Source organism: Oncorhynchus nerka, linkage group LG28 (assembly GCF_034236695.1).
Source record: "Oncorhynchus nerka isolate Pitt River linkage group LG28, Oner_Uvic_2.0, whole genome shotgun sequence".
In the NCBI taxonomy this organism is placed as follows: Eukaryota; Metazoa; Chordata; class Actinopteri; order Salmoniformes; family Salmonidae; genus Oncorhynchus; species Oncorhynchus nerka.
The window spans coordinates 59,268,983-59,341,071 of NC_088423.1; positions in this window are offsets into that span (position 1 = coordinate 59,268,983).

Here is a 72,089-nt window from a genome sequence, read left to right on the forward strand (position 1 = left end):
ATTGAAACTGCGCCACACTGGGTAGGACAGAGCAACACTTTAAGGGGCAATGCACTAATAATGGCGCTGACTATTGAAACGCTCCCGCTGTTCTTTGTGCCAGTCTGCACGTCCAGACCTGAATCCAATCGAGAATCTGTGGAAAGAACAGAAAACTGCTGTTCAAAAATGCTCTCCATCCAACCTCACTGAGCTCGAGCTGTTTTGCAAGGAGGAATGGGAAAATATTTCAGTGCAAAACTGATAGAGACATACCCCAAGCGACTTACAGCTGTAATCGCAGCAAAAGGTGGCGCTACAAAGTATTAACTTAAGGGGGCTGAATAATTTTGCACGCCCAATTTTTCAGTTTTTGATTTGTTAAAAAAGTTTGAAATATCCAATAAATGTCGATCCACTTCATGATTGTGTCCCACTTGTTGTTGATTCTTCACAAAAAATACAGTTTTATATCTTTATGTTTGAAGCCTGAAATGTGGCAAAAGGTCGCAAAGTTCAAGGGGGCCGAATACTTTCGCAAGGCACTGTATATTGGTCATATTGGTCATGGCTCCCGAGTAGCACACAATGGAATTGCATCGCAGATTTCCAGCTGTATCCATTGAAACTGCGCCATACTGGGTAGGACAGAGCAACACTTTTAAGGGGCAATGCACTAATAATGGCGCTGACTATTGAAACGCTCCCGCTGTTCTTTGTGCCAGTCTGCACGTTCAAACTTAAACAATGTAACTAATAATGGGATCTTTATGCTTTCGTTAATAAAATAATTATAAAAATACTCTTTCAAAATGCTGATGTTTATTTAGTTATAGATCCATAACAAATTACTATATCACTGAATTAGAGAAATATCCTCCAATCCTCTATATGTAATTATTGGAGGAGAGTCACGTCATATATTTCGATATAATGTAGTCTTACCGTAGGCGACATGAGTCTCACTAGTGTTGAGTATTGTGAAGTTAAAAACTTCTTATGGGCAGGTTTGGACGGTAGCGTCCCACCTGGCCAACATCCGGTGAAATTGCAGAGCACGAAATTCAAACTACAGTATAATAAATATTGAACTTTCATAAAATCACAAGTGTAATACATCAAAATAAAGCTTAACTTCTTGTTAATCGAGCCGCTGTGTCAGATTTCAAAAAGGCTTTACCGCGAAAGCAAACCATGCGATTATCTGAGGACAGCGCCCCACATACAAACATATGAAAAACATATTTCAACCAGGTAGGTGCGACACGAAATACAGAAATAGAGACGTAAAAAATGCCTTACCTTTGATGATCTTCTTCTGTTGGCACTCCGAAAGGTCCCAGTTACATCACAAATGGTCCTTTTGTTCGATAATGTCATTCTTTATATCCATAAAAACTCACTTCAGTCAATAATCCACCCAGTTTCCCTCCATCAAAATGCATACAAAATGAATCCCAAACGTTACTAATAATCCTTTCAAACAAGTCAAACAACGTTTATAATCAAACCTTAGGTACCCTAATACGTAAATAAACAATCAAATTTAAGACAGAGAATCGTTATTGTCTTTACCGGAGAAAAATACCAAAGAACACGCTCTCTTCCACGCGCTTGGAAACACTACAGCCACCTAGAAAAACTACAATTTCTGGCTAATTTTTCCAAAAACCAGCCTCAAACTCTTTCTAACGACTGTTGACATCTAGTGGAAGCCCTAGGAACTGCAATCTGGGAGGACTTGGCCTAATAATAAAAGTGATAGCCATTGAAAATAGTGGTACGCTGAATTTTGGGGGGGGGGGGTGGTTTGTCCTCGGGGTTTCGCCTGCCATATCAGTTCTGTTATACTCACAGACATAGTTTTAACAGTTTTAGAAACCTTAGAGTATTTTCTACCCAAATCTACCAATTCCATGCACATCCTAGCTTCTGGGCCTGAGTAACAGGCAGTTTACTTTGGGCATGCTTTTCATCCAGACGTCAAAATACTACCCGCTACCCAAGAGAGGTTAAAAGTGGTGTAGGTCTTATTTATTTAACCTTTTTGGGATAGGGGGCATCATTTCCACTTTTGGATGAATAGCGTGCCCAGACTGAACTGCCTCCCACTCTGTCCCAGATGGTAATATATGCATATTATTATTAGTATTGGATAGGAAACACTCTGAAGTTTCTAAAACTGTTTGACTGATGTCTGTGAGTATAACACAGTTTTCAGGCGAAAACCTGAGAAAAATCCAACCAGGAAGTGGGAAATCTGATGTTTGTAGTTTTTCAAAGCTTGGCCTACCGAATACACCGTGTCTATGGGGTCAAGTTGCACTTCCTACGGCTTCCACTAGATATCAACCGTCTTTAGAAACTTGTTTCAGGCTTCTGCTATAAAGGAGGGGGGAATGGGAGCTGAATGAGTCATGGGTCTGGCAGAGTGTCTCAGGCTCGTGACGCACGCTCCCGACAGAGTTAGCTCTCATTCCAGTGCATTTCTTCAGACAATGAAATTGATAAATCAATGAGATGTTTTATTTTGTCTGAATCTCTTTGGGTATTGGTTAGACTACCATTATACAATTAGGGTGTAGAAATGTTATGCTCTTAATGTAACCTTTATTCAACTAGACAAGTCAGTTAATTAAGAAAAAATTCTTATTTTACCAGGACAGCCTACACCTTCCTCCCTGGCAGGGAATTGAACCCCAGTCTCCAACGTTCCCGCACAACACTGGGATTCTAAATAGCCCAGTACAGTATCCTACTCCTGACCATCACATTGTACAGAGCCATATTTTCCATTCCATCCTAACGGAAACTAGGAGGGTTTTTCGTTTTCTTGGAATAGAAACACCATAATATTAATCAAATTAATCCCAAACTCTAAAAGTATTTGGAAAGGTAGATACACATTATTTGTGACATTGTGGTTACAATAAAGAATGTAAACAAGATGCTGTGTGTTTATTTACAGTATTGACGGACAGCTGGTGACATTTTGAAAACAGGTTTTCAAACACTTCTAGCACGATTAGCAGGACAATAGACTCTTTATAGCCCGGCTACTGCAGGTGTGAACATCCCCATACCTTCAATGTATTTGATGCTTAAGTACTCTGAAGTGTTACATTTCTAACTCAAAACAGCAGCATAGTATTTCCTCAAAATCTTTATGCTTTCGTTAATAAAATAACTCGAAAAGACATTCAAAATGCAGACGGTTATTTAAACTACATTTTAGTTGCACTTCCACCCAACTCCACGACCACGGGTAAAACCTTGCTGAGATCATCAATGTATTTGTTGCATTGTAGTATCGTCAATTTCTCTAGCCAAAATGTCTTGATGGCCTTGAACAGTTCATCTTTGCTTGCGGGCTTGGCAGAGATACGGATGAATGTTTTCAGTTGATGCCAAACAGTTCGATCGGGTTTAAAATCAGGAGACCTATTTTTAAAAAATCATTTTTGGATATACTGTAGGTCTGCCATAGGTGTTGTAGGTATTTTATTTATTTATTTGTATTTAACCTTTATTTTACTACATCCCCGAAACACCTCTCTGACATAGGGTCCAGCATATCTCTTGATGCCAACATGTTTTCACCACTTATTTCTGTCAGGCCCTGACCTTAGTTCCTTTTTTATGTCTCTATTTTGGTTTGGTCAGGGTGTGAGTTGGGGTGGGCATTCTATGTTGTTTTTCTATGTTTTCTTTTCTATGTGTTTGGCCTGGTATGGTTCCCAATCAGAAGCAGCTGTCTATCGTTGTCTCTGATTGAGAACCATACTTAGGTAGCCTTTTCCCCCTGGTGTTTGTGGGTAGTTGTTTCCTGTTTTGTGTTTTCACCTTTCAGGACTGTTTTCATTTCTTACATTCACGCTGTTATTTTGTATTTTCGTGTTGTGTTATAATAAATAATCATGGACACTTACCACGCTGCGTTTTGGTCCGATCCTTCCTACTCCTCATCCGATGAAGACGAAGATCGTTACAATTTCCATGACTGATCAAAGCTTGTTTTCTCAATCTCTCGTCTCTCTGCAGCCAGACATATGGTGAGCAATATGTTCGGAACCTCAAAATCCCAATAGATATAGAATCTTCACAACAGCAATACATATCGTATCGGCACCTAAGTACCGTGATAATATCATATTCTAAGGTCCCTGGCAATTCCCAACCCTGGAAAAGAGTCAAACTAACGATTACCGAAAACAACTTCTACCTTATTCCCAGAATGCGCTGACAGTTGGGTGTCTTATGATGCCAACAGACAAAGTAAAGACAAAGAGGACAGTCATCTAAGTATACTTTGATTCTCTTATCCACCCACCCACAGACGGGGAGATAGCAGTGTGGGAGGTTAGAGTACCCCCCTTCCTCCACCTCACCCGTTCCACCCTCATCCTGTTCCACTGAAACGAACTAGACTACCCAGATCAAACATTGATCGTCTTTGGATTGATATCTGTCGCCTTGGTCACCATGGACCCAGCAACCGTCTCCTACTGACAGGAAATTGGGATGACTCACTGGGGCATGTAACCCTGCAAGCATATGAGTGTGTGTTTGTGTGTGTTAGATTGTGTGTGATTGAGATAAGTGATTGTGTGTGTGTGTAGCATTGTTTTGGCTTCTCCCCAGGGTGAGAAGATACAGTAGCTAATTTGGAATAATTGGCTTCTTAAAGGCCCTCTGACATTATAATGGCTGCTTTTGGGGGTCTGGAGGAATTTCTGTCATTTTCCCCGTTCACATCATGGCAACACTAGATTTATGCTCCCAGCTCTCTGGGTTGGACACAAAGTTTTCCCCATTCCTCTGTGCCTATGGTGAAATTGCCACTGCTTATATTGCCGTATGTGGAACACATACACACGCGCACACACACACCCATATCAATACTCCAGCGAGACAAGAGGATATATGAATTATGAATCCATTCACAGAAAAAAACAGGAAAATAGGTCAATGTGCATTAACCTCATAGTCCGCCCCATCCCGCATGCGGTATCGTTACTACAGCCTCAAGCTCATTACCATAACGCAACGTTAGCGATTTCTAAAAATCGCAAATGAAATGAAATAAATATGCCTGCTCTCAAGCTTATCCTTTTCTTAACAATCCTGTCGTCTCAGATTTTCAAAATATGCTTTAGAACCAGAGAAAATCAATAATTTGTGTAAGAGTGGTGATAGCTAGCTTAGCATTTAGCGTTAGCATTTAGCACGCAACATATTCACAAAAACCAGCCAAGGAATCAAATAAAATAATTTACCTTTGAAGAACTTCAGATGTTTCAATGAGGAGACTCTCAGTTACATAGCAGATGTCCAGTGTTTCCTGAAAGATTCTTGTGTAGGACACATCGTTCCCTTTTGTTACTATGCATTTGGCTACCGAAACTAACCGAAAATTCAGTCACCTACACGTCAAACTTTTTTCCGAATTAACTCCATAATATCGACTGAAACATGGAAAACGTTGTTTGAATCAATCCTGAAGGTGGTTTCTCATATTTCTCTCCATTGAAAGCACCGTCCTTGAAGCCTGCTTTGTTGTCTGATTCGAATGGAAAAACACTGGGAGCTGACTTTTGCGCACCAAATGCCACGCAGACCCCAAGCGGGACACTTGGCAATTGTAGTCTCTTATGGTCAATCTTCCAATGATATGCCTACAAATACATCACAATGCTGCAGAGACCTTGGGGAAACAAGATAAAGTGTCCGTTGATTCCTGTCGCATTCACAGCCATATAAGGCGATCATGGAAAACGTAGCCTCAAAAATCCTGTTCATTTCCTGGTCGGTCATACATCTTGGTTTTGCCCGAAGCATTTGTTCTAAGGGACTCACAGTGAAAATCTTTGCAGTTCTGGAAACGTAAGACTCTCTTCTTTCCAAAACTATCAATTCCAAGCATATTCGAGCATCTTTTCATGACAAAATATTGCGCTTAAAACGGGCACGTCTTTTTATCCAAAAATGAAATACTGCCCCTAGAGTACTAACAGGTTAAAGTGTAGTATGTTGTTTCCGCCAACAGTCATAAAGTATACAGGCTGTGTAGTATGTTAGCCTACTATAGTAGTGTATGGTGGTTCTAGGACCACCGGAGTAAGGAAAATATGAAGAAAGTAGAGTTGATAGAAATACCATGTGTGTGGAAAATTCCACAGTAAAGAGACTAACACAGATTCTTCACTTGAAAATGTAAGCAAAATCCTATGATACAAAGTTAAACAAACCATACAACTCTATGCACAAGGACTTGAACAATTTCCACAAAAAATCGTACAAAAACACATTTACTTGAAGAACAGTGCAGATACAAAGTTTGAATGACGGTTTGTGCTGTTTGTGCCGTCATTTGGTTAACAAACTTTGCATCTGCACTGTTCTTCGAGCAAATGTGTATTTTGTAAAATCTTCTGTGGAAATTGTTAAAAGTAGTCATTGTGCAGTGGTATTGTTTTTTAACTTTGCAATCATTGGCGAGGTCATTGGCCTTGACTAAGGCACTCTGGTACATTGGTAGATTGAGAGTTATGTGTCTAACAGAAGACAGATGGTGTTCTTTTATGGAAGCCTCTCCAACATAATCCAGGTAGAGTCAGGCATTCCCCAGGGAAGCTGTCTAAGGCCCCTTACTTTTTAAAATCTTTACTAATGACCTGGCACTGGTGTTGAGTAAAGTCTGCGTGTCTATCAAATCAAATCAAATTTTATTTGTCACATACACATGGTTAGCAGATGTTAATGCGAGTGTAGCGAAATGCTTGTGCTTCTAGTTCCGACAATGCAGTAATAACCAACAAGTAATCTAACTAACAATTCCAAAACTACTGTCTTATACACAGTGTAAGGGGATAAAGAATATGTACATAAGGATATATGAATGAGTGATGGTACAGAGCAGCATAGGCAAGATACAGTAGATGGTATCGAGTACAGTATATACATATGAGATGAGTATGTAAACAAAGTGGCATAGTTAAAGTGGCTAGTGATACATGTATTACATAAGGATGCAGTCGATGATATAGAGTACAGTATATACGTATGCATATGAGATGAATAATGTAGGGTAAGTAACATTATATAAGGTAGCATTGTTTAAAGTGGCTAGTGATATATTTACATCATTTCCCATCAATTCCCATTATTAAAGTGGCTGGAGTTGAGTCAGTGTCAGTGTCAGTGTGTTGGCAGCAGCCACTCAATGTTAGTGGTGGCTGTTTAACAGTCTGATGGCCTTGAGATAGAAGCTGTTTTTCAGTCTCTCGGTCCCAGCTTTGATGCACCTGTACTGACCTCGCCTTCTGGATGATAGCGGGGTGAACAGACAGTGGCTCGGGTGGTTGATGTCCTTGATGATCTTTATGGCCTTCCTGTAACATCAGGTGGTGTAGGTGTCCTGGAGGGCAGGTAGTTTGCCCCCGGTGATGCGTTGTGCAGACCTCACTACCCTCTGGAGAGCCTTACGGATGTGGGCGGAGCAGTTGCCGTACCAGGCAGTGATACAGCCCGCCAGGATGCTCTCGATTGTGCATCTGTAGAAGTTCGTGAGTGCTTTTGGTGACAAGCCGAATTTCTTCAGCCTCCTGAGGTTGAAAGAGGCGCTGCTGCGCCTTCTTCACGATGCTGTCTGTGTGAGTGGACCAATTCAGTTTGTCTGTGATGTGTATGCCGAGGAACTTAAAACTTGCTACCCTCTCCACTACTGTTCCATCGATGTGGATAGGGGGGTGTTCCCTCTGCTGTTTCCTGAAGTCCACAATCATCTCCTTAGTTTTGTTGACGTTGAGTGTGAGGTTATTTTCCTGACACCACACTCCGAGGGCCCTCACCTCCTCCCTGTAGGCCGTCTCGTCGTTGTTGGTAATCAAGCCTACCACTGTTGTGTCGTCCGCAAACTTGATGATTGAGTTGGAGGCGTGCGTGGCCATGCAGTCGTGGGTGAACAGGGAGTACAGGAGAGGGCTCAGAACGCACCCTTGTGGGGCCCCAGTGTTGAGGATCAGCGGGGTGGAGATGTTGTTGCCTACCCTCACCACCTGGGGGCGGCCCGTCAGGAAGTCCAGTACCCAGTTGCACAGGGCGGGGTCGAGACCCAGGGTCTCGAGCTTGATGACGAGCTTGGAGGGTACTATGGTGTTGAATGCCGAGCTGTAGTCGATGAACAGCATTCTCACATAGGTATTCCTCTTGTCCAGATGGGTTAGGGCAGTGTGCAGTGTGGTTGATATTGCATCGTTTGTGGACCTATTTGGGCGGTAAGCAAATTGGAGTGGGTCTAGGGTGTCAGGTAGGGTGGAGGTGATATGGTCCTTGACTAGTCTCTCAAAGCACTTCATGATGACGGAAGTGAGTGCTACGGTAGTCGTTTACATTTACATTTAAGTCATTTAGCAGACGCTCTTATCCAGAGTGACTTACAAATTGGTGCGTTCACCTTAAGACATCCAGTGGAACAGCCACTTTACAATAGTGCATCTAAATCTTTTAAGGGGGGGGGGGGGGGGGGGGTGAGAAGGATTACTTTATCCTATCCTAGGTATTCCTGAAAGAGGTGGGGTTTCAGGTGTCTCCGGAAGGTGGTGATTGACTCCGCTGTCCTGGCGTCGTGAGGGAGTTTGTTCCACCATTGGGGGGCCAGAGCAGCGAACAGTTTTGACTGGGCTGCGCGGGAACTGTACTTCCTCAGTTTAGCTCAGTTACCTTAGCTTTCTTGGGAACAGGAACAATGGTGGCCCTCTTGAAGCATGTGGGAACAGCAGACTGGTATAGGGATTGATTGAATATGTCCGTAAACACACCGGCCAGCTGGTCTGCGCATGCTCTGAGGGCGCGGCTGGGGATGCCGTCTGGGCCTATGTAGGCCTATGTATGCTGATGACTGAACACTAAACACATCAGCTACCACAGCAATTGAAATCACTGCAACAGTAAACAAGAGCTGCAGTCAGTTTCAGAATGGGTGGAAAGAAATAAGTTAGTCCTAAATATTTCAAAACCGAAATTCTATTTGGGACAAATCATTCACTAAAACTCACTTAAATCTTGTAATTAATAAATGTTGAAATTGAGCAATTTGAGGACCCTAAACGGCTTGTAGTAACCCTGGATTGTAAAACTGTAATGGTAAAACATATTGATGCAACAGTAGCTAAGATGGGGAGAGGTCTGTCCATAATAAAGTGCTGTTCTGCCTTCTTAACAACGCTATCAACAAGGCAGGTCCTACAGGACATAGTTTTGCTGCACCTGGACTACTGTTCAGTCGTGTGTTCAGGCTCCACAAAGATTACAATTGGCCCAGAACAAGGCAGCAACAGCAATTTAAACAGAGAGCTAACATGAATAAGATGCATGTCAATCTCTCCTGGCTTGTAAAGGAGAGAATGACTTCATCACTACTTGCATTTGTGAGAAATATTGACGTGTTGAATGCTGTCCATTTAAACTACTAGCACACAGCTCAGACACCCATGCGTACCCCACAAGACATGCCAACAGAGATCTCTTCACAGTCCCCAAGTCCAGAACAGACTATGGGAGGTGCACAGTATTACATAGAGCCATGACTACATGAAACTACATGAAACTCTATTCCAATTCAAGTAACTCATACAAGCATCTGATTTAAAAAACAGATAGAAAATGCACTGTATAGAACAGTGGAGACTGTGAAGATGCACACAGGCACACACACACACAGGCACACTACAGACACAGACGACATACACACAAATGTATGTGGACACCTCTTCAAATGAGTGGTTTAGGCTATTTCAACCAAACCCGTTGCTGACTGGTGAATAAAAATTGAGAACACAGCCATGTAATCTCCATAGACAAACATTGGCAGCAGAATGGCTTTATTGAAGAGGTCAGTGACTTTCAACGTGGCACCGTCATAGGATGCCACTTTTCCAACAAAAGCTGTTAATGTGAAGTGGAAACATTGAGGATTAACAACGGCTCAGCCACAAAGTGGTAGGCCACACAAGCTCACAGAACGGGACCGCCGAGTGCGTAGTGCATATAAATCATCTGTCCTCGGTTGCAACACTCATTACCAAGTTCCAAACTGCCTCTGGAAGCAACATCAGCACAAGAACTGTTAGTCGGGAGCTTCATGAAATGGGTTTCCATGGCCGAGCAGCCGCACACATGCCTAAGATCATCATGCACAATGCCAAGCGCTGGCTGTAGTGGTGTAAATCACGCTGACATTGGACTCTGGAGCAGTGGAAATGCATTCTCTGGAGTGATGAATCACGATTCACCATCTGGCAGTCCAACGGAAAAATCTGGGTTTGGTGGATGCCAGGAGAAATCTTACCTGCCTGAATGCATAGTGCTAACTGTAAAGTTTGTTGGAGGAGGATTAATGGTTCGGCCTATATTTCATGGTTTGTGCTAGGCCCCTTAGTTCCAGTGAAGGGCAATCATAACGCTACAGCATACAATGACATTCTAGACGATTCTGTGCTGCCAACTTTGTGGCAACAGTTTGAGGAAGGCCTGTTACTGTTGCAGCATGACAATGCCCCCGTGCACAAAGTGAGGTCCATACATGAATGGTTGGTCGAGATCGGTGTGGAAGAACTTGACTGGCCTGCACAGAGCCCTGACCTCAACCCCATCGAGCACCTTTCGGATGAATTGGATCGCCGACTGCAAGCCAGGCCTATTCGCCCAACATCAGTGCCCGACCTCACTAATGCTCTTGTGGCTGAATGGAAGCAAGTCCCTGCAGCAATGTTACAACATCTAGTGGAAAGCCTTCCCAGAAGAGTGGAGGCTGTTATAACAGCACATGATTTTGGAATTCGATGTTTGACAAGCAGCTCTCCACATGCTTTTGGTCATGTAGTGAATGTGGTAGTAGAGTAGTGGTCTGAGGGTACACACTTAATGTGTTGTGAAATCGGTTGTGAAAACGTAATGTAATGTTTTTAATTGTATATAAGTGCTTTAATTTTTATGGAGCCCAGAAAAAGTAGCTGATGCCTTGGCAGCAGCTAATGGGGATCGATAATAAGAAATAAATATATATAAAAACCTCTTCACTTTCTCACTCTTGAACTGAAGTTGTTCTCCATGTCTTTTATTTCCTTTTGTTCATTCTCTCTCTCATAGCTCTTCTTCACTATGCTGGGTCAAACTTTGCTGGCTGCTATCTCGTATCTTAGCAGCCATCTGCAGCGATACTAAAGACGTACATGGGAGAACCATTCAATTAATAAATATTTAGTCCATCCGAAACATTCTTGTGAGAACAAAATGTATTTAGTCTTGCCCGCATTAACTTCTTCGATATAGGGGGCGCTCTTTTAATTTTTGGATAAAAAAACGTTCCCGCTTTAAACAAGATATTTTGTCACGAAAAGATGCTCAACTATGCATATAATTGACAGCTTTGGAAAGAAAACACTCTGAAGTTTCCAAAACTGCAAAGATATTATCTGTGAGTGCACAGAACTGATGCTACAGGCGAAACCAAGATGAAATTTCAAAAAGAAATGCCCCAGATTTTGAAGGCGCTGTGTTCCAATGTCTCCTTATATGGCTGTGAATGCGCAAGGAATGAGCCTACACTTTCTGTCGTTTCCCCAAGGTGTCTGCAGCATTGTGACGTATTTGTAGGCATATCATTGGAAGATTGACCATAAGAGACTACATTTACCAGGTGCTCGCTTGGTGTCCTCCGTTGCAATTATTGCGTAATCTCCAGCTGCATGTAATTTTTCCATTTTCTTCAGAGGAGAAACCCAACTGCCACGAATGACTTATCATCGAATAGATATGTGAAAAACACCTTGAGGATTGATTCTAAACAACGTTTGCCATGTTTCTGTCGATATTATGGAGTTAATTTGGAAAAAAGTTTGGCATTGTAATGACTGAATTTTCGGGGGGTTTTCTTAGCCAAACGTGATGAACAAAACGGAGCGATTTCTCCAACACAAATAATCTTTTTGGAAAAACTGAACATTTGCTATCTAACTGAGAGTCTCCTCATTGAAAACATCCGAAGTTCTTCAAAGGTAAATGATTTTATTTGAATGCTTTTCTTGTTTTTGTGAAAATGTTGCCTGCTGAATGCTAGGCTTAATGCTATGCTAGCTATCAATACTCTTACACAAATGCTTGTGTTGAAAAGCATATTTTGAAAATCTGAGATGACAGTGTTGTTAACAAAAGGCTAAGCTTGTGAGTGAATATATTTCTTTCATTTCATTTGCGATTTTCATGAATAGTTAACGTTGCGTTATGGTAATGAGCTTGAGGCTATGATTACGCTCCCGGATACGGGATTGCTCGACGCAAGAAGTTAAGTAGGACCTGTTCTTTTCACTATTTATTCAAATGCTATTGGTCAATCCGAGGATTAAAAAATTTAAATCTACATGCAGATGATACTATTATTTATGCAATTGCCCCGTCTGCTGACCGGGCTGTGACAAGGCTACAGACTGCAGTTATGCAAGTAGCCCTTACCGATTTCAAACCCGTACATAATACGGGCAAAACTAAATACATGTTGTTTTCAAGCTCTCGTAAGATTGTCTCAGATGGATTACGTCTTTACTCATCGGATGGTTCTATAATCAAATGAGTTCCTGCATATAAATACCTTGGTATTTGGATTGATGATGATTTACTGTTTAAAAAACATACGAATGAGCTTGTTAAGATTTAAAAGTGGGCTTTTTTTTAGATAAACAGATCTAGTCTCTCTCTAGTCAGCAGGAAGCAGATTGTGCAGTCAACCTTTCTACCGGTTCTTGATTAAGGTGATACTATTCAACAAAGTGCAGCTGCCTCTACTCTTAAACCCTTTCTGTTAAGATTTAAAATTAATTTTACTAGGCAAGTCAGTTAAGAACAAATTCTTATTTTCACTGACGGCCTAAGAACAGTGGGTTAACTGCCTGTTCAGGGCAGAACGACAGATTTGTACCTTGTCAGCTCAGGGATTTGAACTTGCAACCTTTCGGTTACTAGTCTAACGCTCTAACCACTAGGCTACCCTGCCACCCTGAGATTTAACTTGTCAGTTAGCAAACTCGTTCATAGGTGGGGTTAACTTTGGAGACTCCTTTGGTGTCTAGAGAGTTAGGTAAATCAGCCTTTAATTTCCTTGCACCTTACATGTGGAATGATCTACAACACACTTTAAAAAAATGTTATTGATGTGTATAATAACGTGTATTATGAAGGTGTAGTTTAATGTGTCAGGTACGTACTGTGCCTGCTCCTCACACTCTCCCTGAAGTGCGTGTCTCCAGTCAGGTACGTCCTGTGCCTGCTCCTTGCACTTTCCCTCAAGTGCGCCTTCCCAGTCAGCTATGTCCTGTGTCTGCTCCCTGCACTCGCCCTGAAGTGACTGTCCCCAGTCCGGTGCCACCTATGCCGGCCCCGTGCATCAGGCTTCCAGTGCGCCTCCCCATTCCAGAGCTTCAGGCGACGGTCCCCAGTCCAGAGCTTCCGGCGACAAGTCCCAGTCCAGAGCTTCCGGCGAAGGTCCACATTCCGGAACCTCTTGAGAAGGTCCACGGTCCAGAACCTCCTGCGATGGTCCACGGTCCAGAACCTCCAGCTCCATGGCAGGAGCCTTCCTCTGCGCCGATGTCCAGTCAAGGCACGGCGTCCAGTCCCGTGACAAGGCAGGAGCCTCCAGCGAGGGTTCCTAGTCCAGAGCCTCCAGCGAGGGTTCCCAGTCCAGAGCCTCCAGCGATGGTTCCCAGTCCAGAGCCTCCAGCGAGGGTTCCTAGTCCGGAGCCTCCTGCGAGGGTTCCCAGTCTGGAGCCTCCAATGATGATCAAAGATCCGGAGTCCCCGGCGATGATCCACGGTCCGGTTCCTCCTGCGACGGTCCACGGTCCAGAACCTCCAGCTCCATGGCAGGAGCCTTCCTCTGCGCCGATGTCCAGTCAAGGCACGGCGTCCAGTCCCGTGACAAGGCAGGAGCCTCCAGCGAGGGTTCCTAGTCCAGAGCCTCCAGCGAGGGTTCCCAGTCCAGAGCCTCCAGCGATGGTTCCCAGTCCAGAGCCTCCAGCGAGGGTTCCTAGTCCGGAGCCTCCTGTGAGGGTTCCCAGTCTGGAGCCTCCAATGATGATCAAAGGTCCGGAGCTTCCGGCGACGATCCACAGTCCGGAGCCTCCGGCGATGACCCACCGTCCGGAGCCTCTGGCGACGACCCACGGTCTGGTTCCTCCGGTGACGACCCACGGTCCGGCTCCTCCGGCGACGATCCACAGTCCGGTTCCTCCGGCGACGATCCACGGTCCGGAGCTTCCGGCGACGATCTCCGCACCAGAGCTGCCACACAAGCTGATGTATCCGCGAGCAGAGTGGGTACATCGTCCCGCACCGGAGCCGTCCCCGACGGTAGATGCTCACCCGGACCCTTCCCTATTGAGTCAGGTCTTGCCGCCGGAGTTCGCACCTTTGGGGGGGTACTGTCACGCCCTGACCATAGAGAGCTTTTTATTCTCTATGTTGGTTAGGTCGGGGTGTGACTAGGGTGGGTTATCTAGGTTATTATATATCTATGTTGGCCTGGTATGGTTCCCAATCAGGGGCAGCTGTTTATCGTTGTCTCTGATTGGGGATCATATTTAGGCAGACATTTCCCCATTGTGCTTTGTGGGATCTTGTCTATGTATAGTTGCCTGCGAGTACTTTCTTTGCTTCACGTTTCATTTTTGCGCTTTATTGTTTTCTGTTTGTTTCACTTCCAAATAAAGAGGATGGAACCATACCACGCTGCATTTTGGTCCAATTCATATTACAACGTTCGTGACACTGATTGCAGCATTACCACAAAAATGGAGGAGGCAAGTAGAAAAGAGAGAAGGTAGGGAACTTGTTTGCCTGCCATATATTAAAGATACAAATTGGCTGAAAGGAATTGGCATAAATGAAAATATAAACCAGTTTCATCTGAGGACAAAAATGTTAACAGCTGCGTCATACAAGTTGCAAAATAAATGGGAAGAGATTTTTGATGTACCGATTCCATGGCACATGGTTTATGAACTGGTACAAAAAACCACACTTGATTCAGTACTTTGAGTCTTTCAATTAAAATGATTAAGTAAAATTCTTGCCACCAACAGAATGCTATATACAGTATATCACAAAAGTGAGTACACACCTCACATTTTTGTAAATATTTGAGTATATCTTTTCATGTGACAACACTGAAGAAAGGACACTTTGCTACAATGTAAAGTAGTGAGTGTACAGCTTGTATAACAGTGTAAATTTGCTGTCCCCTCAAAATAACTCAACACACAGCCATTAATGTCTAAACCGCTGGCAACAAATGTGAGTACACCCCTAAAAGTGAAAATGTCCAAATTGGGCCCAAAGTGTCAATATTTTGGGTGGCCACAATCATTTTCCAGCACTGCCTTAACCCTCTTGGGCATGGAGTTCACCAGAGCTTCACAGGTTACATTTTTGCATCTGAGCTCCTAGAGTGTGCGGCTCTCTTTAATTTTCAAGTTTTCTATTCCGCTAGCCAACACCTCGCCTAAATAGTTGTGCGTTACTTTTTCTTCTAGATACATAACAGTGTCACCTGCATACAGATGAATATTACAAGTCTTAACAGATAGACCAATATTTTTTATATAAATGTGACCTGATTCGGGAAACTAGGCATATGTCGCAAGTCTTGACTTCACAGGAGAGCCGTTTGGGAAAAATGGCTTCTCGAACATTGCTGCATTAATATCAAACTAGTATGCCATCTGTAAATACTAAGGAAATTGTTAAATTACGAGCCTAGTTGGTTTAGCCACAGAAAAAGTGAGCAACCTTCCCACTACCATCTGCTGAGATAATGAGTGGGCTGGGCATGCCGAGAGATGAGTTTGGATTGGTCTGCGGTGTAGCATCTTGTGTCTATAAAATGAGCTGCTCGTAATGCGTAGATAATCCTTTCAAAGCAGTTTTTTAAAAGATATAACGTTAGCCATGGAGAACTGCAAATATGTGGCTACTGCCTTGAATTTATCAGGCCCTATCGACAAAGGTCAGTGAGAAAAAGTTACTTTCTGGAGGTCGATCGTGCTATGCTGGCTTGCTAACGTTAGTCTATGGATAATAATAAAGAATGGCTTGACACAGCGGGCCAAACAAGCTGTGCAAACTAAATGGAAACGACACAGGACGTCTTATTTAATAAAAGGGGTTGCATTCTTCCGTGAAGCTTTCATCCATGTATACGGGTAAGAAACTAACATTGAACCTATATGGATAGCTAGCTAAATTTATGACAATCGGTTTGTATTGCTTGCTGTTAGCTAGCCAGCTGGACGTCGATGGCTGGCTTGCTAACGTTACTCTATGGATTGGGATTTTAGTTAATTTTTTTGCTAGCTAATGTTACATGTCTAAACAAAATACCAAGTTAAAGCTTGCTGTTAGCTAGCTAACGTTAGTGGAGGTTAGATGGCTGGCTTGCTAGCTAACATTAGCTTACATGTATGAAGTGTGTGTAATGTTAGTATCTGGAATTTGTCTTACAGCATCAGTTGAATATGCCTGACTCTCCTCCATCAGTCATAAATGGAGAATGGTCTAATGCCTCTCATCAACATGAGAGCTGGCCCAAGCAAGCATCGGTTACACCTGAAGCATGAGGAGTTGTAGCGAATGACGAACTTCATCAACAACGACGAAGAGAATAATGCTTTTGTATTACCAGGACGCCACCCAGGACACAAACACTTTGGGGGAAAGCTGCAGCCACCCCATGTGACAAAAAAAGCAGTGTGGCATCTCTACAAGGAATCGATGACAACACTTGGTATGTTGGTGTTACTTAGAAATGAGGACTTGTGAGGCGTCTGTTTCTCAAACTAGACATTCTAATGTACTTGTCCTCCTGCTCTGTTGTGCACCGTGGCCTCCCACTCCTCTTTCTATTCTGGTTAAGGCCAGTTTGCGCTGTTCTGTGAAGGGAATAGTACACTTCGTTGTACGAAATCTTCAGTTTCAGGCAATTTCTTGCATAGAATAGCCTTCATTTCTCAGAACAAGAATAGACTGATGAGTTTCAGAAGAAAGGTCTTTGTTTCTGTCCATTTTGAGCCTGCAATCGAACCCACAAATGCTGATGCACCAGATACTCAACTAGTCTAAAGAAGGCCAGTTTTATTGCTTCTTGAATCAGAACAGCAGTTTTTAGCTGTGCTAACATAATTACAAAAGGGTTTTCTAATGATCAATTCACCTTTTAAAATGATGAACTTGGATTAGATAACACAACATGCCATTGGAACACAGGAGTGATGGTTGCTGATAAATTGTCCTCTGTACGCCTACGTAGATTTTCCATTTAAAAAATAGATCAGCCGTTTCCAGCTGCAATATTCATTGACAACATTGACAATGTCTACACTGTATTTCTGATCAATTTGATCAAAACACAAGGACATTTCTAACTGACCCCAAACTTTAGAACGGTAGTGTATATGGGAGGCAGGCAAATCCCTTTCAATGAGCTGTATAAAGACAGACTGACAGGTGTGAGACAATTCATTGTAATTTATCTTAATGTTCTTTTGTTGTTTGCAGGTGCACTATCCTTCTGACCCTATGCAGCCAAGTTCCATCTACTTTTTAACGCCACGCAAGAGTGGCTTGTATGGTGTCTGCTGTGAAGGAATACCACAAGTCAACTCCTTGATTGATGAAAACATGTCATCCAGCATAGGCAGCAGTGTAGTCATCAACTACATACACCATTTCTTCACCATCTATGGAGTGATAGCTGCAGTGGCCAAACCAAGAACAAGTTTGTGCTCTGGTATTGTGCCTGGCGGACCATGCACAAGCACTTCCTGACCACAAGACACACCAAGTTTGCCCCTGACTGGTGCTTTCGGCCTCATCAAGCAGCGCTTCAGAAAGACCAGAGTGAAAATTGCCTGAGATTGGTGGTATTGTGAAAGACAGCACTGTGACAGGGGTCAACATCCCACAGCTGATTGGACTGGTGGATGGTATGGTGCTGGTGGAAAGCTATGACTGGCAACAACACCTGACCCCGTAAGTCAGGCCGCTGCCACAGATCAAGCATTACAGCACTTCAGGTGAATATAATTTTAATTGCATTGTATGAGGTTATTCTTCTTATTTAAACTTGAGAGGTGAATTGATGTTGTGCAAGGTCGTAATGTCTACAATTGTGTTATTGTTATTTCCTGTTTTACAGCTTCGATGCTCTGGAGCCTGGTGTTGTCGCCAAGAAACATTTGGACCAGGTTTCAACTGCTGCACAACGCTGACATCCTTCCTCCCATGGATGGTCTGCCTGTACAAGCAACACCTGGACTGTACAAGCACTCCCTGATCTTCTCAAAGATCAGGGAGTTTTGCGATGAAGAGGCTATGGGCATCACATGCCCTGCACCAAAGTCAAGGGCAGGACAGAAACAGGCTCTCCGAATATAGATTCCCTTGATCATGCGTGGTTCGGGCGGACCAGTCTTCAGCACTATCTGCAGTGCCTCGCGCCTAACACACATTGCTGCTACTATTTTTTTTATTCATACTTTTACTTTTGATACATTTTAGCAATTCCATTTACTTTTGATAGTTAAGTATATTATTTAAAACCAAATACTTTTAGACTTTTACTCAAGTAGTATTTTACTGGGTGACTTCATATTCTATTACAGTATTATTATTATTTATTTTTTTTACATCTGGACACTTTCTGTTTACCTTGAAATTTCCCCTTGTTGTAGGCTACTAGCACTTTTAGTCTAAATCTTTACTACACTATTCACTGTTTCGCACATGACCTCATGTGAATCCTTAAAGAGATGGGTGGGGTTGGCTTAAGAGGGTGTGAACAATGGTGAATGGGTTTAGACAAAGGAGAACTCTCCCGTAGGTACCAAAACATTCAAAGGCCCTTTTCTCAAAGCAGAATTACTTTCCCATTGTTCCTCAAAAATGCAGTGTATTTAAATACCATTTCGTAGCTCTGAGTCTCTACATTTTACCGGTGTAAAAAAACGAATTTAACACTTTGCTATAAGACAGAATCCAGGTGTTGAGTCACAAATGGTAAAGAGAACAGGTCCAGAGCGACTTAAAGGAACTATTAGGATTAAGTGACTTGCTCAAGGGCACTACACTCTTAACTGCAAGGCTATCTGCTGCCACCTTCCATTCTACACAAAGTCTCTCTCTCTCTCTCTCTCTCTCTCTCTCTCTCTCTCTCTCTCTCTCTCTCTCTCAACTAATTACCTCAGTCTGCTCTTCTTCTTGTTAATTGTGGCTGTATTTTAGGAATATCGAGAGGGAGAAGGGAGGGAAGGAAACAGAGGACGACTATGTGATCCGTGTAGTTTTCATTCCTAATAGTAAAGGAGCCTTTTCCCTTCACAGACCCATTTCCATGTTCAACTGTTTATTCTCTCAAGGGGTTTCTGTTATCTATTTCACAAGTAAATAAAATAGATCAAACTCAATGCTGCAAGGCCACTACAATTGTATTTTGGGGTGTGTGTGTGTGTGTGTGTTTTGGAATTATGAAGAGAGGGTGTTGTGAGGAGGAATGGGGAGGTTGAGATGAGGTGGACAAGAAGAGGGTGAGGGGTTGAGGGGGTAAAATGGCATACTGGGATACAAGGCAGCACAGATGGCAGCACCAACAGAAGGCCCAGCATTCATCTCGCTCTCTGTATTCTGAGCCAAAGGCTTGTGGAACACAGACCACTTCTAGGGAGATGGCATTGACTGGTTTGGGGGGATTGAAGCACAGAGTGGGGAAGGGGAGGGTGTATACAAATGGCAAAAAAATGCTATTTCACTGCTAGTGAAGTGGACTCAACACATTGCCAAGTCAAGGTTCAACCACACAGCTCTTGAGTTGCCCATCCCAGACTTGGGTGTGCTCTTGGTAACTCTGGATAAGAACATAATCAGACACGAGAATACATGCCAGCTTAGGCAGACCAGTCACTTTTCTCAATGGGCAGGTCCCCGAGACCAGTATCTTGCTATTGTACTATCTTTGATATGGAACAATGCACACCAGCTGTTGTGTCCAAAGACAGAGGCTTTGGCAAGAGAGAGAAATAACATTTGTAAGCAGCTATAACACACCAGTCCTATTCCACCTGGCCTTGCCTGGTATTATATCTCCAATCCACTGCAGCCGAGGAGGGGACCACACCACTGATTTCCAGCCAACATTAAAGAGCTCCCTTTTCTCAGGAGATACGAGTCACACAGACAGAGACAGGAGGGGGAGGGGGGTAGCTTGAAAGAGGGAGGAGGAAAAAGAGAGATGACGGTAGAGGAGGAGAGATAAGAGAGAGACCGGTAGAAGAAGGGATGAGGAGGAGCGAAAGAGACACACCCACTGGCTGATCATAACCACACAAAGAGAAGGGAAAGCATCTCTCTCTCTCACAATGGATTATAATGGAGAGTTAAATGAAGTGCAGGGCAGAGACTGCTCTCTGGGGGGGCTGGCTGTAGTTGAAGGTTGAATTAGCACTGGAGTAGTGCTAAGGTTTTATTGTGTTAGTCTCTGAAAGGTTGAGACTGGTAGACTGCTATATGGTTATTATCCTGTTCGCTATCCAGAGGTATTGTGGTATTGTATTAGCTTTCTTCAGTGTCTATAGGGTGAGAAATGTTGATGTCATGGAGGAGACAAGGAGCTAGTGGGAAATTCCATTGTAACTGGAATTGACCATATAATTTCATAAATGTTTACTTAAAATGTATGCCAAAAAACAACATTGATTTCAAAGTTCAACAAACCATACAACTCCATGAACAAGGACTACTTGCTTCCACTAGACATTTGACAAAAAACACATTTACTGGAAATCAAATCAAACGCAAAGTTTGTTGACAGAATTTTGGTACAATCTCCATCTGATTTTTGTGACCACATCGAACATCTCATTCCAAAATCATGAGCATTAATATGGAGTTAGGAGATTGCCTGGCTGTGTGCTCAATCTTATACACCGGTCACCAACGGGTGTGGCTGAAATGGCCAAATCTACTAATTTGAAGATTCTACGGAAAGAAATGGGTGTCAGCTATGACATGACGCCATCAGTTAGAAAAAACATCCATTTTGGATATTGAACTACAGTAAGTGAAGTGGATTTACACCCGCTAACAGACTTGCGGTAATAGAATTATCACGGGTCCCTGATCTGTACTACACAGAAATACAGAATTATAGATATGAATTTCATTCTCTTCATGGTGATATATCCAAAATAGGTACACAAAGGTAATATGCAATATCCTCATTTGCATATTCAGGTATTATTCTACACACAGGCTTTTATTTTAAAAGAGCTCTGACACATTTGGTTGGTCCAGAACGCACAAAATCTGAACCAATCATAGATGTCTATGTTTCACAAGTTTCGACATCAAAGTACAGCGCAGTAGAGCTCGGTAGAGTCCAGTACAGCACAGAACAGTAGAGAATCATCATGCCAGTCACATTCTGTTAAAGGTCCCCAAAGCACACACATCCCTGAGTCGCTCTTTTTTATGTTCGCTGTAGCTAGCGACTGAAACGAGCTGCAAAAAACACAAACTGGACAGTTTTATCTCCATCTCTTCATTCAAAGACTCAATCATGGACACTAACTGACAGTTGTGGCTGCTTCGAGTGATGTATTGTTGTCTCTAGCTTCTTGCTTTGTGCTGTTGTCTGTGCCCAATAATGTTTGTACCATGTTTTGTGCTGCTACCATGTTGTGCTGCTGCCATGTTGTGCTGCTGCCATGCTATGTTGTTGTCTTAGACCTCTTGTCGTGGTGTGTGTTTTGTACTGTATTTAATTTTGTTTTATCCCAGCCCCGTCCCCGCAGGAGGCCTTTTGGTAGGCCGTCATTGTAAATAATGATTTGTTCTTAATCTTAACTGACTTGCCTAGTTAAATAAAAGGTTCCATTTAAAAAAGTATAGTTCAGCACAGTACATTATTTAGTGTGCTCTACTGTGTACTGCACAGGACTGTACTTTACTTTTCTTTTATTTACTGTACTCTACTCGAATGTGCTCTACTGTGCTGTGCTGTCCAAACCTGTGAAACATAGATGTCTGAACTAGTCATGGACGTCAATCTATTTTTGTGCCAAATGAAGGTCGGTCCAAATTACGCTTAATAATTAAGAAACCAAATTGATCGAAGTAAAAATATAACTAATTGGTAGGCCCATCTTTACTTAACTTTCATTATACCTCGTCTTCATGAGGGAGAGAAATTAGAAAATGTCTTAATGATATGTGGGTTACCTGGGGCCTGTGTGGTTCAGTGGTTGCAGCCGCTGACCCCGACACACGTGTGCCTGAGTCGGCATATGTTCGAATCTGACCCACTGCCCTTTGACTCTCCCTTGCTGTCTTTCCAGCGTTTTGCTAACTCTCAATAAAAGCCTAAAAATAATACAAAAGAAGTGGGACTGCAACACACCTTTAAAAAAGATAAGTGGATTTTTGGTAATGGAATTTCAAGGCACAAGGCAATGTTTCTTCAAATTACAGACATTGTTGGGGAATAGGTGAACTATATGAAGTTCAATTTGTAATTTAATTACTTTTCAAATAAAATGTGTGTGTTGTCAGTGTGCATGCTGTGTGTGTGTGTGCTGGCATACAGTATGTAGTGTGTTGGGATGTTAGTGTTAGAGTGTGCCAGAGAGTTAGTGCAAAAATTGGTCAATACATTTGATTAGCTATTTAGCAGTCTTGTTTTGTATTTGTTATGGATCCCCACTAGTACTCTTCCTGGGGTCCAGCAAAATTAATTCAGTTATATACAATTAAAAACATTACATTTCACAACTCTTTAAGTGTTTGCACTCAGGCCCCTACTCTACTACCACATATCTACAAAACAATGTGCATCTTATCGTGTGTGTGTGTGTGTGTGTGTGTGTGTGTGTCTTCACAGTCCCCGCTGTTCCAGAAGTTGTATTTTTTAATCTGTTTTTTTTCCAATATGATTTTACTGCTTGCATGAGTTACTTAATGTGTAATAGAGTTCCATATAGTCATAGCTCTATGTATACTGAACAAAAATATAACTGCAACATGCAACAATTCTAAAGATTTACAGTTCATATTAGGAAATCAATCAATTAAAAATAAAGACATTAGGGCCTAATCTATGGATTTCACATAACTAGGAATACAGACATGCATCTTGGTCACAGATACTGTTCAAAACAGTAGGTGCGTGGATCAGAAAACCAGTCAGTACCTGGTGTGACCACCATTTGCCTCATGCAGAGCGACACATCTCCTTCACATAGAGTTGATCAGGCTGTTGATTGTGGCCTGTGGAATGTTGTCCCGCTCTGCTTCAATGGCGTGCGAAGTTGCTGGATATTGGCCTGAACTTGAACACGCTTTCGTACACATCAATCCAGAGCATCCCAAACATGGTCAATGGATGACATGTCTGGTGAGTATGCAGGCCAGGGAAGAACTGGGACATTTTCAGCTTCCAGGAATTGTGTACAGATCCTTGCGATATGGGGCCGTGCATTATCATGCTGAAACATGAGGTGATGGTGGCGGATGAATGACATGACAATGGACTCAAGAACTCATCACGGTATCTCTGTGTATTCAAATTGCCATTAATAAAATGTAATTGTGGTCGTTGTCCATAGCTTATGTCTGCCCATATCATAACCCCACCACCACCATGGGGCACTCTGTTCATAACATTGACATCAGCAAACTGCTCACCCACGCAACGCCATACACGTGGTCTGCGGTTGTGAGGCTGGTTGGATGTACTCCCAAATTCTCTAAAATGATGCTGAGGCGGCTCATGGTAGAGAAATGAACATTAAATGCTCTGGCAACAGCTCTGGTGGACATCCCTGCAGTCAGCATGCCAATTGCACGCTCTCTCAAAACTTGAGACATCTGTGGCATAGTGTTGTGACAAAACTGCACATTTAAGAGGGGCCTTTTATTGTCCCCCCCATCACAAGGTACACCTGTGTAAGGACTCATTCAGACTCAGAGTATTGGTAAACTATATTTTCAGAGTAGCTTCCTTCATACTGCTTACAAAAGGCAGAATGTTTTTACCCAAAACTAAATATGTGTTGATATTAGTTGACAGAAATCTTTACTTCAACATTATTGTGAAGTAAAGACTGCGATTGACCTTTACTGAGAAGGATCCAGAGTGGTCCTTTTATTGGATGCAACTTAGGGCTTATAAGACATGGCCTGATATCCAGACCCTGTTTTCCTAACATTCCACTCCTTTGTACTCGGTGTCATGACAAACATGTAATGACAAGGAGTGTAATGATAGCTCAGGCTGGTGCCCAGGCTATATACAAGATGTGATGATGATTAGGAAGAAATGAGTTGGGTCCAAATCCAGAGCCATTTAACGAGGGGCATTTCGTTGTGACGTTTGTAACAAATGAAAGGAGGGGTAGAAAGAAGAGAAGACCTTGACAGTGCAGACAAAGCCAGCAGGTGCAGCCTGTGAAATTGACAGGAAGTAATGGAGCATTTTCTATGTAAATGAGGAGGAGGCCCTCCCACATAGGTTTGTGTAAATTACAGACAGGTAAGAATCATCGATGAGCTTCTGTAATAATAGGCCAGTCACAGATCACATAAACTGATGTGAAAGCGAAGGGGGGAATGGGATGGGCACACACACACACACCTGCGGGGACACACACTCACAGAGGCAGAGTGCTCCCAAGTTCTCATGAGTGAGATTGAAAGAGTGGAGAAATGGACATCAACAAATGGGGAGTGGCGCACGGCCATGCCCGTTTTATGCACGTTAGAAGAAGAGGCAAACATTTCAGCATAGAAATAGTAATAACTGCAAAAACCTCTGACATTATTGTGAGTTGCTTCATTAAACGTTAATGAGAAAGCACCCCTTGGGAGAAACAAAGGCACATATATCGACTAGAGGTCGACCGATTAATCGGAATGGCCGATTAATTAGGGCCGATTTCAAGTTTTCATAAGAATCGGAAATCGGTATTTTTGGGCGCCGTTTTGCCGATTTAAGAAAACATTTTTATTTTTTATACCTTTATTTAACTAGGCAAGTCAGTTAAGAACACATTCATATTTTCAATGACGGCCTAGGATCGGTGGGTTAACTACCTCGTTCAGGGGCAGAACGACAGATTTTCACCTTGTCAGCTCGGGGGATCCAATCTTGCACCTTACAGTTAACTAGTCCAACGCAATAAAGACCTGCCTCTCTCTCATTGCACTCCACAGACTGCCTGTTACGCGAATGCAAGGTAAGTTTGCAGCTAGCATTAAACTTATCTTATAAAAAACAATCAATCACTAGTTAACTACACATGGTTGATGATATTACTAGATATTATCTAGCGTGTCCTGCGTTGCATATAATCTGACTGAGCATACAAGCACACAAGTATCTAAGTATCTGACTGAGTGGTGGTAGGCAGAAGCAGGCACGTAAACATTCATTCAAACAGCACTTTCATGCGTTTTGCCAGCAGCTCTTCGATGTGCGTCCAGCATTGCGCTGTTTATGACTTCAAGCCTATCAACTCCCGAGATGAGGCTGTAACCGAAGTGAAATGGCTAGCTAGTTAGCGCGCGCTAAAAGCGTTTCAAACGTCACTCACTCTGAGCCTTGCAGTGGTTGTTCCCCTTGCTCTGCATGGGTAACGCTGCTTCGAGGGTGGCTGTTGTCATTGTGTTCCTGGTTCGAGCCCAGGGAGGAGCGAGGAGAGCGACGGAAGCTATACTGTTACACTGGCAATACTAAAGTGCCTATAAGAACATCCAATAGTCAAAGGTTAATGAAATACAAATGGTATAGAGGGAAATAGTCCTATAATTCCTATAATAACTACAACCTAAAACTTCTTACCTGGGAATATTGAAGACTCATGTTAAAAGTAACCACCAGCTTTCATATGGTCTCATGTTCTGAGCAAGGAACTGAAATGTTAGCTTTCTTACATAGCACATATTGCACTTTTACTTTCTTCTCCAACACTTTGTTTTTGCATTATTTAAACCAAATTGAACATGTTTCATTATTTACTTGAGGCTAAATTGATTTTATTGATGTATTATATTAAGTTAAAATAAGTGTTAATTCAGTATTGTTGTAATTGTCATTATTACAAATTACATTTTTAAAAATCGGCCGATTAATTAGTATCAGCTTTTTTGGTCCTCCAATAATCGTTATCGGTGTTGAAAAATCATAATCGGTCGACCTCTAATATCGACATGTTCTGAACATTTGCAGTATCCACCAGCTTTTAAAGTTTCTCAACAAGTGATACAACCATGTCTGTTAGTCTTAATTTATCATAAAAAATTGAACCCACATTTACAAGGGAAACATTCTAAAACACCAGGAAAACTTTGGAAAATAGTCGCCTAATAGCCGGGTAATGAGGAAAAATGTATCCGCTTTTTGAGTCCAGAGGGAGAATCAATTGCATGGAGAATTGAGCCATTAAAAAAACTTAAATGACTGAGCAACAGCGGAAAATGGATGAGTGGACAGCAGCAGGCAGCTATGCAGCTTAATTGGTTTTCAATACTCTCGTTTAGTGTGTGTGTGTGTGTGTGTGCGTGCGTGTGCGCGCGTGTCTGTGTGTGTGTGCGTGTGTGCGTGTGTGTGTGCATGGATAAAATCACTGGGGAAGCCAAGCCCCCCCCCCCACAAAAAAAAGCAATTTTGTGAAAATTGTGTTGTTTGCTCTATAACCTGTTAGTTCATATGCCTTGCGACCGTGATATATATTATAGGCCTAAAGACCGAGACAATATGAAGACACAGTGGCCTACATAAATGCAACCACAGCTTTGTTTCATCACAAAACTGTATAACAACCTCTGTCCAGTGAAGTCCACAAAGCATATTGCATGTCCAGTAACAGACAGTTACATGAATTACAGCATGGAAAAGCAAGTTAATGTTTCCGACATTTTCAGACCACTAAACAACTATTGATTGAGAACCACAGAGAGTTACAGCAAGTCGCAAAGGAAACAGGAGCTGCCTCCACTATTCCAGCACCATTTCAACATCATCAAATAAATCCCAGACGCTTAGTCTAATACAGTGACAACGAAAAAGATACCAAAAACTATTTAGTCCAATCAACGTAAGCTAAATATGATGTTGCTGTCCATGGTTCTGATTTGTGTGTGTGTGTGTGTGTGTGTGTGTGTGTGTGTGTGTGTGTGTGTGCGTGCGAGCGTGCGTACGTGCGCTTTCGTGCAAGTAGAAAAACATGTTGACTCACCCTACTTGTAGAGAAATGCCAATGCCATCCCCCTCTCTTTCATGTTGATGAAATGGTCTATCACTCTGTCATACAGTACACGCTATTATTTTTTGTTGTCCTAGGCTACCTGTCTAAAATGCTTGCTCGCTAGCTTAACTTACATTACAGTAATGGCCAATGATAGTTAGTTAACATTAGGCTTCTGCATCTAGCTACAAATTGAACTTCCACCCTCTCAGCCCAGGGGCACAACAACGTATGAATTAATGGTTGGATTAGAATCGCCATTATAATCATTGGCCTATATGGAGATTTAAGTAAATCCACAAGTCCAAATCCCTATCTCCATCCATGGCTAATTTAGGAAAAGGACACTTTTATCTAGCTAGTTAGCCACCAAAGGACAACAACACAATGAGATACCACAAATAATGTGTATTTTGTCTATGATGTATGCTCTCAATGGGATTTGATAGGAATGACACCAAAATCCAAGATGAGAGATACATTCAGCCTCTTGTGAATTTTAGGCCAATTATGAAACACAGAGAGACGAAAGATACAATAATTGTATGTATTTTGATTGGCTTTCCTTTGGATCCATGAATACACGCCACTGTGTGTGTGTATCACGGTCAAAGTTACAGGGAGATGAATGAATTGGTAATAGGATTTACGACTGAAAGTATGCTGCAAGTGCACCCTTTCTCAGAATCAACCTCTGCATAAACTGTGAAATCCCGTTACCTAATTAACTCGAACATTTAACATGCAAAAGCTAAACAACGTCAGTACGACAAAATGCCTATTGCCTACCCGTTAATTCTACATTAGCCAATCTCCATTATCCCAACCAGCAGGACCCGTTGGTGCCTGTTGGGCTTCTCCAAACCCGCGACGAATAACCGGAGAACACCTGTCCACTGCAACAAACAGCGCGTACTCGGAGTTCACCAAAAGTAAACAAACAAACGGGTCTTACCTTGAAGGTTTTACCCGTTTCTGTTTTTTTTTAGGAAGAATGTTTTATTCCGTTTCGCCTCCACCGACAATCCTCAATCGTTTGGCGCCGCCAGCACTGGCGGTGAAACTTCCTCTCAAAGTCGGCGTTGGTCTGTGGACGTTGGCTTAAGTGGGGACAAAGAGGATGAAGGGACAGGGCTGTTTGAGCTGGTGCTCCCGGAGAGGAACTCCGAAGCGTGATGTAATTCAATAAGCGGCGACAGACACCCAGCGCTACTTTTTTTACGCACAACTCTCGCGCGCTTGGCAAGATGATGAGGAGAGGTAGGCACCTACGGCGAAAGAGAGCGAGACCAGGAGAGAGAGAGAGAGAGATAGAGAGTGTGTGTGTGTGTGTGTGAGAGATCAATAAATAATTCGATAAAGGAACGTGATCCTGACAACCGGTATAATGTTCAAGTTGCCTGACGCGGTAACGGAGACCTCCTATCAGGCGTAGGTGTATTCTACATTAGCCACCTATACCTGTTAACGACTGGTAGCTTTTCTCAAAGGCGCTGTATGGTCATTTCGCCGTTTGCATTGGCCGTGCAGTATTTATGGTGATACGGCCTCTGCAGACGTAAGGGCATTCATACTTCTTGCGTTTCATGGAGCAGTGCAGATCTGTTGTCATGGAAGAGAGTTTGTGTTTATAGAGGACCTCCCGCCCCCACCTACCATCAACCAATCATGTCAATGCAGAGCTATACTAAGCCCTCCGAATTGTTACATTTGAGAGGCAAACGGTGATGTGGTATGGAGCTCAATTTGGCCTCTGCTTGCCTCCGGAGACTACACAATTGTGTTGGCAATTGCGTCAAACATACGACGCCTCCGACCACATGTATCCAATCAAGCACAACTTGGCTCTTACATGGTGATGTAGAGTGGACTAGATAACGTTGTCACATTACATTGGGACTAGCTGTAAGACTACATATTCACATGTGCCAAACTGATGTCTAACTGATGTCATAGTGTATGCATTATGTCCAGTTGTGACCCGTCATTCAGGGCAGATGGGGCAGAGCTCCACATGCAAATAATAGTAATAACAATATTTTTGTTTTTGTTTTGGGCTTTCCCGTTTTGCATGTTATTTTGGCACGTGTCACATAGAAGTTTGAAAATGATGTAAAAAAAATATGTAATTGAGTTAATAAAGCAAACATGGTCTCATTTTGTTTTCTTAAGAAAGGCAGCTGCAAAAGGCAGGTGTTTCCGCCTAGCTCAGTGCTTTCTGTGGTGGTGGGGCAAGCCGCCAGGAAATGTTGTGCAGTGATTGGCTCAGTGTTGTGTCACTTATGGGGACACTACTTTACTGCCAAGTCTAAGGTTAGAGCTAGAAAATTCAAACCCCTTGGGTGCTGCCATAGAATTACATTAGAAGTGTCCATCCAAGAGGGCTCAAGGTCATTGGACACAGATAAAATGACGTCAAATCACATTAGAGAACATTATTCACATTATATCTACAGATGTCATCATCATACTTTCAAAATCTTAGGTAGCAGTCATCATCATGAGTCAAGTCGACAATCTACTGGAAAATCCTTTCTAATCCTTGTCATATGAAGAGAAATTATAGATAAAATGTATTGTGCTCATCGGCCATTGGACATAAACATTACACAACAAGTTGGAAATCGCAAATTGAATAATAAGTGGTTTGAAAGGAATCAGTGGCTAACTGCAAACATTGCAAAGCAATCATTAGCCTGGTATTCAGTGTAGTGTCTGTGTGGTCTCAAGTCTAAGATTAAGGGTCTCTTTTCTTAGTTTAAAATGATAAACATTCAAATCCAATCTTATTTGTCACATGCGCCGAAAACTACAGGTGTAGACCTTACAGCTTACTTACAAGCCCTTAACCAACTATGTAGTTTTAAGAAAATACCTAAAAATAAAAAGTAAGAAAAAAGTAAGATAAGAAAAACAAATAATTAAGAGCAGCAGTGAATAACAATAGCGTGGCTATATACAGGGGGTACCAGTACAGAGTCAATGTGTTAATGTGCGGGGGCACAGGTGTCGAGGTAATTGAGATAATTATGTACAAGTTGCTATGCATAGATAAAGAGGCTATGCTGAGATATAATGGAGAGTAGTAGCAGTGTGTGTGTGTGGGGGGGGGGGGGGGGGCAAATAGTCTGGGTAGCCATTGATTAGCTGTTCAGGAGTCTTATGGCTTGGGAGTAGAAGCTGTTTAGATTTAGTGGCCTCTTGGACCTAGACTTGGCGCTCCAGTACCGCTTGCTGTCCGGTAGCAGGGAGAACAGTCTATGACTAGGGTGGTTGTAGTCTTTGACAATTTTTAGGGCCTTCCTCATACACCGTCTAGTATAGAGGTCCTGGATGGGAGGAAGCTTGGCCCTGGTGATGTGGGCCGTACTGGGCCGTACGCACTACCCTCTGTAGTGCCTTGTGGTCGGAGGCCGAGCAGTTGCCATACAAGGCAGTGATGGTGCAGCTGTAAAATCGTGCCCTCTTCATGACTGTCTTGGTGTGCTTGGACCATGTTAGTTTGTTGGTGATGTGGACGCCAAGGAACTTGAAGCTCTCAACCTGCTCCACTACAGCCCCGTCGATGAGAATGGGGGCGTGCTTGGTCCTCTTTTTCCTGTAGTCCACAAGCATCTCATTTGTCTTGATCACGTTGAGGGAGAGGTTGTCGTCCTTGCACCACACGTTCAGGTCTTTGACCTCCCTATAGGCTGTCTCATTGTTGTCAGTGATCAGGCCTATCACTGTTGTGTCATCAGCTAACTTAATGATAATGTCGGAGTTGTGCCTGACCGTGCAGTCATGAGTGAACAGGGAGTTCCGGGTTGGAGCGAGCGGTCGCATCTGCACTCGGTCCGCAGGTAGTATTACATTTCATTACATTTCATTATAGTACAACGGTTTGATTTGTCTAATCTTAGCAATTTCTTCTTAGCTAGCTACATAGCCGTCTTTGTATCATAGATAATTGCGTAATTATCGTATTTCGTCATCCTAACGCAGTCTACACTGCCCTGCAGCTAGCCAGCTAGCTAACGTCCACCGTTAGCTAGTCCACCGTCTACCGATTAGCAGCACAACTATTACACTCAACTGAACGACTTGATTAGTGTAGTGTTAGCTAGCTACATAGTTGTCTTTGCTGTCTTCGTACCCAAGATAATTGTGTAGTTAAGAGTGTGTAGTTTTATGTCGTCCTTAACATAGGAGACTCTGCTAGCTAGCCAACAGCTAGCCAACGTCTACCGAACAGAACTTCTGCACTCAACAATCCGGTCGCATTTCGCTCGCTCCACAGGTAGTATCACATTTTTCATTTCATTTCATTACAGTACAACGGCTTGATTTGTTTGATCGTAGCTAGCTACATAGCTAGCTACATAGCCGTCTTTGTATCAAAGATAATTGTGTAGTCTAGAGCGATTTCCTAGGTTAGCTAGCCAGCTATTGTCGTTCTTTTAACGCAACGTAACGTAATCAACACTGCTAGCTAGCCAGCTAGCCCCGAATAGCAGCACAGTAGAAACTATTACACTCAACGGAACGACTTGATTAGTGTAGTGTCAACAACGCAGCCAATGCCAGCTAGCCTACATAGTCAACAACGCAGCCTCTGCCAGCTAGCCTACTTCAGCAGTACTGTATCATTTTAATCATTTTAGTCAATAAGATTCTTGCTACGTAAGCTTAACTTTCTGAACACTCGTGACGTGTAGTCCACTTGTCATTCCAATCTCCTTTGCATTAGCGTAGCCTCTTGTGTAGCCTGTCAACTATGTGTCTGTCTATCCCTGTTCTCTCCTCTCTGCACAGACCATACAAACGTTCCACACCGCGTGGCCGCGGCCACCCTAATCTGGTGGTCCCAGCGCGCACGACCCACGTGGAGTTCCAGGTCTCCGGTAGCCTCTGGAACTGCCGATCTGCGGCCAACAAGGCAGAGTTCATCTCCGCCTATGTCTCCCTCCAGTCCCTCGACTTCTTGGCACTGACGGAAACATGGATCACCACAGACAACACTGCTACTCCTACTGCTCTCTTCGTCTGCCCACGTGTTCTCGCACACCCGAGAGCTTCTGGTCAGCGGGGTGGTGGCACCGGGATCCTCATCTCTCCCAAGTGGTCATTCTCTCTTTCTCCCCTCACCCATCTGTCTATCGCCTCCTTTGAATTCCATGCTGTCACAGTTACCAGCCCTTTCAAGCTTAACATCCTTATCATTTATCGCCCTCCAGGTTCCCTCGGAGAGTTCATCAATGAGCTTGATGCCTTGATAAGCTCCTTTCCTGAGGACGGCTCACCTCTCACAGTTCTGGGCGACTTTAACCTCCCCACGCCTACCTTTGACTCATTCCTCTCTGCCTCCTTCTTTCCACTCCTCTCCTCTTTTGACCTCACCCTCTCACCTTCCCCCTACTCACAAGGCAGGAAATACGCTCGACCTCATCTTTACTAGATGCTGTTCTTCCACTAACCTCGTTGCAACTCCCTCCAAGTCTCCGACCACTACCTTGTATCCTTTTCCCTCTCGCTCTCATCCAACACTTCCCACACTGCCCCTACTCGGATGGTATCGCGCCGTCCCAACCTTCGCTCTCTCTCCCCCGCTACTCTCTCCTCTTCCATCCTATCATCTCTTCCCTCTGCTCAAACCTTCTCCAACCTATCTCCTGATTCTGCCTCCTCAACCCTCCTCTCCTCCCTTTCTGCATCCTTTGACTCTCTATGTCCCCTATCCTCCAGGCCGGCTCGGTCCTCCCCTCCCGCTCCGTGGCTCGGGACGACTCATTGCGAGCTCACAGAACAGGGCTCCGGGCAGCCGAGTGGAAATGGAGGAAAACTCGCCTCCTGCGGACCTGACATCCTTTCACTCCCTCCTCTCTACATTTTCCTCTTCTCTCTCTGCTGCTAAAGCCACTTTCTACCACTCTAAATTCCAAGCATCTGCCTCTAACCCTAGGAAGCTCTTTGCAACCTTCTCCTCCCTCCTGAATCCTCCTCCCCTCCCCCTCCTCCCTCTCTGCAGATGACTTCGTCAACCATTTTGAAAAGAAGGTCGACGACATCCGATCCTCGTTTGCTAAGTCAAACGACACCGCTGGTTCTGCTCACACTGCCCTACCCTGTGCTCTGACCTCTTTCTCCCCTCTCTCTCCAGATGAAATCTCGCGTCTTGTGACGGCCGGCCGCCCAACAACCTGCCCGCTTGACCCTATCCCCTCCTCTCTTCTCCAGACCATTTCCGGAGACCTTCTCCCTTACCTCACCTCGCTCATCAACTCATCCCTGACCGCTGGCTACGTCCCTTCCGTCTTCAAGAGAGCGAGAGTTGCACCCCTTCTGAAAAAACCTACACTCGATCCCTCCGATGTCAACAACTACAGACCAGTATCCCTTCTTTCTTTTCTCTCCAAAACTCTTGAACGTGCCGTCCTTGGCCAGCTCTCCCGCTATCTCTCTCAGAATGACCTTCTTGATCCAAATCAGTCAGGTTTCAAGACTAGTCATTCAACTGAGACTGCTCTTCTCTGTATCACGGAGGCGCTCCGCACTGCTAAAGCTAACTCTCTCTCCTCTGCTCTCATCCTTCTAGACCTATCGGCTGCCTTCGATACTGTGAACCATCAGATCCTCCTCTCCACCCTCTCCGAGTTGGGCATCTCCGGCGCGGCCCACGCTTGGATTGCGTCCTACCTGACAGGTCGCTCCTACCAGGTGGCGTGGCGAGAATCCGTCTCCACACCACGTGCTCTCACCACTGGTGTCCCCCAGGGCTCTGTTCTAGGCCCTCTCCTATTCTCGCTATACACCAAGTCACTTGGCTCTGTCACAACCTCACATGGTCTCTCCTATCATTGCTATGCAGACGACACACAATTAATCTTCTCCTTTCCCCCTTCTGATGACCAGGTGGCGAATCGCATCTCTGCATGTCTTGCAGACATATCCGTGTGGATGACGGATCACCACCTCAAGCTGAACCTCGGCAAGACGGAGCTGCTCTTCCTACCGGGGAAGGACTGCCCGTTCCATGATCTCGCCATCACGGTTGACAACTCCATTGTGTCCTCCTCCCAGAGCGCTAAGAACCTTGGCGTGATCCTGGACAACACCCTGTCGTTCTCAACTAACATCAAGGCGGTGGCCCGTTCCTGTAGGTTCATGCTCTACAACATCCGCAGAGTACGACCCTGCCTCACACAGGAAGCGGCGCAGGTCCTAATCCAGGCACTTGTCATCTCCCGTCTGGATTACTGCAACTCGCTGTTGGCTGGGCTCCCTGCCTGTGCCATTAAACCCCTACAACTCATCCAGAACGCCGCAGCCCGTCTGGTGTTCAACCTTCCCAAGTTCTCTCACGTCACCCCGCTCCTCCGCTCCCTCCACTGGCTTCCAGTTGAAGCTCGCATCCGCTACAAGACCATGGTGCTTGCCTACGGAGCTGTGAGGGGAACGGCACCTCAGTACCTCCAGGCTCTGATCAGGCCCTACACCCAAACAAGGGCACTGCGTTCATCCACCTCTGGCCTGCTCGCCTCCCTACCACTGAGGAAGTACAGTTCCCGCTCAGCCCAGTCAAAACTGTTCGCTGCTCTGGCCCCCCAATGGTGGAACAAACTCCCTCACGACGCCAGGACAGCGGAGTCAATCACCACCTTCCGGAGACACCTGAAACCCCACCTCTTTAAGGAATACCTAGGATAGGATAAAGTAATCCCTCTCACCCCCCCTCCCCCTGAAAAGATTTAGATGCACTACTGTTCCACTGGAGGTCATAAGGTGAATGCACCAATTTGTAAGTCGCTCTGGATAAGAGCGTCTGCTAAATGACTTAAATGTAAATGTAAATGAGTACAGGAGGGGACTGAACACGCACCACTGAGGGGCCTCTGTATTGAGGATCAGCGTGGCGGATGTGTTGTTACTTACCCTTACCACCTGGGGCGGCCCGTCAGGAAGTCTAGGATCCAGTTGCAGATGGAGCTGTTTAGTACCAGGGTCCTAAGCTTAGTGATGAGTTTTGAGGGTGTGGTGTTGAACGCTGAGCTGTAGTCAATGAATAGCATTCTCACATAGGTGTTCCTTTTGTCAAGGTGTGAAAGGGCAGTGTGGAGTGCAATAGAGATTGCATCAATTGTGGATCTGTTGGGACGGTATGCAAATTGGAGTGGGTCTAGGGTTTCTGGGATAATGGTGTTGATCTGAGCCATGACCAGCCTTTCAAAGCACTTCATGGCTACAGACGTGAGTTCTACGGGTTGGTAGTCATTTAGGCAGGTTACCTTAGTGTTCTTGGGCACTGGGACTAAGGTGGTCTGCTTGAAACATGTTGGTATTACAGACTCAGACAGGGAGAGGTTGAAAGTGTCAGTGAAGACACTTGCCAGTTGGTCAGCTCATGCTCGGAGTATACGTCCTGTTAATCCGTCTTGCCCAGCAGGCTTGTGAATGTTGACCTGTTTAAAGGTCTTACTCACATTGGCTGCGGAGAGTGTGATCACACAGTCATCCAGAACAGTTAGTGCTCTCATGCATGTTTCAGTGTTACTTGCCTTGAAGCAAGCATACATAGCTAGCTACATAGCCGTCTTTGTTTCAAAGATAATTGTGTAGTCTAGAGCGATTTTCTAGGTTAGCTAGCCAGCTATTGTCGTTCTTTTAATGCAACGTAACGTAATCAACACTGCTAGCTAGCCAGCTAGCCCCCGAATAGCAGCATTGTAGAAACTTTACACTCAACGGAACGACTTGATTAGTGTAGTGTCAACAACGCAGCCACTGCCAGCTAGCCTACAAAGTCAACAACGCAGCCACTGCCAGCTAGCCTACCTCAGCAGTACTGTATCATTTTAATCATTTTAGTCAATTAGATTCTTGCTACGTAAGCTTAACTTTCTGAACATCCGAGACGTGTAGTCCACTTGTCATTCCAATCTCCTTTGCATTAGCGTAGCCTCTTCTCTAGCCTGTCAACTATGTGTCTGTCTATCCCTGTTCTCTCCTCTCTGCACAGACCATACAAACGCTCCACACCGCGTGGCCGCGGCCACCCTAATCTGGTGGTCCCAGCGCGCACGACCCACGTGGAGTTCCAGGTCTCCGGTAGCCTCTGGAACTGCCGATCTGCGGCCAACAAGGCAGAGTTCATCTCAGCCTATGCCTCCCTCCAGTCCCTCGACTTCTTGGCACTGACGGAAACATGGATCACCACAGACAACACCGCTACTCCTACTGCTCTCTCTTCGTCCGCCCACGTGTTCTCGCACACCCCGAGAGCTTCTGGTCAGCGGGGTGGTGGCACCGGGATCCTCATCTCTCCCAAGTGGTCATTCTCTCTTTCTCCCCTTACCCATCTGTCTATCGCCTCCTTTGAATTCCATGCTGTCACAGTTACCAGCCCTTTCAAGCTTAACATCCTTATCATTTATCGCCCTCCAGGTTCCCTCGGAGAGTTCATCAATGAGCTTGATGCCTTGATAAGCTCCTTTCCTGAGGACGGCTCACCTCTCACAGTTCTGGGCGACTTTAACCTCCCCACGTCTACCTTTGACTCATTCCTCTCTGCCTCCTTCTTTCCACTCCTCTCCTCTTTGACCTCACCCTCTCACCTTCCCCCTACTCACAAGGCAGGCAATACGCTCGACCTCATCTTTACTAGATGCTGTCTTCCACTAACCTCATTGCAACTCCCTCCAAGTCTCCGACCACTACCTTGTATCCTTTTCCCTCTCGCTCTCATCCAACACTTCCCACACTGCCCCTACTCGGATGGTATCGCGCCGTCCCAACCTTCGCTCTCTCTCCCCGCTACTCTCTCCTCTTCCATCCTATCATCTCTTCCCTCTGCTCAAACCTTCTCCAACCTATCTCCTGATTCTGCCTCCTCAACCCTCCTCTCCTCCCTTTCTGCATCCTTTGACTCTCTATGTCCCCTATCCTCCAGGCCGGCTCGGTCCTCCCCTCCCGCTCCGTGGCTCGACGACTCATTGCGAGCTCACAGAACAGGGCTCCGGGCAGCCGAGCGGAAATGGAGGAAAACTCACCTCCCTGCGGACCTGGCATCCTTTCACTCCCTCCTCTCTACATTTTCCTCCTCTGTCTCTGCTGCTAAAGCCACTTTCTACCACTCTAAATTCCAAGCATCTGCCTCTAACCCTAGGAAGCTCTTTGCCACCTTCTCCTCCCTCCTGAATCCCCCCCTCCTCCCTCTCTGCAGATGACTTCGTCAACCATTTTGAAAAGAAGGTCGACGACATCCGATCCTCGTTTGCTAAGTCAAACGACACCGCTGGTTCTGCTCACACTGCCCTACCCTGTGCTCTGACCTCTTTCTCCCCTCTCTCTCCAGATGACATATCGCGTCTTGTGACGGCCGGCCGCCCAACAACCTGCCCGCTATCCCCTCCTCTCTTCTCCAGACCATTTCCGGTGACCTTCTCCCTTACCTCACCTCGCTCATCAACTCATCCCTGACCGCTGGCTACGTCCCTCCCGTCTTCAAGAGAGCGAGAGTTGCACCCCTTCTGAAAAAACCTACACTCGATCCCTCCGATGTCAACAACTACAGACCAGTATCCCTTCTTTCTTTTCTCTCCAAAACTCTTGAACGTGCTGTCCTTGGCCAGCTCTCCCGCTATCTCTCTCAGAATGACCTTCTTGATCCAAATCAGTCAGGTTTCAAGACTAGTCATTCAACTGAGACTGCTCTTCTCTGTATCACGGAGGCACTCCGCACTGCTAAAGCTAACTCTCTCTCCTCTGCTCTCATCCTTCTAGACCTATCGGCTGCCTTCGATACTGTGAACCATCAGATCCTCCTCTCCACCCTCTCCGAGTTGGGCATCTCCGGCGCGGCCCATGCTTGGATTGCGTCCTACCTGACAGGTCGCTCCTACCAGGTGGCGTGGCGAGAATCTGTCTCCTCACCACGCGCTCTCACCACTGGTGTCCCCCAGGGCTCTGTTCTAGGCCCTCTCCTATTCTCGCTATACACCAAGTCACTTGGCTCTGTCATAACCTCACATGGTCTCTCCTATCATTGCTATGCAGACGACACACAATTAATCTTCTCCTTTCCCCCTCTGATGACCAGGTGGCGAATCGCATCTCTGCATGTCTGGCAGACATATCAGTGTGGATGACGGATCACCACCTCAAGCTGAACCTCGGCAAGACGGAGCTGCTCTTCCTCCCGGGGAAGGACTGCCCGTTCCATGATCTCGCCATCACGGTTGACAACTCCATCGTGTCCTCCTCCCAGAGCGCTAAGAACCTTGGCGTGATCCTGGACAACACCCTGTCGTTCTCAACTAACATCAAGGCGGTGGCCCGTTCCTGTAGGTTCATGCTCTACAACATCCGCAGAGTACGACCCTGCCTCACACAGGAAGCGGCGCAGGTCCTAATCCAGGCACTTGTCATCTCCCGTCTGGATTACTGCAACTCGCTGTTGGCTGGGCTCCCTGCCTGTGCCATTAAACCCCTACAACTCATCCAGAACGCCGCAGCCCGTCTGGTGTTCAACCTTCCCAAGTTCTCTCACGTCACCCCGCTCCTCCGCTCTCTCCACTGGCTTCCAGTTGAAGCTCGCATCCGCTACAAGACCATGGTGCTTGCCTACGGAGCTGTGAAGGGAACGGCACCTCAGTACCTCCAGGCTCTGATCAGGCCCTACACCCAAACAAGGGCACTGCGTTCATCCACCTCTGGCCTGCTCGCCTCCCTACCACTGAGGAAGTACAGTTCCTACTCAGCCCAGTCAAAACTGTTCGCTGCTCTGGCCCCCCAATGGTGGAACAATCTCCCTCACGACGCCAGGACAGCGGAGTCAATCACCACCTTCCGGAGACACCTGAAACCCCACCTCTTTAAGGAATACCTAGGATAGGATAAAGTAATCCCTCTCACCCCCCCCTTAAAAGATTTAGATGCACTACTGTTCCACTGGATGTCATAAGGTGAATGCACCAATTTGTAAGTCGCTCTGGATAAGAGCGTCTGCTAAATGACTTAAATGTAAAATGATATCCTCGCCGGTCACACTTCCATACACAAGGGGGCGATAGCAATGTTTTTTATTTTGTATTTCCATTTAGTAAAAACAAAGAGGTGTCGCCTTCCCTTGCTAGTAGTAACCAGGCGGCAGAGTCCCGTCTGGAGCGTGATGTCATGAGCTCTGCTGGTCGGTTACTGCGTAGCAACCTAGAGGTGCTTAAAAGCCCTGGTCGGCCCTAGGAAACCTATGTACACTGAACAAAAATACAAACACAACATGTAAAGCTTTGGTCTCATGTTTCATGAGCTGAAATAAAAGATCTCTGAAATGTTCCATACGCAAAAAAAACGTATTTCTCTCAAATGTTGTTGAGCACCAATTTGTTTACATCCCTGTTAGTGAGCATTTCTCCTTTGCCAAGATAATCCATCCATCTGACAGGTGTGACATATCAATAATCTGATTATACAGCATGATCATTACACAGGTGCATCTTGTGCTGGGGACAATAAAAGGCCACTCTAAAATGTGCAGTTTTATCACACAACACAGTACCACAGTTTTGAAGGAGCATTCAATTGGCATGCTGACTGCAGGAATGTCCACCAGAGCTGTTGCCCGAGAATTTAATGATAATTTCTCTACCATAAGCCAACGTCGTTTCAGAGAATTTGGTAGTACGTCCAACAGGCCTCACAACCGCAGAACATGTGTAACCACACCAGCCCAGGACCTCCACATCAGGCTTCTTCACCTGCAGGATCGTCTGAGACCAGCCACCTGGACAGCTGATGAAACTGTGGCCTTGCACAATCAATTCATATCTGCACCAACTGTCAGAAACCGTCTCATCTACGTGTTTGTCGTCCTCACCAGAGTCTGGACCTGACTGCTGTTCAGCATCGTAACCCACTTAATTGGGCAAATGCTCATGCAAGTGGTCTTGATAGCCACTTGCATGTTGGAGAAGTGTGCTCTTCACGGATTAATCCTGTTTCAACTGTACCGGGCAAATGGCGTTGTGAGGGAGAACGGTTTGCTGATGTCCACGTTGTGAACAGAGTGCCCCGTGGGGGCGGTGGGGTTATGGTAGGGCAGGCATAAGCTATGGACAAAATCATAATGTATTTTATCGATGGCAGTTTGAATACACAGAGATACCGCTGCCATCACCTCATGTTTCAGCATGATAATGCACGGCCCCATGTTGCAAGGATCTGTACACAATTCCTGGAAGCTGACAATGTCCCAATTCATGGCCTGCATAATCATTGATGTTTGGGATGCTCTGGATTGACATGTACGAAAACGTGTTTCAGTTCCTGACAATATCCAGCAACTTCGCACAGCCATTGAAGAGGAGTGGGACAACATTCCACAGGCCACAATCAACAGCCTGATCAACTCTATGCAAAGGAGATGTGTCACGCTTCATGAGGCAAATGGTGGTCACACCAGATACTGACTGGTTTTCTGATCCACGCCCCTAACTTTAAAAAAAAGGTGTCTGACCAACAGATGTATATCTGTATTCCCATTCATGTGAAATCCATCGATTAGGACCTAATACATTAAAAAAGAAATATTCCTTATATGAACTGTAACTCGGTTAAATCTTTGAAATCGTTGCATGTTGCGTTCATATTTTTGTTCACTGTAAATTACAATTGCCAGTACAGCCAAACAAAAAAAAATGTTTAGGCTGACCATTTTGGGCTCTAACTTTCGTTTATTATGATCAAGTTCCACCCCCACTGTGAATTATTTTAAAGTTTGCTACAAATCTATCTAATTCAATAGTGATTCATTCTGACTACTACATTTGTCCTCACACAGGACCATGTGCTGACACAGGCCAATATCGGACCGGCAGGCTACGAGGAGGCTCTCAGGCAAGATGAAAACTACTACATCGACGGCAGGGTAGCCTAGTAGTTAGAGCTTTGGACTAGAAACTGGAACGTTGAAGTTCAAATCCCCGACCTGACAAGGTACAAATCTGTCTTTCTACCCCTGAACAGGGAGTTAAACCCACTGTTTCTAGGCTGTCATAGAAAATAAGAATTTGTTCTTAACTGACTTGCCTATTTAAATAAAGGTAAAACTAAAAAGCCTTTGCTAGTTACAGACACATTCACCATGATTCTTAGCAATTATTTTGTGCCATTCGGCCCGATTCAGCTGAATGGCACACATCAAATTTAAATAATTCCGTCATCGGGCGTTTTCGAAATCAATATGTGGATGACGTCAGCGCTATCAATATATACTGGTTTTAAAGTCTATGGTAGCAGCTAGCTGGCAGCCTGGCTAGCTGGTTTTAGCCTGGTCAGAAATACAGCACACTAGCTAGCCTTTTTAGCTTCCCAAATATCCATGTGACATAATCAGATTTAAATAAAAAAAATATGCCCTGGTTAATATTTTTACACTTGCCAGGTGTAACCTAAAACATTATCTCAGTTGGATTGCTGCTTGAATATTCATACCCATATCAGATAAAAATAGAACATCATCATGTTTTAGTCACTGAGAAAAAAGCACATAGCTACAACAAGTCCTACCATTTCACAATAGCCTGTAATCACTGGTTATTACTTCTAAACAAAATAGCTTTTTTGGTGGATTCTTGGTTTACTGTTTGAACAATCCCTGAGATTATATTTTGTTATCAATGCAAATTGTATAGATCATATCAAGGAACCAAGAGACCACATTGCCCACACGGCTGTGGAAGGAATGATATGGCATGTCTTTTCAGCTAGTAAAAAAGTATGTTGAATGCCAGAGCCTATTATAAGGAGCCACCCCTTTTGTGACGAAAAACGACACGGCAAAACTGTGCTACACTCCGAAACTTGCGTCTCCATAGAGCTTGTACAGTAGTAAGCTTTAGGATCCCCACCCAGCATTGTTGTTCTCTAGCCAACTCCCTTTAAACTGCTGATAAAATGAGTTTGACTAGGCAGCTAAGAGCCACGTAAATAAACAATTAAAACTAGGAATGCAAGATGGAGTGCGGGACCACAGACACACCACACACACTAGTTACAAGGGACAAGAAATATCTTCGATCAGCATAGCCATTAGGAAAACGTAATGTTATGACTATAACTACAGTACTGTTCCCTGAAGGAGGTAAAATATACTATAGAGAGTCTCACTCTCGCGACTTCTGTTGAAGGAACTAAAATCACGGCTGGCAAGGCCAATGAAATCCGCACCACACCATCACCTTCCACAGGTGATAAGCGTGAGGCTTGGATTCATTCATTCAATATAATAGCGCTCTTCACTGAGCCAAGGAACGGACAGTGCGGGGCCAAACAGGTGTTGTACCTCGTTTCCTTCCTTCAGGGCACAGTAGTGATAACGTTTATGTTCTCTTTCAGCCAGTCAACTTTGGTACAACATACTATGGGGAAATGGAATCCCGCCCAAAGCCGAACCCAACGGATACTAAATGAAACGGCCCATGGCAGACCACCCAGACCTGACCCTGCAAATGCAGCAGTCTGGGTATTGCGCACATAGCACGCTGCCTAGGGACCTTCACCTGTCCCAGCTGTAGCACACTGTGGGCTACACTGGGAGCAGTGACATCCAAGCGATAAAACCTCACAAAAGTGTGTGGTGATGCCCAACTTGCCGCAGCACAAATATTCCCTAGAGTCAACCCAAGACGCTGCCAGACCTCTGGTGGCAGGTAGCCTAGCGGTTAAGAGTGTCGGACCAGTAACCGAACGGTTGCTGGTTCAAATCCTTGAGTCAACTAGGTGAAATCTGTCAATGTGCTCTTGAGCAAGGCACTTAACCCTAATTGCTCCTGTAAGTCGCTTTGGATAGAAGCTCCTGCTAAATGACTAAAATGTCAATGGTGGAGTGGGCGTGTACACCGCTGGGTAACCCCTGCCCCCTGCTACTACACCTACACACCTCCATAATCCAGTGGGAGAAACGCTGCCTAGACAGCTGGATTATCAAAACAGACAAAAAGCAACGTCACCTTATGAGACTCCAGGAGAGAACTGGGTACAGGACGGGTGTATGGACAAAGCATGGAGATCCCAATGCATTGTGCCAAAGCCAAAGCCAAAGACACAAGCAGGGTGTTCCTGTAGGAGAGGTTTTTCAGATCCACTGCCTCCAGTGGTTCCAAAGGGGGGCTCACACAGACCATCCAAAGGCATTGCAAACTGAATAGCAGCAATCATGTTCGTAAATGTAAACCTCTAAGTGTGGATGGCTGATATGTGGTCCGGAGGGGGGTTAAGTTGGACAATTTTTCATTTTTAAAACACCTGAAACAGATTTACTCCTGTTATCTAGAGCCATAATCATTATGCTGAATTCTATGTAAAAAAAAAGATATATATATTTTTCTGCATATTTAAGCATAACTCTTGGCTGTCTGCATCCTCCTGACTGGTGGTTCTTATTTTTAATGAAAAATAAATATGCATCTCTGCTACATTTAGTTATTACTTGCTTTTCTGAAGTCTACCAGCCTTGCCAGCAGGCATGTCATCTAAGATAGTAAGACATGCTGGCTACTCTAACTTGATTGATAGCCTGAAATAGTGTCTTGGTTGCTAGTTATGAGGTTGGGAGATTGGGAACCTATTTAGGCGAACGAAAGCCAACTTCATAAAATTGCTAAGTGGCTAGTAGTGTTACAGAGAGAGGAAAACAAAAACAAAAACAACAAAAAACAGGACCAATCTGAGAGTGCACGTGCCCCTGTGCCCCCTATGGGCATGACGCCTCTGCCTTACACACCTCTCTCTCACACATATACACGTACACGTGCGAACTTACGCACACAAACACTTACAAAGCCCAATGCAGATATTTTTATTTCTATCGTTTTTTAAATATAGATATTTCTTTACACCTTTTTCATGGTATCCAATTGGTAGTTACAGTCTTGTCTCATCACTGCAACACCCATACGGACTCGGGAGAGGCGAAGGTCGGGAGCCGTGCGTCCTCTGAAACACGACCCAACCAAGCTGCACTGCTACTTGACACAATGCCTGCTAAACCCGGAAGCCAGCCACACCAATGTGTCAGAGGAAACACCGTACACCTGGCGACTGTGTCAGTGTCCATGTGCCCAGCCCGCCACAAGAGTTGCTAGAGCGCGATGGGACAAGGACATCCCTGCTGGCCAAACTCACCCCTACCCCGGACGATGCTGGGCCGGTTGTGCACCGCCCCATGGGTCTCCCGGTCGCGGCCGGCTGCAACAGAGCCTGGACTCAAACCAGGATCTCTAGTGGCACAGCTAGCACTGTGATGCAGTACCTTAGACCACTGCGCCACTCGGGAGGCCCCAACGCAGATTTTAAAAAAAATCTCAATATCAAATAATTTCTGGGTAACAACTAAGTACATTACTGGTCAGAGGGTCTGGGTAACAGTTAAATACATTTATAGACAAAATAAACAAAAATAGCTTCTTAGCAAAGAGCAATTTCTCAAGCAATAATTTAACTAGGACTGTCTGGGAGTGTTCTGTGGGGAGGGGAAAACTATATGTTATTGGCAAAGAAGTTTGGAACTCTATTAATGGTCTATTTAAAATATACCGCTATGTCACCAGGCAAGCTAAAGCTCCATCTCACCAAAACAGCTTGACATTTCAGGTGTTTTTTTTCAAACAGTTCTTACAAAAAGGGCATTATAATTATTTTCACATTTTCACGATATTATTCCAACCTCAGTGTGGAAATATATACAGTACTAGTCCAAAGTTAGGACAGACCTACTCATTCAAGTAAAAAATTGTATTACTATTTTCTACATTGTAGAACAATAGTGACGACATCAAAACCTATGAAATAATATATGGAGTCATGCAGAAACCAAAAATTATTTAAATAAATCAAGATATATTTTACATGTTAGATTCTTCAAAGTAGCCACCCTTTGCCTTGATAACAGCTTTGCACAGTTGCTAGACAGCCATTTTCAAGTCTTGCCATAGATTTTCAAGCCAATTTAAGTCAAAGATGTAACTAGGCCACAGGAACGTTCAATGTCGTCTTGGTAAGCAACCCCAGTGTATATTTGGCCTTGTTTTTTCAGTTATTGCCCTGCTAAAAAGGCAGTGTTGTAAAGTACTTAAGTAAATATACTTTAAAGTACAATTCAAGTAGTTATTTTGGGGTATCTGTACTGTACATTCCTATTTATATTTTTGACAACTTTTACTTCACTACATTCCAAAATGTCAATTTACTCCATACATTTACCCTGACACCAAAAGTACTCGTTACTTTTCCAATGCTTAGCAGGACAACAAAATGTTCCAGTTCACATACATAAAGAGAACATCACTGGTCATCCCTTCTGCCTCTTATCTGGCTGTAACGACATGCGCTGAGATTTGGGAAGCAAGTTCAGGGAGTGAGTGTTCTAACAAATAAACAGAACATAATACAAAACAAAAAATACGAACAACGCCCGGACCAGAAACGGAAACAATGGCACCTTGGGAAGGAACCAAAGGAAGTGACATATATAATGAAGATAATCAGGGAAGTGATGGAGTCCAGGTGAGTCTGACGACACGCAGGTGCACGTAAGGATGGTGACAGGCGTGCACCATAATGACCAGCCTGGTAACCTAGAGGTCGGAGAGGGAGCACACGTGACACTGGCAGACTCACTAAACACAAATTATTCACTTGTAAATTATTTCTTAGTGTGCCCTTGGCTATCCGTAAATGTAAAAAATATATAATAATTAAAATAATGAATGTGAGATTATTTCTACTGTTACTTTCACTTTTAATACTTAAGTATATTATTTAAAACCAAATACTTTTAGACTTTTACTCAAGTAGTATTTTACTGGTTGACTTTCACTTTTATTTGATTCATTTTCTACTAAGGTATCTTTACTTTTACTCAAGTATGACAATTGTATAGTTTTTCCTCAAGAATTTTACTTGTACTTAGCTTTAATTTAGTTCCTTATGCAAACAGGATGCATGTTTTGGAATAGGTGCCCTTATTTGCGATGGAATGAAAAACCTCCCTGGTCTTTGTGGTGAATCAGTGCTTGAAAATCACTGCTCGACCTTACAGATAATTGTATGTGTGGGGTACAGAGATGATGTAGTCATTCAAAAATCACGTTAAACACTATTATTGCACACAGAGTGAGTCCATGCAACTTATTATGTAACATGTGAAGCACGTTTTTACTCCTGAACTAATTTAGGGTTGCAATAACAAAGGGTTGAATACCAATTGACTTAAAACGTTTCAGCTTTTCAATTTTTTATTCATCTGTAAAAATGACAAAAACATAATTCCACATTGACATTATGGGATATTGTGTGTAAACCAGTACCACAAAATCTAAATGTAATCCATTTTACATTCAGGCTGTAACAGAACAAAATGTGGAAAAAGTCAATTCCTGAAGGCACTGTAATTCAGTTAGGCGTACCCCTACACCACGATAGGCTGTACAGAGAATTCCCTCAGCATAAAAACGTTACAGGCAGGGTTGGGGGTCAACCTCATTTCAATTAAACGTTATAGCCAGGGTTGGGGTCAACTCATTTCAATTAAACGTTATAGCCAGGGTTGGGGTCAACCTCATTTCAATTAAACATTATAGCCAGGGTTGGGGTCAACCTCATTTCAATTAAACATTATAGCCAGGGTTGGGGTCAACCTCATTTCAATTCGGTCCTGAAATAAATTGAAGGCACACTCTTGAATTGCACAATCCTCATTTAAAAGGTTCAGCACTCTGAAGTCATGAATTGGATATCGAGTTACCCATTACATTCTACATCTGTAATAAAGTATTGAATTAATTAGTTAAATACATTACAAATAAAACAGGAGTATGTCATGTGAAAGGCTTGAAATTCTTTATTTGGCATCAGGGTAAGGCATCAGAAAGTGGATATCTGGATTGCACTGAACAGTTTTGTGTTGCTGTATGTCAGTGTTTTTTTTTCTTCAGAATGGAGCAAGAGCGCCGCCCTGTGGTAGGATATGAGAAGTAATATTTTCATAACATTGAGAGAGAAACATAAATATGGCTGCTCCCTTTACTTATGAGACATCAAGCCTAAACCCAAACTGTAAAGAGTGAATAGTTTGGTTTTTGATAGTACGATAGTCAACTTGGAGACGTCACTGAAAGAGAAAACAACTTTCTCTGATGAAGTTCTGCTTTCTAGGTTCCGGTCATTGTCCTTCTGATTTGTTGACAACAGGAACACAGTATTTGAATGGGAAGTATAAGCTGTAAATAGTAGGTAATACCGCTTACTTGAACATTAAAAACATACTGTACCTTTTGGGAAAAGCAACTCGGTCCGTCACGTGTGTTCGTTTCAGCAGAGTTGTTTTTCATCCTGTACACTGTTCAACAGTTTTAATTAGTATTTTAATAGTGTATTGGCATGTAAACAACATAATTATGATTTGAAATAAGTGCAATAATATAATTACAATACAGTTGTGCATTGACAAACAGACAAATAACAATTACGTCAGATAAATTGAGTCTGAGTTTGTGAGGTCCTGCCAGTCTCTCCAGACGAAGTAGGCTGTGCAACCTTTCTAGTTGCACCACTTGTTTATACATCACAGACAAGAGGAGATCCCAAGAAAGACGGAACTCTGCTGGCAAAAGAGAAATGTGCTGATGTCAATGAGATGAAATTGTTTACAACACATGAGTAACTACTTTTTAATATTTTTCCTAATTTGGACTAAATATTTTGTTTTCCTAGCAGAACTATATAGCTTATCTCAAAGGTAATCTGCCCTTGAAAACCAATTTATCTTTTTGATAACGGCCTATAGGCATCGATATGAGACATTTACTCTAGTTTCCAAATGGACCACACAGTGTAAATAGGATAATTTTGGTTATGAAGTCTCGTCCAAAAAGGAGTTTGGTAAGTGACTGCGACATGATTTACTGTACTTGAGGGTTTCGTTTGGATTACAATTATGTGAACAATTTTAGCCAATTAACACATTGTGGAGTTGTGCCGAAAATCTCCACCCTGCCAGACCCCAATCCCCCCCCCCCCGTGAACGAGCACGCACTCAATTCTTCATTGCTGCGACTTGCTTGCTAGTTAATATTTCTGCTCTTCACTCCATTGTCAGTTTAGCCTGTATTTCACTGATCTTAGTAGCCGAAAGCATTTTTTATTTGTATCCTTCAAGGCAGCTGTCAATGATCATGTTAGGCTGCGTTTCATTATTTTTTTTATGGCGGGTTGATCGCGGGGGAGGCACTAGTAATGTCTGCAGTTTTTGGATAGGCTATTTGTTTCAAGTGTATTAGTCAATAAATAAATCAAAATTCGTCATCTCGCCCATGTCTTATTCGACAAGTAGTTGCTCTGAAATGTTTATTGCTTTGCCTACATTTTACTCCCTCCTCTATGTTTAATATAACACACATACATTGTTTAGTAATTTTGGTTGCCTATCCTGACATGAAGTTTGTTCTATAGAAAGTACTTGACTCTGATGTGTGCCACAGAAAGTATTTGACTAGTGACACAATTAATGAAATTAGAAGGGGGGGAGGATTTCGGCAAAGGCCATTTTCTTGTCTGACGAACCACACACCCTATCTTGGGACTGCAAGGCCTGGCACACTTCAGAATCATTTTGGTAGCTCATGTTGACCAGTAGTGTGTGCCACCTTCTAATTTTCGCTCACATATACTATACATGTATTTCAATTATCCATCAATTATCCATTGATGTCACTTGTATCAAGAATGGTCCACCACCCAAAGGACGTCCAGCCAACTTGATACAACTGTGGGAAGCATTAGAGTCAACATGGGCCAGCATCCCTGTGGAACGCTTTCAACACCTTTTAGAGTCCATGCCCCAACAAATTGAAGCTGTTCTGAGGGCAAAAGGGGGTGCAACTCAATATTAGGAAGGTGTTCCTAATTCCTGGTTTCCTCTTTCTGCAAGTGTTGGATTTTCACCCACAGCGGCCAATCCACCATTCATTCTGATCTTAACTCCTATCCGCCGATGTCCACAGATGAACCCATCTTTCCCAGTATAATGGCATTTTTTCTTTTTGCAAGACATCCCTCCATTTTACTGTGATGTCTTATGAGGGTCCTGAACCTCCCAATTTGTTACACTTCTGCCTATGTTGAGCTAAAAATAAATACTTTACCCAAGAGTAAAATTATATTTCCCAATGATTGATCGTATTTTTTCAGATCCCCTAGCAATACAGTTTGCAGGTCCATCTGAACTCGGATATTATGACGTAACAACCGTTCCTGGACCTGACTCTAAAAGTGAGCCACCGATGGACATTAACAGAAAAAGATGCTGTATTGATTCTGTTTCCTTGTGTATTATTTTATATATCGTAAAAATTTAAATTGAAACTAATGGATTGATGTGTCAATTGTTGTTTTATATATCAGTTTATTGTCCCGATGCCAAGGTGTTGGGACATCAAAGACCTGTTCCCAACTGACTTTAATTTTATAAGGCAATCCCTCAAACCTTTTGACAAAGTGAAAATGATATATTTTTAAATTCCTACTAATCATTTGAAACCATTTATGATTTTTTAATAGTTGGCAGACAGACTAATTGATTAATTTCTTCTTAAAGTAATTGTCTCTTCCAATTTTAAGGCAGAATTTTTGTCTTTTATGAGTTGGTTATAATTTTGTATTGCGCATACACCTCCATACACTGTTATTTTTTGTTGGTATGACTTTCTATTTAACTGCCGTCCTTCATAAATGTTATACTCTCCTTGTACATTTTTCCTTAGAGACACTTGTTTTTTCTCTATCAGTACATTGGAGATGATCCATATTAATTGCCTTTAAAATTAGATTGGCCTTTTCTGGAGGATGAAATTTAAATTGTAGCCAATGACTTCATTTAAAAAGGAGGATCCATTGCCAATCAAACCAAAATGTGAGCTTTTAATCTGCATAAAGGCAGAGCCCACTCTTCAACAGGATGGTCATCTCTTAGTAGCTTGCTAGAAAACCAGTTTGGATTTGGGTACAATTTCAGTACAATGGAGGCTTAAAGAGAGAGGTTTAATTTCCTTAATATTTAATAGACTTAACTTTCCAAACTCATGTTTGTTATATAAATAATCTTGTTTAACTTTATCTGGTTTGCCATTCCAAATGAAGTGAAATATTTTGTACTTGCATGGTTTGAAAAAGGATTATCCTGGAATCAGTGGAACCATGAATAAATATGTAAACTGTGAAATCACTTTTGATTTTTTCAGGGTAATTTACCCATAAATGGATTGGTGTTTCGCTCTCCACGGTTTCTCGACTCAATTAAGCTACATTTTCTATCAAAGTTAATGAACTCAGCATAAAAAGAAATGTCCTCTCACAGACAACTGCATTTATTTTCAGCAAACTTAACATGTGTAAATATTTGAATGAACATAAACGTGTCCCTGAACAAAGGGGGGGTCAAAATCAAAAGTAACAGTCAGTATCTGGTGTGGCCATCAGCTGCATTAAGTACTGCAGTGCATCTCCTCCTCATGGACTGCACCAGATTTGCCAGTTCTTGCTGTGAGATGTTACCCACTCTTCCACCAAGCCACCTGCAAGTTCCCGGACATTTCTGGGGGGATTGACCCTAGCCCTCACCCTCCGATCCAACAGGTCCCATATGTGCTCAATGGGATTGAGAGCCGAGCTCTTTGCTGGCCATGACAGAACACTGACATTCCTGTCGTGCAGGAAATCACGCACAGAACGAGCAGTATGGCTGGTGGCATTGTCATGCTGGAGGGTTATCTCAGGATGAGCCTGCAAGAAGGGCACCACATTAGGGAGGAGGATGTCTTCCCTGTAACGCACAGCGTTGAGATTGTCTGCAATGACAACAAGCTCAGTCCGATGATTCTGTGACACACCGGCCCAGACCATGATGGACCCTCCAAATCCATCCCACTCCAGAGTACAGGCCTCGGTGTAACGCTCATTCCTTCGACAAGAAACGCAAATCCGATCATCACCCCTGGTGAGACAAAACCGTGACTTGTCAGTGAAGAGCACTTTTTGCCAGTCCTGTCTGGTCCAGTGACAGTGGGTTTGTGCACATAGGCGGCATTGTTGCCGGTGATGTCTGGTGAGGACCTGCCATATAACAGGCCTACACTCTTTCAGCCTATTGCAGACAGTCTGAGCACTGATGGAGGGATTGTGTCTTCCTGGTGTAACTCCGGCAGTTGTTGTTGTCATTCTGTACCTGTCAGGTGTGATGTTCGATGTACCGATCCTGTGCAGGTGTTGTTACATGTGGTCTGCAACTGCGAGGCGAATCAGCTGTCCGTCCTGTCTCCCTGTAGCGCTGTCTTAGGCGTCTCACAGTACGGACATTACAATTTATTGCCCTGGCCACATCTGTAGTCCTCATGCCTCCTTGCAGCATGCCTAAGGCACGTTCACGCAGATGAACAGGGACCCTGGGCATCTTTCTTTTGGTGTTTTTCAGAGTCAGTAGAAAGGCGTCGTTAGTGTCCTAAGTTTTCATAACTGTGACCTTAATTGCCTACCGTCTGTAAGCTGTTAGTGTCTTAACGAACATTCCACAGGTGCATGTTAATTAACTGTTTATGGTTCATTGAACAAGCATGGGAACCAGTGTTTAAACCCTTTACGATGAAGATCTGTAAAGTTGTCTTTTTTTTATTTTATTTTTTTATGATCTTTTAAAGACAGGGTCCTGAATAAGGGACGTTTCTTTTTTTGATGAGTTTATTGACACGATCAGTCAACTTTTCCAGGATATGTACATCAAGCACATCGACTTCACCATCCAACTATTTAATCTGAATAGCTACCGTAACGACCCAGCTAAGTGATCAAGCAAAGTAGCTAGCATTTGAGGCAGTATTTTCTCTATTTTATAGGGACACAATAATGATAAAAGATCACCAGATAAGGAGGCAATGGTCAGACACCAGTCCTGTTTCAAAATAACCACCATTGATAATGTAATCAGTGCTGTGTGTGTTTGTGTCTTGTATGTTGAAACGAGGTGTCCCACATCAATGGTGCCGCATAGACCCCGAGCTGGGTTAGTAATGTCAACCAGTTAGTGCCATGCTGGGACATGTCCCTTGTGAATTAGCTGTGATTCATAATCTTTGATTGGCTATGTTCAACTGTGTGTTTACTGTTGGCTTCCATGATCATATGGTGACAGTCTTTCTCTCTCTCCCGCTCTTTCTCTGTGATAGGAGCTGGGTAGGATCTGTAAGTCAGGCTCCTTCATGACCAGTATCTGTGACGAGAGGGGCCTGGAGTTGATCTACTGGCACTGGCAACACCATACAGTGAGGGGAACGGCACCTCAGTACCTCCAGGCTCTGATCAGGCCCTACACCCAAACAAGGGCACTGCGTTCATCCACCTCTGGCCTGCTCGCCTCCCTACCACTGAGGAAGTACAGTTCCCGCGCAGCCCAGTCAAAACTGTTCGCTGCTCTGGCCCCCCAATGGTGGAACAAACTCCCTCACGACGCCAGGACAGCGGAGTCAATCACCACCTTCCGGAGACACCTGAAACCCCACCTCTTTCAGGAATACCTAGGATAGGATAAAGTAATCCTTCTCACCCCCTCCCCCCTTAAAAGATTTAGATGCACTATTGTAAAGTGGCTGTTCCACTGGATGTCTTAAGGTGAACGCACCAATTTGTAAGTCGCTCTGGATAAGAGCGTCTGCTAAATGACTTAAATGTAAATGTAAATACAGGAAGGTACACTATATAAACAGAAGTATGTGGACACCCATTCAAATAAGTGGATTTGGCTATTTCAGCCACACCCGTTGCTGACACGTGTATAAAATCGAGCACACAGCCATGCAATCTCCATAGACAAACATTGGCAGGAGAATGGCCTACTGAAGGGCTCAGTAACTTTCAACATGGCACCGTTATAGGATGCCACCTTTCCAACAAGTCAGTTTGTCAAATATCTGCCCTGCTTAAGCTTTCCTGGTCAACTGTAAATGCTGTTATTATGAAGTGGAAACGTCCAGGAGAAATAACCGCTAAGCTGCAAAGTGGTAGGCCACACAAACTCACAGAACTGGCCCGCCGAGTGCTCAAGGGCGTAGCACGTAAAAATCATCTGTCCTCGGTTGCAACACTACTACAGATTTCTAAACTGCCTCTGGAAGCAACGTCAGCACAATAACTCAGCACAATAACCCATGAAATGGGTTTCCATGGTCGAGCAGCCACACACAAGCCTAAGATCACCATGTGCAATGCCATGTGTTGGCAGGTGTGGTGTAAAGCTTGCCACCATTGGACTCTCAGTGGAAATGCGTTCTCTGGAGTGATGAGTCACGCTTCACCATCTGGCAGTCTGAAGGCGGATACCAGGAGAACGCTACCTGCCCCTATGCATAGTGCCAACTGTAAAGTTAGGTGGAGGAGGAATAATGGTCTGGGACTGTTTCATGGTTCAGACTAGGCCCGTTAGTTCCAGTGAAGGGAAATCATAACGCTACAGCATTCAATGGTATTTTAGATGATTCAACAGTTTGGAGAAGGCCCTTTCCTGTTTCAGCATGACAATACCCCTGTGGACAAAACGAGGTCCATAGAAAAATGGTTTGTTGAGATCGGTGTGGAAGAACTTGACTGGCCTGCACAGCGCCCTGACCTCAACCCCATCGAACACCTTTGGGATGAATTGGAACGCCAACTGCGAGCCAGGCCAATATCAGTGCCTTACCTCACTAATGCTCTTGTGGCTGAATGGAAGCACGTCCTTGCAGCAATGTTCCAACATCTAGTGGAAAGCCTTCCCAGAAAGTGGAAGCCGTTATAGCAGCAAAGGGGGGACCAATCCATATTATTGCCAATGTTTTTGGAATGAGATGTTTGATGCAGGTGTCCACATACTTTTGGTCATGTAGTGTACCTTTTTCAAAAATAATCTTTGATTAGATAGTCCACGACAACAATAAGTCGATCCAGAGCATCCCAAACATGCTCAATGCATGATGTCTGGTACAGGCTATGGAAGAACTGGGACATTTTCAGCTTCCAGGAATTGTGTTCAGATCCTTGCGACATGGGGCCATGTCACGTCTGCTCCCGCTCCACCTTTCCGGTGCTCGAGGTCACCAGTTCACTCATCATTACGCATACCTGCCACCTTCCGAAGCAATCGGGGATGCCTCAACTGGCTCGTCAGGCTCCCATGCCTCAGCTGGCTCGCCAGGCTTCCACGCCTCGGCCGGCTCGTTAGGCTCCCAAAACTCGGTCGGCCCGTCAGGCTCGCCTAGGTAGGACGCCAGGTGGCGCCCCTAGAGGGCGGGGAACTGTCACGTCTGCTTCCGTTCCCCCTCTCCGGTGCTCGAGGTCACCAATTCACTCATCATTACGCACACCTGCCACCATCTTTACCCGCACCTGCGCTTGGGACTCACCTGGACATCATCACGTCATTTACCTCCCCTATATCTGTCACTTCCTCAGTTTCATTCCCGAGTCAGCATGGATGTTATGTTTCTCCTGTTCAGACGCTGTTCTTGTTTTGTTTCATGTCTATTTATTATTAAATCCACACCCTGTACTTGCTTCTCGTCTCCCAGCGTCTGTCGTTACAGAACCGTTACAGGCCATGCATTATTGTGATGAAACATGTGGTGATGGCGACGGATGAATGGCATGACAATGGGCCTGTAATGGTAATTATTTAATTATTTAGTTTTGAATAGTGCAAAATTATTTAATTTTACGGACGGGGGGCCTAGCTCCCAGCCATCCTCATGTACTTTGTGCCCCCTCAGATTTTTGGGTTGCATAATGCCCCTGGTCCTAGGTCTAGGAGAGAAAACTATGTTTTAAAGAGATAAGTGTCACGCCTTGGTCATTGTATTTTGTGTTTTGTTAATAGTTTGGGTAGGCCAGGGTGTGACATGGGTATATATGTTGTGTTTCCTATTGGGGTTTGTATTATTTGGGATTGCGGCTGATTAGGGGTGTGGTATAGGTTTGGCTGCCTGAGGCGGTTCTCAATGAGAGTCAGGTGCTTCTCTTTGTCTCTGATTGGGAACCGTATTTAGGTAGCTTGAGTTCGCGTTGTATTTCGTGGGTGATTGTACCTGTCTTTGTGTATTCACCAGATAGGCTGTATAGTTTCACGTTCCATTTATTGTTTTGTATTCTCACAGTTATTTCATGTATCGCTATTTCCTTTATTAAAGCACATGAGTAACCTACACGCTGCATTTCGGTCCGACTCTCTTTCTACAAACGAAGAACGCCGTTACAATAAGGCATTTCTCAGAGTCCAGGACAGGACACCGGTCAGATCTCTTGGTGCTGCTTGCTCTACCAAATTTTTCATCATTCCCATTGGAGAATACCAAAAACAGCATAGAAGTCTTGCAACGCCTACAACTACAAGTGTATTTTTCTTTTCCATAAACTGTAATGTCAAAGTGAAATCAGGTTTTTAGACATTTTTGCAAATGAATTAAACATAAAAAACAGATACCTTATTTACATAAGTATTCAGACCCTTTGCTCTGAGATTTGAAGTTGAGCTCAGGTGCATCCTATTTCCATTGATCATCCTTGAGATATTTTTACAAATTGATTGGAGTCCACCTGTGGTAAATTCAATTGATTGGACATGAATTGGAAAGGCACACAACTGTCTATATAAAAGGTTGAAAAGTTGACAGTGCATGTCAAATCAAAAACCAAGCTATGAGTTCGAAGGAACTGTCCATAGAGCTCCGATATAGCATTGTGTTGAAGCACAGATCTGGGGAAGGGTACCAAAAAATGTCTGCAGCATTGAAGATCCCCAAGAACAAAGTGGCCTCAACCATTCTTAAATGGAAGAAGTTTGTAACCATCAAGACTTTTCCTAGAGCTTGCCACCTGGCCAAACCGAGCAATCGGGCGAGAAGGGCCTTGGTCAGGGAGGTGACCAAGAACCCGATGGTCACTCTGACAGAGCTCTAGAGTTCCTCTGTGGAGATTGGAAAACCTTCCAGAAGGACAACCATCTCTGCAGCATTTCACCAATCAGGGCTCTATGCTAAACTGGCCAGACAGAAGCCACTCCTCAGTAAAAGGCACATGACAGCCCGCTTGGAGTTGCCAAAAGGCACCTGAAGACTCAGACCATGAGAAACAAGATTCTCTGGTATGATAAAACCAAGATTGAACTCATGGCCTGAATGCCAAGTGTCACGCCTGGAAATGTATGGATTTCACATGACTGGGAATCCAGATATGCATCTGTTGGTCACAGATACCTAAAAAATGTTTTGCCTCACAATCTCATCACAGTATTTTTGTGCATTCAAATTGCCAAATTGCAATTGTGTTTGATGTCCCTAGCTTATCCCTGCCCGTACCATAACCCCACCGCCACCTTGTGGCACTCTGTTCACAATGCTGACATCAGCAAACCACTCGCCCACATGACACTATAGACATGGTCTGAGGTTGTGAGGCCAGTTGGCTTATGGTAGAGAAATTAACATTAAATTCTCTAGCAACAGCTCTGGTGGACATTCCTGAGGTCAGCATACCAATTGCATGCTCTCTGAAAACTTGAGACTTGACACAATGGTTTTGTGACAAAACTGCACATTTTATTTTATTGGCACCAGCACAAGGTGCACCTGTATAATGATCATGCTGTTTAATCAGCTTCTTGATATGCCACACCTGTCAGGTGGATTATCTTGACAAAGGAGAAATGCTCAATGGGATGTAAACAAATTTGTGTGCACAATTTTAGAGAAATAAATATGGAACATTTCTGGGATCTTTTATTTCAGCTCATAAAACATGGGACTAAAACTTTACATATTGCGTTAATATTTTTGTTCAGTGTATTAATTGCTGCATGTCCATCATCCATTTCGTATTATTTGTTACGAATTACAATTCGTATGATATCTTACAATTTGCAATTCGTACAATACGTTACGAATTTGCAAAATGTATGATATATTACGAATTCCAATTTGTATGGCTAACGTTAGCTAGGTGGCTACGTTGCTAATGCCAGCTAGGTGGCTAACATTAGCTAGACTAGAGGTTAGGGTTAGGGGAGGGGTTAGCTAAAAGGGTTAGCGTTATGGACCTCACTTTGTGGATGGGGACATTGTCATGCTGAAACAGGAATGGGCCTTCCCCAAACTGTTGCCACAAATTTGGAAGCGCAGAATTGTCTAGAATGCCATATGATGCTGTAGCGTTAAGATTTCCCTTCACTGGAACTAAGGGGCCTAGCTCGAACCATGAAACACAACCCCAGACCATTATTCCTTCTCCACCAAACTTTACAGTCTGAATATGCATTGGGGCAGGTTTGTCCATTGGCACTATGCCAAACCCAGATTCGTCCGTCGGACTGCCAGATGTGGAAGCATGATTCATCACTCCAGAGAACACGTTTCGACTGCTCCAGAGTCCAATGGCTGCAATCTTTACACCACTCCAGCCGACGCTTGGCATTGCGCATGGTGATCTTATGCTTGTGTGTGGCTGCTCGACCATGGAAACCCATTTCATGAAGCTCCTGATGAACACTTCTTGTGCTGACGTTGCTTCCAGAGGCACTTCGGGCCTCGGTAGTGAGTGTTGCAACTGAGGACAGATGATTTTTATGCGCTACGTGCTTCAGAACGAAGCGGTCTCGTTCTGTGAATTTGTGTGGCCTACCATTTCACGGCTGAGCCATTGTTTCTCATACACATTTCCACTTCACAATAACAGCACAATAACAGCACAATAACAGCACTCTCGCAGGGCATAAATTTGAGGAACTAACTTGTTGGAAAGGTGACATCCTATGACGGTGCCACGTTGAAAGTCACTGAGCTCTTCAGTAAGGCCATTCTACTGCCAATGTTTGTCTATGGAGATTGCATTGCTGCTTGCTCGATTTTATACGCCTGTAAGCAACGAGAGTGGCTGAAATAGCAGGATCCACTCATTTGAAGGGGTGTCCACATACTTTTGTATATGTAGTGTATCATACTAATTGGAGTGTCCGGGATTTACATTTACTATGTTACATCTACCCCTGAGTCCAGATTGCTTAGCTTTGTCATCTTGATTTGCCATAGCCCCACTGATTAGGTTGACAAGGGTCGGCATGACTCGCCCAGATTGTCCTTTTAACCAGTTGTTCAATCACATTGAATCCAAGCAACGGCCTGTCAAGCTCCATGTGACTCACTAGAAAGGGGACTTGGATGGATAGGTTGGGGTCCTCATTTCCAGGTAAGTTTACAGTGATTTCGACACAACCATCAAATGGTATGATGTCTCGATTCAAGGCATACACATGAAGTCTTTCCTCCGCTCCCATGAGTTCAATGAGTGGCCTGATATCATTCCCAGGTAGGTGTCTGTCCTTCCAGGCACGGGCTTTAATGGGTCCCTTTATCAAGTAAGGCACTGGCTGCAAGTCCATTCATTTAACATCGAATCAGGCACTTATTCGCTATGAGCTGGACTATTTTATCATTCTTCACAGCTGGTTAACTTGTTGAGTGTGAAGTAGTTTATTCCTTGGCCTACCTCTCTTCTTGACACTGGCTGCTATTGTGGATATGTGTAGTGAGGCCATATTGCTGAGGTGCGCTACCTGCGCCTCGGCCCCTTGTAAAACCTTCAGCTTGGGACTGCTACTGCGGCGTGGTCACTAGTCGTCCTTGACCGGCTCACGTTTCCCGAATGTTTGAGTGTCTTAAGACAGCCTAATGCCCTTTGTCTTTCCCTATCAGAGAAGAAGCAAGGGTTACAGTTTGGTACCCCTCGTTTGACATATTTCACACAGCCATATGGTCTCTCTCATTTAGTCCTAGGTGGCCTACTGGCGGGAACAATGGCATGTGCAAGCAAAGGCTTACTATACATAAAAGCATTGATAAAATCATAACAGCCCTCAATACACACATCATGCTCTGATGGATCTTTGCCTAGTACTTGACCTTCAAGAGTTCCCCAGCCGACAGAACGAGCAGGAACTTCCTGATGTCCCACACACCAGGCTCTTCCTCCTGTTGTCGACATGGCAACCTCTATCCCTCATGCAGGTACTCCGTCCCAGATGTCTGATTCATAGCCTCCGCTCTCGCTCTGATGTCCCTGGAACATCGCCTCAGCTTCTGCTTGACCCGAGTTGTCATAGATCACCTGATCAACCCAACCAACAGGTGGTGCCGATCCTGGACAAGCCCCCAGAAATATTTTACTTTGTACTTTTACTCAAGTATAACTATTTGGTACTTTTTCCACCACAGTACTTAAGTGGATTTAGACATTTATTCAAGTAGTATTTTGCTGGGTGACTAACTTTTTTTCTATTAAGGTATCTTTACTTTTATTCAAGTATGACAATTTTAGTTATTTTTCCACCACTAAGTGTTCATTAGTTATGAACGTTATGACATGCCAAAGTCAATATCGAACATCAAGCTAACAACACCACGGTGCTTTGGTGATGGAAGGGGGAAGTTACCCGCATGACTTGATGATCAGTAAACAGCTGTGGACTTTTTGGATTGTCACATCCCTAATGCCCTGTGTTGGTCAGGATATTAGGGATGTCTCCATAGGAGCACATTGTTTTCTAAGAGTTTAGGGGTTCATGAAATGTTGCACTGTGTCAATCAATTCGTGTCCGATAAAAAAAATATAAAAAATAAACACAGATACATTAAGTAATCTTTATTGCAAAGGGAGTACATCTGTAGAAAATGAATATTTCATAAAAGATTTTAAAGTTATAGATACACTAATACTAGAATGTTGCATTTAGTGTGTTTAAAAGTCAAGCAATCCTCTGGCTGTAGATTACAAACACACACTCAGCATGTCTTACTATACCTGTGAGGACTTTTTGGGAACTAACATTTGCTTCCCATTCAAAATCCTATTTTTCCTAACCCCTAACCCTTACCTCAACACTAACCTTAACCCTAACCTGAACTCCTAAACCTAAATCCTAAACCTATCCACTAACCCCTAACCCTAGCCCTAATTTTAACCCTAAACCTAAAATAGCCTTCATTCAAGTGAGGACTTTTTTTTTCACTTCTGAATTTTTGTTGGTTTACTATTCTTGTGAAGACTTTGGTACTCACAAGTATAGTAAAACATGTCCACACACACGTGCACACACACAAACACAGAGTGCAATTGGAGAGTCATCCAGATGGGGGGGGTCAGAGTAAGAGTGGGTAGGGGGAAGACCCGTCTGCAGGATGAATTGCTGCAGGTTACTTCTTGTTCGGCTTCTCCAGCACCTGACACCTCTCCTGGAGGGAAGTGGACAAGATGTCATGTTAGTTCCATGTCAAACGTCGACAATTTCATGTAAACCTGATTGTTAAAGGGCCATACAGTTAAAAACAAGATTTCCCCCGTTGTTTAATGACATTTCCACACTATGAGGCTCGAAATGACACTGAGAATTATGATAATGTAGTAGGATCTCGTCTGATACTAGTCTGGTAATGAGGTTTGTAGCCATATGGGGGCGGAATAAAACAAAGGTTCAGTGGAGGATGAGCATCCCAAAAACTCATAAGGACCAGTTACCCAGACACAGATTAAGTCTAGTCCTGCATGAAACATTTTAGTCCAGGACTAGACTTAATCTGTCTGGGAAACCGGCCCATAAGGAAACGTAGGGAAAGGCAGCGGTTCTATTAACACAGGAAGCCAAAGGCAAGTTTCCATCTCTGGGTAAACAACACAGGTGATTCTACAGGTGTCCTCTCAAGCTCAATAACTCCTCTTCATTGCTCACTTGCTATTACAGGATACAGTTAACCCCCAGGCTGCCGATTTATACAATGTACTGCCTCTGGGTTTACAGTGTCAGATATACAGAATAATCCCCAAACAAGTTCTAAAGAACATGACGCAACCATCTTCGAACACAGCTCTTTTATACTGAATATCTTAGGTTGCTTTCACTGGGTTTATCTCCTGTGAGACGTTTAGCAGTGAGTTTGACTTTGTCAGTTATTCTGTGTCATTGAACACAATCAAGGGATTGTAGTCTGATTGCTACATATACTGTAAGAAAAAAAGGTGCTATCTAGAACCTAAAAGGGTTCTTCTGCAAAAGGGTTCTACCTGAAACCAAGGGGCCTTGATCACAACAATACAAAAACCAATACAATGTAAAACAAAACCTCAGTGTAATCTCAAGTTAACCAACCCTGTGAACGAATTTGGTCAGTCATGTTTTTAATACTTCAACAGCAAAGTTAGCTAAGTTTGTGCGTAGTAGAGTTTGTAAACAAAAAGGGAATAGTGAAGTGATCTAGGGTTATTTAATGAGGACCAGCCAACCTTTTGATACAGTAAGCAGTGATGAGTATTAAAACTGTCACCAGTGATAGAGCAAAGTGTGCTGTGGTAGGCGGCATCCAAAGATTTAAGAGTTGTGGCTGCTGCATTCTGGTAAATTGTGTCACCATAGGCAAGAACTGTCAGGAAAGTTGACTATACAATCTGCTTCCTGCTGTTTAGGGAGAGGCAAGATCTATTTCTAAAAACAATAAGCCCACGTTTTAAACGTTAAATCAATCCAAAGCCCAAATATTTATAGGCGGGAACCCGATCGACGGGAGAACCAGTCAATTAATAGCTATGTAAGTCCATCTGAAACATTTTTGTGAGAATTAGAGAATAGTTTATTCGCTGTTAGTCAGCACCTCTACACAAAATACTTTTTCTCGGTGGAAGCTCATGATTGTGTTCTGAGAATTAGAGAACAACATATATATAGCCTTGCCCACAATAAGTACAAGTATTAAACTAACCAGGGCATTATGTAAGGCAACAAAGTCAGATTGCAGCTCTAACAACATCTGGTCTACAGGTGGGGCAATGGCATACATAACAGTATCGTCTACAAACAGATGAATATTAGAAGTTTTAACAGATAGACCAATATTATTTATATGCATCAGAGTTTATCTTCGCAAGACCAAGAAGAGTAGTGTATAAGTAGGCACTGATTTTTAACCATAGACTGACAACAACCTGAGGCGGAATCACCCCCCCCCCCCCCTTAACACAAACACATGAACTGTGCCATCATGAAAATAAGAAACCTGTTTGCAAAAAGATACAGTAGCTTATTATTTTCATGACACCCATTTGATGCAGCAGCTGACGTATGTGTGTTAGATGTTTCTAAAGGCCCTTTTCTGTGAATTAAAAACCTTTCCCAATGTAGGCCCAACTTCTTGAGATGTGACAATGTTTTAGTATGGCAGTCACCAATTGAAAGCAAGATTTGTGTTTAACTTCAACTTAGTCAAATAAGGAAACGAGCGCAACTGTCATTTGTGAAATGTTGTCATTATACAATAACGTATTCAAATGTATTCCCAGGTCTGGGTTTAATAGAGTTGACTCCAACCCTTGTTGAGAAGTCAAAATTGCTCTTGTGAATGTCTTACCTGTCTCCATGCAGTGTTTCCATGGATGCCATTGACCGTATGAGGCAGAGGCTCATAGAGAAGGAAAGAGAGATGCGATAGTACAGATGGTAGACAGTTGCTGTAGGACTCTATAGCCCCTCACCTTTGACCTTAACATTAACCCTATTTCTTCTGTGTCTTGTTTTGACTTACAGAATTCAGATGGACTTTGCTCCACCTTTTTGCTGTTTTCCCTGAGTGGGAACTACTTCAGCGTTTGGTCCCAAGGGGTCCTCTTTTCACTGGAAGCCATAAAAACAGAGAGATGTCTTAAAAAAGTGACAGGCTAGCATAAACATTAAAACAACTGCAGATCCTAATGTGATTGGGCATTAGTGCCTTTATTTGACCACTGGAGGGCAGCCTCTTATAGACTGACAAACATTGATTACAAATCAGGAATCAAATGCAAGTTCAAGTAGAATTAAGAATTAGAATACTAATTTAATAGGATATCTATGTGAAAGTCATTGTAGGAAGAGTGCAAGTTTATCTCAACCACTTTGGAAAATAACCCTGCTAACAGTTAACATATTATGGAATATAAGAAATTATTCCAAAGTAAAAAAAAAAATCTTTCGAAACATACACATACTTTTATTGTATATTCTGTAGCCTACAACTCACTCAGCTCTAACATGTAGCGAAATAGGAGACATTACATTTTCCATTGCTCTTATTGAACCAGGGAATTGAGTAAAAGCAAGAGACTTATACTGTAATTAACTGTCAGGATAGATGATAAATATACTGTGAGTGAATCTGCAGGCGCTGTCCAGCTGGCGCTTGTGTGTGTGTGTGTGTGTGTGTGTGTGTGTGTGTGTGTGTGTGTGTGTGTGTGTGTGTGCTTGTGAAAAGGAGGGGGTGGTGTCTAAATCAACAGCTTGCTTGCGCTGATAGTTAAAACCAGGTCTTATCCTGACTTGGGATAGACATGAATGGCTCACAGAAATATTCCACTGATTCAAATGCATGATTTAGGCTGCGTACATGTTTAGAATTACAAGCGTAGAACCCAAGCCAATAGATATCCACTCCCTAGTTGAAGCTACGCACTCCTGTTTCAACCTCCATAACTCTTTACATCACCAAGTGCATACATACTTCATGCTATAATTATCTAAATGCTATAGCCTCATGGATGGCAAAACGGACTCTCTTCATTGCAGACCAGCAGGTAACCTTGTGTTTGCCCTTGATGTTAGTGGGAATCAGTTCAGTTTCAATAGTCTGCCCCTCACCTAGAGTGGCAGTTATGGCTAAGAGCGACAGCACATAGGTGACAGAGAGAAATTACCTGCCACCAAATAGCCCAATTCCAAATCCACCCTTATCCCATACTCTGTATCCCCTAGTCACCTGTGTAGATCTGAAATGGGTGGCTACACTGATTGGTTTAAGCATGGTGAAAATTACACCTAGCTTATTAGAGGACAAGGTGGATGGAGCTATTACCATATTGCAGAGAGAGAGAGAGAGAGAGAGAGAGAGAGAGAGAGAGAGAGAGCAATTAGAACCTAACAGCTCCCCTACCTGACAGCCTAGTAACCCCTCACCGAGATGGCGCCCCAGGCTACACCAATCACAACAGAGAATATGAGCTCAGTGGCCAATGGCGATTCCCCGCTGCCTTCCACCTGCCACGCCATTGGATGAAAAATACAAATCATCACCATAATTTGTCAAAAAAGAAGGAAGTGCCTCAGGTAGTCAGTTGTTCATTGGTTATATTCCATCCAAGCTTTCAGCTCAGTCAGATAGTTTATAGATTTGGATAAAGAGAGTGGGGAAGGAAAACTAGATCTCACAGTTTCCACGTATTATGAATGAACATCTATTTGTGTACACATACATTCTGTGTCGTTACAGGGTTAATTCTGTGTGGTCACAGCGTTTAAAACAGAAACAATTCAAAAGGTGAGGTTTAGGTATTATTTCCCAGTGGTTAAGGTTAGGGCTATGGTTTGGGAATTCTTCAAAGAAAATAATGAAAAACGATGCCCTATTACCATCAAGTATTCTTGCAGTTTGCGGGCGCCCAGTGGTTTCAGCAGTGTGCTTTGGCTCTGAGTATCACAAGTTCAATCCCAGTGCCAGGCAGTTGTTTTTATTTTATTTTGTGAGTGCCGAAGAAGGCGTATATTGACATTCTGGGGACCTTTTCAAACGTCCAGTATTGCAGTCTATTTCTAGTGATCAATCTGGAAGGACAGCTTGTCAAACCCCCAATGGTTTTTAACAAAGAGCCATGGTTCAAGTGAGGGGATTTGATGGGATGCTGTGAAGGCTGGCGTGAGCTATTTTGAAGGGTTTAGGTTTTCTATTCCAGGTTTAAGCTCTAACAAAGGGTTTTCTAGTAGCTTTGCTGGGGGTTTTTCCCGTTTGCCTTAGGGAGTGAGGAAGGTGTTGTAGTGGATAGTAATATTTGATATGTGTATATACAGTATGTTACATATACCTCACAAACGACTCATAATAAGACAATGTAATTAGCCCATTAACTGAATGATCTGACTCCATAAGATAAATAGCAATATATGCAAGAACATTATAGCTGAGTTACAGTAATAGGCAAAGAACAAATGTCTGAGAATGCAATTCTAAATACTAGTGTATTTCATGACTTTGTAAAACGAATGGATTCACATACCAGGCTTAAAATTACATTAAAGCTTAAGTTACAGCACATTAACAAGCATTACAAGGCATTATTCCTAACATATACAGTATATCCTAACGTTAACTTACAAGACAAAGCTTGAACAAAGCAATGCTTAACTAGGCCAGAGGCCTAGAAGCCTGGGGAATGAGAATTGATCATACAACTTTCCTCCATGGATTGGATACAGGACAAGAGAGAGAACAAAGGCATTTCATTCCATTTCTAAAATATGAACGGTGTAACCTTCTCAACCCAAAACCAACCATCATTGACCAATCAAACGATACCAAGTTTACAGTGTAACCTTACCACCAAAATTGTGATCTTCATTTGCTTGCGGATGTCACTATTATGTATGCAATTGCTCTGGCTATTGATTTAGCATTGTCAAGGCTACAGTCTTATTTTGCAGCTGTTCAGGAAGTCCTTACGATTTTGAAGCTTTTACTTAAAACAGGCTAAATTAAATACATGCTATTTTCAAGGTCTCGTAGAAATATCTCAGTTTGGGTGACATCTTCACTCCTTGAATGGTTCTGTAATTGAAGAAGTCCCTGCGTACAAATACCTTGGTATTTGGATAGACAATGATCTACCGTTTAAGAAACTTGAGCTTGTTATTAAGAAGCTTAAATATATATAGAAATAAACGCTTGTAGAATCAACTTTTCTACCTGTTCTTGACTATTTGATACCCTCTACCGAAGTGCAACTGACTCTACTCTAAAATCCCTTGATTCTGTTTTATCATAACGCCCTTCGTTTATTACATCTGACCGCTTTAATACTCATCACTGCATCCTTTACTAAAAGTGGTCTGGATCTCTTCAAAGACATGTAGATCACTCGATTACTCTCTTTTTGTTTATAAAGCCCTACTCCACACCACAAGCTTTCAACATACTTAATATCTTTGTTGAACTGTAGAATTTCAGGTTATAATACAAGGTCACGGGTTGGTTAACAATGACGTCTCCCTTGGTAACCACAGAGTTCAAGAGATCTGCTTTTTCACAACAGGCACCTCATGTGTGGAATAGTCTCCAGATGGCACTTCATTGGGATGATTTGGTATCCCTGGGTCAATTTAGGAAATTGGTTAATGATTTTTGAATTTGATGAATGTGTTTGTTTTATTTGAATGCAATGATTAATGTGTATATTGTATGTATATTTTGGTGGATCTTGTGTATAACTGTGTGTGTGCTGATGTAACTGTTGTTCCCAGGCCATGCTTGTGAATGAGACCTAAAGTCTCAATATGTCTCCCTGTTGAAAAAAAAGGGAAATAAAAAAAGGCTCAATCTCCACAGGGTGTCACAGTATCTTGTGTGGGGGGGTGAGACCAAAAAGACAGAATTCATGAGAAGACAATAAAACCCCTTTGCATAGAGTAATTCAGAGTTCACCCTGTACAGATACAAGTAACTACAGAAATAATACATCCATCTACAGTGCCTTCGGAAAGTATTCAGACCGCTTGACTTTTTCCACATTTCGTTACTTTACAGCCTTATACTAAAAAATGATTAAATTGTCAATCTACACACAATACCCCATAATGACAAAGGAGAAACAGGTTTTGATAAATGTTTGCAAATGTACAGTGCCCTGCGAAAGTATTCGGCCCCCTTGAAATTTGCGACCTTTTGCCACATTTCAGGCTTCAAAAAATAAAGATATACTGTATTTTTTTGTGAAGAATCAACAACAAGTGGGACACAATCATGAAGTGGAACAACATTTATTGGATATTTCAAACTTTTTTAACAAATCAAAAACTAAAAAATTGGGCGTGCAAAATTATTCAGCCCCCTTAAGTTAATACTTTGTAGCGCCACCTTTTGCTGCGATTACAGCTGTAAGTCGCTTGGGGTATGTCTCTATCAGTTTTGCACATCAAGAGACTGAAATTTTTTCCCATTCCTCCTTGCAAAACAGCTCGAGCTCAGTGAGGTTGGATGGAGAGCATTTGTGAACAGCAGTTTTCAGTTCTTTCCACAGATTCTCAATTGGATTCAGGTCTGGACTTTGACTTGGCCATTCTAACACCTAACACATATGTTTATTTTTGAACCATTCCATTGTAGATTTTGCTTTATGTTTTGGATCATTGTCTTGTTGGAAGACAAATCTCAGTCCCAGTCTCAGGTCTTTTGCAGACTCCATCAGGTTTTCTTCCAGAATGGTCCTGTATTTGGCTCCATCCATCTTCCCATCAATTTTAACCATCTTCCCTGTCCCTGCTGAAGAAAAGCAGGCCCAAACCATGATGCTGCCACCACGATGTTTGACAGTGGGGATGGTGTGTTCAGGGTGATGGGCTGTGTTGCTTTAACGCCAAACATAACGTTTTGCATTGTTGCCAAAAAGTTCAATTTTGGTTTCATCTGACCAGAGCACCTTCTTCCACATGTTTGGTGTGTCTCCCAGGTGGCTTGTGGCAAACTTTAAACGACACTTTTTATGGATATCTTTAAGAAATGGCTTTCTTCTTGCCACTCTTCCATAAAGGCCAGATTTGATTTGACTGATTGTTGTCCTATGGACAGAGTCTCCCACCTCAGCTGTAGATCTCTGCAGTTCATCCAGAGTGATCATGGGCCTCTTGGCTGCATCTCTGATCAGTCTTCTCCTTGTATGAGCTGAAAGTTTAGAGGGACGGCCAGGTCATGGTAGATTTGCAGTGGTCTGATACTCCTTCCATTTCAATATTATCGCTTGCACAGTGCTCCTTGGGATGTTTAATTTTAAGTCGACCCCCTACTTTTTCGAACATTCTGTTAAAAATCGCGCAACATTTCGGCGTCCTGCTACTCATGCCAGGAATATAGTATATGCATATGATTAGTATGTGTGGATAGAAAACACTCTGACGTTTCTAAAACTGGTTAAATCACGGCTGTGACTATAACAGAGCCTGCGTTTCATCGAAGAGCGCAAGAAAAACTGATTACTGAAAACTGGAAAAAGTATCAATGCGCCACTTGCATGTATTGTTGATGGGAAACCAAATTACATGGGGCTTAGATTGCAATTCCTACAGCTTCCACATGATGTCGCCAGTCTTGTCATTTGCCTGGGCTTTGTTTCTTGGTCAAACGAGCGAGAGACAGCCCATTTCTTCCTGTCTCCGACAGGATGTTTTGGATGAGAAATATCCAGACATGATTTCAAGACGTGGAGCTATTGAATACACATCGCCCTGTGATCAATTGGATAGATTATTAACGTTTACTAATACCTAAAGTTGCATTACAAAATTATTTCGAAGTGTTTTGTAAAAGTTTATCGTCAACTTTTTTAATTTTAAAAAATGACGTTGCGTTTTAAAACGCTGTTTTTTCCTTGATCACACAGTCTTCATAGATCGATATCTAGGGTATATATGGACCTATTTAATCGAAAAAAAGACCCAATAGTGATGTTTATGGGACATCTAGGAGGGCCAACAAAGAAGATCATCAAAGGTAATGAATGTTTTATATTTTATTTCTGCATTTTGTGTAGCGCTGGCTATGCTAATTATTTTGTTTACGTCCCCTTCGGGTCTTTCGGGTGTTGCATGCTATCAGATAATAGCTTCTCATGCTTTCGCCGAAAAGCATTTTAAAAATCTGACTTGTTGTCTGGATTCACAACGAGTGTAGCTTTAATTCAGTACCCTGCATGTGTGTTTTAATGAACGTTTGAGTTTTAACGAGTGCTATTAGCATTTAGCGTAGCGCATTTGCATTTCCAGATGTCTAAATGGGACGCATGCGTGCCGGGTCGAAGTAAGAGGTTAAAGCTTGGGAAATCTTTTTGTATCCAAATCCGGCTTTAAACTTCTTCACAACAGTATCTCGGACCTGCCTGGTGTGTTCCTTGTTCTTCATGATGCTCTCTGCGCTTTTAACGGACCTCTGAGACTATCACAGTGCAGGTGCATTTATACGGAGACTTGATTACACACAGGTGGATTGTATTTATCATCATTAGTCATTTAGGTCAACATTGGATCATTCAGAGATCCTCACTGAACTTCTGGAGAGAGTTTGCTGCACTGAAAGTAAAGGGGCTGAATAATTTTGCACGCCCAATTTTTCAGTTTTTGATTTGTTAAAAAAGTTTGAAATATCCAATAAATGTCGTTCCACTTCATGATTGTGTCCCACTTGTTGTTGATTCTTCACAAAAAAATACAGTTTTATATCTTTATGTTTGAAGCCTGAAATGTGGCAAAAGGTCGCAAAGTTCAAGGGGGCCGAATACTTTCGCAAGGCACTGTATCTAAATTCCTATATTCAATGCTATATACATTCCCGGTCAAAAGTTTTAGAACAGCTACTCATTCAAAATGTTTTTATTTGTTCTACATTGTAGAATATTAAGTGAAGACATCAAAACTATACGTTTATTAGAGTTATCAGCCTCAGAAATTGCAGCCGAAATAAATGCTTCACAGAGTTCAAGTAACAGACACATCTCAACATCAACTGTTCAGAGGAGACTGTGTGAATCAGGCCAACATTGTCGAAATGCTGCAAAGAAACAACTACTAAAGGACACCAATAATAAGAAGAGACTTGCTTGGGCCAAGAAACACGAGATTAGTGAAAATGTGTCCTTTGGTCTGTCCAAATTGGAGATTTTTGGTTCCAACTGCCATCTCATTTTTATTTGTTTTATTTCTTAATTTTTTTTACCCCTTTTTCTCCCAACATTTGTGGTGTCCAATTGGTAGTTACAGTCTTGTCTTATCGCTGCAACTCCATACGGACTCGGGAGAGGCGAAGGTCGAGAGCCGTTCGTCCTCTAAAACGCAACCCAACCTAGCCGCACTGCTTCTTGACACAATGCCCGCTTAACCCGGAAGCCAGCTGCACCAATGTGTTGGAGGAAACACCGTACATCTGGCGTCCGTGTCAGCGCGCACTGCGCCCGGCCAGCCACAGGAGTCGCAAGTGCGCAATGGGACAAGGATATCCATGCCGGCCAAACCCTACCCTAACCCGGACAACGCTGGGCCAATTGTGCGCCGCCCCATGGGTCTCCTGGTCACGGCCGGCTATTACAGAGCCTGGTCTCAAACCCAGAATCTGTAATGGAACAGCTAGCACTGCCTTAGCCTACCCCTGTGTCTTTGTGAGACGCGGTGTGGGTGAGCGGATGATCTCTGCATGTGTATTTCCTACCTTAAATCATGGAGAAGGGGGTGTTATGGTGTGGGGGTATCTCTCTGTACTTTGCTTTGTTCAGCATGGGCCGCTGAAAAACATCCCCACAGCATGATGCTGCCTCCACCATGCTTAACCGTAGGGACTGTGACAGGTTGGTGTGACACTTGTCATTTAGGCCAAAATGTTCAATCTTGGTTTCATCAGAGCAGAGAATCTTGTTTCTCATGGTCTGAGAGTCATTTTGTGTGCGTTTTAGCAAACTCCAAGTGGGCTGTCATGTGCCCTTTACTGATGAGTGGCTTCCGTCTGGCCACTCTACTATAAAGGCCTCATTGGTGGAATGCTGCAGAGATGGTTGTCCTTCTGGATGGTGTCATGTAAATTCTAATCAATAATGAGGAGAGACCCTGTTAATCACCAATCAGGATATTACTTTATTCAAAACGCATTAATAAGGGAGCATAGAGTATGTGCTCTGCAATAATGAGGCTGGTCAGCTCAACACTCTTGAGAGTTGTGCTGAGAGCGCTGACATACAAAGAATACAAAGATATTTTATAGCAACGATACCCCCTCCTACTCTACATAACAAACAGCAGATATGTGGAATGGGTCAAAAGGTGCGACTTGATATTTGAGAAAGGAGTATCCCCCAGCCAGATAGCATTCTCTGTGAAGACCGTTCTTATTGTCTAGAAACCAAAGAGTTTGGCCCCTAAGACAAGGTTCCTCTCATCGTTATCCATACGCGAGCCATCTCTCCCTGGCACCTTACATTACGCAAACACCAACTCATTCTATGAAACGCATGCTGTAGGTTTTATCACCCGCTCCAGATAGCCCTACCTCAAGTAAAACCCATGTCCTTCACCACACGCCTCCAGCTGCAGGGAGCTGGAGTAGAACCCATCCCTTTGAAAAACTCAGCCTCAGTAGAACATAAATGTCTTACTAAATTGTTAACTATTAATATTACAAAGTAGGTAAACATATCACATGTTAATTTCCCTCTCAGAAAAGTTCTCCCATCTCCACAGAGGAACTCTGGAGCTCTGTCAGAGTAACTATCAGGTTCTTGGTTACCTCCCTGACCACGGCCATACTCCCCAGACTGCTCAGTTTGGCCGGGCAGTCAGCTCTAGGATGAGCCTTGGTGGTTCCAAACTTCTTCCATTTTTAGAGCGATGGAGGCCACTTGTAACGGTTTTCCTCTTCCTCTTCTGAGGAGGAGTAGCAAGGATCGGACCAATATGCAGCGTGGTAAGTGTTCATCTTGTTTTTTAATAAGAATAATGAACACTGAACAAAACAATAAACGACAATGTGAAAAAACAAAAATTAAACAGTTCCGTGTGGAACAAAACACTGACACGGAAAATAAACACCCACAACTCAAAAGTGAAACCAGGCTACCTAAGTATGGTTCTCAATCAGG